General features: G+C 36.2%; 2 protein-coding genes across 4 annotated transcripts; one reads left to right on the forward strand and one right to left on the reverse strand.

Annotated features, from left to right (window-relative positions):
• Window positions 1-19,992: 19,992 nt before the first annotated feature.
• On the forward strand, window positions 19,993-35,313 carry LOC110617655 (calmodulin-binding transcription activator 2). Of its 3 annotated transcripts, none has more exons than XM_043957853.1 (13): window positions 19,993-20,196; window positions 21,744-21,863; window positions 23,001-23,116; window positions 24,087-24,175; window positions 26,793-26,835; window positions 26,970-27,096; window positions 27,588-27,713; window positions 27,846-28,111; window positions 28,877-29,407; window positions 31,720-32,414; window positions 32,879-33,455; window positions 33,938-34,285; window positions 34,936-35,313. In XM_043957853.1, exons 1-13 carry the CDS (start codon window positions 20,157-20,159, stop codon window positions 35,041-35,043), a joined length of 3,186 nt encoding a protein of 1,061 aa, XP_043813788.1. In that variant the 5' UTR covers window positions 19,993-20,156; the 3' UTR covers window positions 35,044-35,313. The 3 variants fall into 3 exon arrangements, with proteins under 3 accessions (XP_043813788.1, XP_021616290.1, XP_021616289.2); XM_021760598.2 differs by having other exon boundaries at window positions 19,994-20,196; window positions 27,810-28,111; XM_021760597.2 differs by lacking the exon at window positions 19,993-20,196 and adding an exon at window positions 20,914-20,937 and having other exon boundaries at window positions 27,810-28,111.
• Window positions 35,314-37,625: 2,312 nt separating this feature from the next.
• On the reverse strand, window positions 37,626-43,129 carry LOC110618142 (disease resistance protein RPV1). The gene is made up of 5 exons (XM_021761208.2): window positions 42,030-43,129; window positions 40,119-41,220; window positions 39,585-40,016; window positions 38,514-39,422; window positions 37,626-38,382 (listed from the first exon to the last, which is right to left on the reverse strand). Exons 1-5 carry the CDS (start codon window positions 42,521-42,523, stop codon window positions 37,810-37,812), a joined length of 3,510 nt encoding a protein of 1,169 aa, XP_021616900.1. The 5' UTR covers window positions 42,524-43,129; the 3' UTR covers window positions 37,626-37,809.
• Window positions 43,130-72,089: the final 28,960 nt, after the last annotated feature.

Here is a 72,089-nt window from a genome sequence, read left to right on the forward strand (position 1 = left end):
TTGTAAGATCCACTATCACCCGGGTAAGGGTAATGTTGTAGCTGATGCCTTAAGCCGGAAGTCACTTGGCAGTTTATCCCACATTGCAATCGAGAGAAGACCGGTGGTGAAGGACTTTTACAGACTCATGGATGAAGGGCTACAGTTGCAGTTATCTGGTACAGGTGCTTTGATTGCACAAATGAGAGTTACACCAGTGTTTCTAGAGCAAGTGGCTCTGAAACAGCACGAAGATCCTGAGTTAGTGAAAATTGCCAGGACTGTTCAGTCTGGCAACAGTGCAGAGTTCAGATTTGACAGTGAAGGGATTCTTCGTCACGGTAAGAGATTATGTGTACCAGATGATAGCAGTTTAAAGGAAGACATTATGAGGGAAGCTCATAATGCGAGGTATAGCGTTCACCCTGGAGCCACCAAGATGTATCAAGATCTGAGAAAGGTGTATTGGTGGCCAGCGATGAAAAGGGAAGTGGCACAATTTGTGTCCGCCTGCGAAACATGTCAAAGGGTGAAGCTAGAACACCAGAAGCCGACTGGACTGCTTAACCCACTGCCAATTCCAAAGTGGAAATGAGAGAACATAGCTATAGATTTTGTAGTGGGGTTACCGGCGACGTCCAACAGGCTAGACTCCATATGGGTGATTGTGGATAAACTTACTAAATCTGCCCACTTCATTCCAGTCAGGAGTAACTATTCTGTGGACAAGCTAGCGCAGGTGTATGTGAATGAGATAGTCAAGCTGCATGGAGTTCCAGTGTCGATAGTATCAGATAGAGGACCGCAGTTCACCTCCAGATTTTGGCGGAGTCTGCAAGCTGCTATGGGTACAAGATTAGATTTCAGCACTGCTTTCCATCCACAGACAGACGGTCAGTCAGAGAGGACCATCCAGACCATAGAAGATATGCTGAGAATGTGTGTGTTAGACTTTGGCGGTTCTTGGAGGCAGCATCTACCTCTGGTGGAGTTTGCCTACAACAACAGCCATCATGCTAGCATAAGGATGGCCCCTTATGAAGCTCTGTATGGAAGGAAGTGCAGAACACCTGTTTGCTGGGAAGAGGTAGGAGAGAAGGCTCTTGCAGGGCCAGAGTTAGTGGAGATTACCAGCAAGTTGGTGCCTATCATCAGAGAGAGGATCAGAACAGCTATAAGCAGACAAAAAAGCTATGCAGACATCCGTAGGAAGCAGATAGAGTTCCAGGAGGGGGATATGGTATTGCTAAAGGTGTCTCCGATGAAAGGAGTGGTTCGATTTGGAAAGAAGGGTAAACTAGCTCCACGGTACATTGGTCCCTTTGAGATTTTGCAGCGGATCGGGAATGTGTCGTATAAGCTGGATTTACCTGCTTCTATGGAAAGAATTCACCCGGTATTCCATGTTTCTATGTTGAGGAAGTTTGTGTCAGATCCAGAGAAGGTTCTCAGTGAGCCTGAGATAGAGATCCTTGGGGATCTCACTTATGAAGAGCAGCCAGTACGAATCTTGGACACCCAGATCAGAAAGCTAAGAAACAAGGAGATACCAATGGTGAAAGTCCTGTGGAACCACCATAACCTAGAAGACTGCACCTGGGAGACACGGGAGTCGATGCTCCAGCAATATCCATATCTGTTTTAAGGTTAGGTTTTCCCCTTTGCTATGTGTTTATGTGTTTCTGTGTTTCATTGTTTGAGGAACATTCGGGGACGAATGTTCTTAAGCGGGAGAGAATGTAATACCCGGCTCGAGTCCGGCCTCGGAATTCCTGTCGTCTGGTGGAATCTCGGGTGTCGGAACCCTCGAGAAGGGTAAGACATATGTTTTCATGTGAAGAGTTTTGAATGTTTTCAAGTGTGTAAGGAAATGAGTTTTGAAAGAAAAGCAATAAGGGAGAAATGCAAAGGTTCGGCCGCCGAAGGTCACTTTCGGCCGCCGAACATTGCATGGTTTCGGATTCACGTTCGGCTGCCGAAGGTGGTCTGGCCAGCCACCTATTTAAGGGCCAAAGGTCGGTGGAAGGAGGATATTTCTCCTCCACTTGCAGCCAGAGGTGAGTTCCAGCCTCTCCCACGTTGACTTTCATGTTTTTCATGTTTTTCACCAAATCTTTCAAGGGTTTGAAGAGTTATGGTGTGTTTTGAAGGTTATGAGCAAAACTAGCAAGTTTGGAAGTTTGGAGCTTTGGAAGAGGTTTCTTCATATCTCCACGTTAGGATCACTCATCCTCAAGTTCTTAAGGAGGTAAGGGTGGATCCTGAACTTCTTTGGTGTTTTTTCAAGGTTTTATGAAAGGGTGATGGGTAGTATGCATGATTAGGTTGATGTGAGGTTTTTGGTGGTCTTTGGTGTTCAAGCATGTTTAAGTGTTATGTGCTATGTTTGTTTGGGGTTTTAGGCTAGTTTGTGCATATTTATGTGTATGTGCTAGTGGGGAGTAGTTGATATGCATGTTGTAGGTTTTTGGGCAAAGTGTGCATGAAACAGAGCAGGGTTCTGCCCATCGGGCAAAACCAGGTTCGGCCGCCGAACCCCTTGTGGAGGCAGTTTCGGCTGCCAAAGCTTGCCCCCGAAACTTGGGACTTTCGTCTCTGGAGGCAAGGTTCGGCCGCCGAAAGTGCCGCCGAAGGTTGAGTTTCGTCTCTGGATGAGACTTTCGGCCGCCGAAGGTGCCCCCGAACATGCATGAGTTTCGTCTCTGGAGAGGGGTTTCGGCCGCCGAACCTGCCGCCGAAAATGCCCTGTCCAGCCTTCTTTTGCATGTTTTCTGTGAATGTTCTAGGATCGTTTAGAGGGTTTTTGGGGAGTTTCTTAGAGATGGTCTTGAGTTAGTTTGGTCCCTCATTTGCGTCCACCTGTGTAGGTACGGACCAGAGGAATCAGGGAGGTCAGCAGTGAGTCCAGTTGCAGAACCTGCAGAGTCAGTTCAGAGTCAACCCGAGGTGAGTGAAACTGAACTTAATGTTTGAATATGAGAAATGAATATTTTATCATACTTCATGCATCATGAATATGCTATAGGGTGAGTGCATTAGTGTACACGAATATGCTGCATTGCATTTATCCTTGATTCTATGACTGTATGGACCTAGTAAGGATGCAATAGCCCTCAGAGGAAAGACCTGGAATAGCCCTACGGGGACCAGGCATAAAGACCTGGAACAGCCCTACGGGGACCAGGCACAAAGACCTGGAACAGCCCTACGGGGACCAGGCACAAAGACCTGGAACAGCCCTACGGGGACCAGGCATATGGTATAGAGGGAGTGTTGATCCGTCCATGCTGAGATGTGATTACTTGTGATGTGATACATTGCATGAGAGCATGTTTTCTCACCTGTTCTTTATTACTGTTCTACTCACTGGGCTATAGTAGCTCATCCCTCTCCCCTAACTCCAGTTGTGCAGGTTCAGAAATCAGAGGGAAGTCAGCAGGGTACAGGAAGAGTATATAGTTTGTAATAGTTAGTCAGGGTGGACATGTAAATGTAAAGAGATAATGTATGTGTACAGTGTCTAGAATGGTGCTTGATTAAGAGTTGTAATCCCTTTTTGTGTTTTCACATGATCAGTTTATGTTTATATATTGTTGTATGTTTATGAGAAAACCAGGCTTAACATTATGAGTTTTATCCGCCTAGAGCAATGAGGAGCTCTAGTAGGGATTGGCAGAGAACAGAGATAGTGCATGCACAGGTTAAGCCTTGGAATGAAGAAAAGGTTTTATGTTTTTACAGAAAATATATGATCATGTATGGGATGTCACAGGTTCACAGTCAGGATAGCAGGCTTACTACGGGTCCCGGCGACCTTAAGTCGATCTGGATCCTAGTGCCGGTGGCAGTTCGATTTCCGGGCTGTTACACCATCGGTCTTCGACTATTCAGATTTGAAAATTACAACTGTTTTTATGGTCTTCGATACGTGGCATGAATGAATTGGCTCTCTATACCCATGTCTCTTCGCCTATTCTGAAAATAAATGCTGATTGTCTTGCTTCTTGAGCCGCATTTAAATATGCCGTTGAAACCACGGTATAAAATCTCCCTTTCTTCTACCATTACCATTTATGCTCTCAATTGCTTTATTTTGCTTGCAAAAGACTCGACCACTCAGTTTTTAACTCTCTCATTTTCTGAAGGCAATTCCTACTTCTGCTCCTTTTCCTTATTTCTCAAGATGAATAGGACTTCTTCTTATTCTTCGTCATCGTTTTCTTTTGGTGGAAGCTCCATCTCGAGTTCTTCCTCCGGCGACCCCATCCGCGCTCTAGCTCCCATCTTTCCATTGAGGGTGGTCGACAATAATGACAATCTCCTGGTGAATGACATCGCGTCCATGCTAATTGAGAGGGACGTAGACCAGTTGCATGACCATTACCAAATATCTTGAGAGATTTTTTGGATTTATGCTCTACACTCGAACGTTCACATGGATGACCAGATACCCGCTGATAATACCATCATGGTATTCGAGGAACAGCTAAAGGCGGGTCTCTGGTTCCCAATAGGCCTATTGTTTGTTGAAGTCCTCCGATTTATAAGTTGCCAATCATACAACTGCACTCCAACAGTTGGAGGATTTTGGTGGCATTCTGGTTCATCTACTTTAACAATAATATCAAACCGAGCATTGCACTCTTCTCCCAACTGTACCTGCTGGGTACACGAAAGAACAAAAAGTTTTAATTCGTTAGCAGGAAGAAGTGTCAGACCCTCTTTGATCGGATACCCTTCTCCTTGAAGCATTGGAATAACAAGTTTTTCATCCTCCGTCACAAGATATCTGGGGGTTTTAGACAGCTCCAGATCGATTGAAACATATACGTGGAGTTTAGAAAGGATGAGGTCCAACCACGAAGTGATGAAGAAGTTCTGGACTTTCTCTAGAGGATGGCATCAACCTAGAGAATGGACATTAACGTGGCGATGAGGAATGCCACATTGTCTTGGAAAAGCCATTATCAAACAAAGCAAGCTTAGTTGTGTAACGACCCGAAATCGGACCGCTATCGGCACTAGAATCCAGATCGACTTAAGGTCACCGGGACCCGTAGCAAGCCTAACATACAACCTGTCATACCTGATAAATCCCATACATGACCATGCATTTACATAAAAACTTTAAACTTTCCATTTACCAAGCTCGACTTGTGCATGCACTGAAACTGAATACATCAAAATCCCACACTAGAGCCCTCATCAAATGCTCTAGTTGGGTCAACATTACATACATCAAGCTTGGTTTACAACATTTTAATAAAACATTACATAAAGATCATGTATCAAGAGGGATTAACCAAACACTCTAGGGTCAAGCACAATACTAATCCTCAATACATAACTGTACAATACTTTACATTATATTATCTTTCATGTCCACAACTAACTATTACATACACTATGCCTTTACTCTTGCTGACTTCCTGGTCTATCCCGATCCTGCAAACCTGGGGGTTAAGGGAAAGGGGTGAGCTACAAGAGCCCAGTGAGCATAATAGTAAAACAATATATTAAAAACATATGCTTTCATGGAATGCATCACATCACAAACAAATCACATCAAGGATGGACTTGTCACCAATAGCCCTCTACATAGTCCAACTGTGCCAGGGGCGTAGAATGGGCCTCACTGGTCTTTCTCTTAACATCACATAACATAACATTCCAATGTGCCTGGGGCGTAGAATGGGCCTCACTGGTCTTTCTCTTACTCTGTGCCAGGGGCGTAGAATGGGCCTCACTGGACTTCCATACCGTATCATCGTCATCATATCATCTCAAGGGCTAATGGGTCATTCAACATCCATCCATATCAACATCATAGTATGCAATGCAACATATTCGTGAATTCTAATGCAAATAACCTAGTATATATATCATGGCATTCGTGATGCATGAACATGCTCAAAATTTATTTGCTTTGAAATATAAAGATCCATTCTACTCACCTCAGGCTGACTTTGAAAAGACTTTGAAGCAGCTATCTCACTTCTGGGGTCCTCGGTTCCTCGGGTCCGAACCTACACAGGTGGACTCAAATGAGGGACCAAACATACACTAACACAACTCTAAACATCTCCTCAAAAACCCCCTAAAACATCATAAAACATTCATAAAAAACATGCAAAGGAAGGCTGGACAGGGCACTTTCGGTGGCAGGTTAGGCGGCCGAAAGTCCCTCCAGAGCCGAAAGTCAGGCACTTTCGGGGGCAGGGTTCAGCAGCCGAAAGTCTGTCCAGAGCCGAAAGTCACTCACCTTCGGCGGCAGGTTCGGCGGTCGAAACTCCACTTCAGAGCCGAAAGTCCAAACTTTCGGGGGCAAGTTTAGGCGGCCAAACCACCTTCATAGGCAGGTTCGGTGGTCGAATATGGTTTCGGCAGCCGAACCTGAGTTCTTCCAGAATGGCAGAACTCAAGCCTCTGACACACATTCAGCCAACCAAAACTCACAACTCAAACCAAACCATGCAAAAACATGCATAAACACATTCTTAAGCATTTAGGGACTCAAAACTAGCCTAAATCCCAACAACATCAACATTTAACATACAATAACATACATTTCATCATTTAACTCACATAAACCCCAACATTATCCATCTACTCTAAACATGCATTAAAACTCTCTAAAACCCCTCAAAACTTTCATAAAACATAAAAGAAAGGTAGGATCTACGCTTACCTCTTGAAGATCAAGAGAAGGCGCGACCCAACTTGGAGATTTGGGGAAAACGAGTTCCGGAGATCTCCAAGCTTCAAAAACTTAATATTTAACTCAAAAATCTTCAAAACCAAGTTAAAGCTTGTTAAAACTTGAAGAGATTGAAGGAAAAACTCAAAATCAACCAAAAGAGGGCGAAATCTCACCTTTACCAGAAAATAGAGAGAGAAAACTCGCTCATTTTCGGATAATAGGCCTTTTATAGGTGGCTGGCCAGACCACCTTCGGAGGCCAAAAGAGCTCCCGCAAGTCGCTAACGTTCGGTGGCCATTAAATAATTGTTAAAATTGAAATGTTTAAATAAAATTATTAAATTGTTAAAATTTTTATTATTTTTTTATTAAATTTATAAGTTGTTTATAATTTATATTACTTCACAAAAATAATATATTATTACAAAATCGCACATAATAAATTACATTAAATAATTAAATATTCTGCAATCTCTTAAAAAAAATTATAAAGCTTTAAGTGTTATTTAAACTTATCGAATTAAAAAATGATAATATTTTATTTTACAGTTACCTAATTTAATATTTTTTCATAGAATTTATAAAAAAAAATTATATATTTTTATTTATGTGATTAAATATTATTTTTTCATGTAAATTTTGGTAATTTGCTATTTCACAGAAAATATTAGTTATTAAACAAGTTAATAAATTACTTTAAATCATTAAACAACCTCTTAAATTTTTCTATAAAACTTATAAATTTTAGTTAAGATTTTAATTTTTAAACATGAAACATTAGACGAAAATTATCTTTATTTAATGCTTTATTAAACATTGAACATGGAATTATTTTCTCAAAATCCCTTTAGATATAAATTGAATATTAATTGTTATTTTACAAAAATCTCATTACATGAGTTGTAAATTTATATTAAATTATTAAAAATTTTGTAATATTTTAATTTATTTCATAAAATTTTAAAATTTTAATTAAACAATAATTTTTTAAATATGTAATTTTAAATTACTTTATTTTATTTTATATTAAATTATAAAAATTAACAAAAAAATTAATTAATAGACTTTATAAAATGTAAAAAATGTTTAATATATTTTTTAAAATTGACAATTTAACTAATAAACTTCTAATTTATTTTGATAGCTTGATTTTTTATATAAAAGCTCTTATCAATCAGTTGAAATCGTTTTCGAACGGTATTCTTTTGTTTGATTCTAATAATATTTAGCTTCAATGGAATTTTATTTTCTTTTTAGAAAATCTATTATGATTCAATAAAAAAAATAATTCATATAAAATAATATGTGATTTCAATTTTTTTAAATAAAATTTTTTTAAAAAATAAAAAAATTAATTATTTAATTAAAAAATATATAATAAATAAAAAAAATCAATTGAAATAAATTTTTACACCATTCAAAAGAATGAAAATAAGCTAACTCATTTAAATGAATTGAGAGGACAATATATTTTAACAAAATAATTATATATTTAATAAAATATTTTTCAAAACGAAGATTTACTATTTAGTTATGGATATTCACATTATTAACAAATCAATCTCTATATTTTTAGAAATCTATTAAAACGTTGTTATTTTTTTTATCCGTCAACGAAATAAATTTTTCGTTATTTTTTTCATTAAAAATAGATAAAAGATGATTGAGAAAATTTTTAAAGTCTAATTTTGTCCTCAAATAAAACCTCTTATTTAGTTTTTGGATATTACTATTATTAACAAGTTAGTCCCTAAATTTTTATAAATCTATTAAAACGTCCTTATCTTTTTTCATATCTATTAAAATGCTCTTATCGTTTATTTCCGTCAATGAAATAGTCCCTCCTCCTCCTTTTTCTCCTCCTCAAAAAAAGAAGAAGAAAAAGAAGATGATGATGAAGAAGGAGAAGAAAAATAAAAAGGAAAAAATAAGATAAAAAGAAAAAGAAGGAGAAGAAGAAAATGATGATGAAGAAAAAGAAGAATGAGAAAAATTATCCCCTCCTCTTTCTTAAGGAAGAAGAATCAAAAGAAAAATTGAAAAAGAATTAAAAAAGAAGAAAAAAAATCAAAGAAGAAAAAAAGAGAAGGAAGAATCGACGAAAGAGAAGGAGAAAAAGAAGGAGATGGAAAAGAATGAGGTAATTTGATCTTTTACTATATTTTTAATGGTAAAAATAGATGAATAGACTATTTTATTAACGAAAATAAAAAATAAAAATATTTTAATAAATTTTTAAAAATAGAGAAATTAATCGATTAATGATAACAATATTCAATAATTAAATGGTAAATCTCCCTTCTTTAAATAACATTGACTTGAATTTGAATCTCTCGACTAAAAAATTATATTCTTTGGACAATTATTAATTATTTATTGTGTCGATATATAAAAATAAATAGTTGATAAAAGAGGTGTATTTCAATTTACCAAATAATTCGAGCAGAACAATGAAATCATGACGACAAATTATTAATATTAAAAAATAAAGAATCAATTTTCTCCATCTGTATACAGTGGCGAAGCCACGGTTTGATTATGGAGGTAATGGTCTGCCATACTTTTGACTTTAAAAATATAATAATAATACTATTTTTATATAAAATAATAATAATAAATTTGCCTTACTGTTTCAATGTCTACACCTCTTATTAAAAAAAATATTTTCCCTTAATTATTATTATTTTCAATATAAATTTAAATAATAAAATTTTAAAAAGTAAATAAAAAAAATCATTCAACTGCAGCACGATCAAAGTTAACAAATTTAAATAGAGACGTGACTTTAATGCTGGGTTGAAAAAAGCCTCCCGAAAGTGTTTTAAAAATAAATATTAGTCACTTTTAATTATTTATATATTGGATTGAGTATGGTGACCTGTAACAGTTTAAGAGATTTTATTTATGTTAAGCAAATGGTAGTTTTTTGTGATGTTGGAATAAAAATTGTTAAAACTTTAATCATCAGAAAAGCTCTTAGCTGGATTAAAAGTGAGGGATGGTCCAATATGATTGTGGAGTCAGATGCTTAACTTAGCTTTCGGGTTATTACTGATCCCAGTTATATAGATTACTCGACCTTCGGTTTAATTATTTATGATTGTAAGTCTCTAATTGACGAGACTAATAGTGTTAGTGTTCATTATATTTCTCGATCTGCTAATGGCGTAGCACATGTATTGGTTAGGGCTGTCCATTCTTTTACAGATCAAATGAAATGGACTGTTTCACCATTTACTTGGATTTTACCTCTGTTGAAACTTGACAGTACTTAATAAAATTTCTTTACATTTACTTCAAAAAAAAACTTTATTAATTATATATCATTAACTCATTTTTCAACCTTTTTTTCATCATTACATCTCTGCATTTTTTTAAAGGTTTTTTCTTCTTTTATTATTTTTATTTCAATTAAATTTAGAAAGATTTCATTATTAACAAGTCAATCTATCTATTTTCAAAAATTTATTAAAATATTTTTATCTTTTATCTCTGTCAATAAAATAATTTTTGAGTTTTGTCATTATTAGCAAGTCAATTCTTATATTTTTCAGAAATCTATTAAAATATTTTTATCTTTTCTCAAATATATTAAAACGTTTTTATTTTTTCTATTCGTCAACGAAATAGTCCATCATCTTCTTTTTTTTTCTCCAGAAAAAAAAAAAAAGAAGAACCGATTCCTCCTCCTTAAAAAAGAAGAAGAAAAAGAACAAAAAAGGAAAAAGAAGGAGGAAAGGAAGAGAATAAGAAAAAGAGAGGTAATTTAATTTTTTTGTTATATTTTTAACGATAAAAATAGATAGAATGATTATTACATTGACCGAAAAATATGACATTTTAATATATTTTTAAAAATAAAAGAACTGATTTATTAATAATGTAATATTCAAAGAATAAATAATAAATCTCTTAAATTTATTATTTACTTGATTTTTTCGAACTCATCATATTATCAAATTAAATTTTTAATAAATTATGTATTTGATTTCAATAAAATCATAAATAAATGTGTGATACCAATGAATTTAATTTAGAATATTTAGTATTTTTATAGAAATAATGCCTCCAATTCAAGTATAATTAAAGCTAAACAAAAAATATACATAATTGAATTTTAGGAACACTCTTTAAAATATTTTTTTTGCATTTTTGTAATTTTATTTTATTGATATAAATATTTAATTTTACACGATAATCATAAAAAATAAATCATTAGTCACTACATAATAGAGTCACGTGACAAGAATTTGATAAGTGAGTAATCGCAGTTTGAGAAAAAGAAATCCAGACACCTTGACACCCGGATCATCACTAAGACTTCCCTTTCTTTGGATGGGTCGAGTCTCAACACAAAATTACCATTATCATACATCGAACAACGTATCACCATTATGCCTGTAATCGCGGGATCATCGATTTATTATCTGGCGATACCCTTTAACAAGCAGTCGACTGTATATTATGGGATTATCATGAAATGCTATATTTATCTCCATTTTTTTACAGTATAAAAGGAGAATTATCACATAGATAAATGTATGTTATTCTTTTATACTACTCAAGTTCTAAATAATTTATTATATTCGCCATATTCTCTAGTATATTAACTTGAGCGTTGGAGTGCATGCCATGAGCACCTACCACCTCATGTTCTCTTTCTTACAGGTCTAGCTAATCACAACTCAGCTCTGTTTTTCGGACACATCATTTAGTTTCATTATCGGGATATCTATTGAATTCTTTCTGTTCATTTGGATTAAAACCGGTCTCTAATTCCCTTCTCTTAAAAAGGAATTTCTTTCTCCTTCCTTGAGATGGACGATGAATAAGGAACTGCTGCTAGGGTTGTTATCAATGAGGATGCTATCATTTCTTTCATCCCTAGTAGTGGATAAAACACACCCTCTATGGTCCGCGAAGCAGATCCCAATAATTTGAGTACTGAGTAAATACTCCAGTACGTTAGAATGTTGCAGGTTATTTTTTAGCAATACAAAGCTCAGAAGGAGGCATCACTCATGGCTCCTAGAGGAAGGGAGAAAGTCTCCATAGATACTTCAAAGAGTCGGACAAGGGCAATCCAGACGCGGCCCAAAGGGAATGATAGGTTCGAGGAAAAGGAGCTATCAGACAATATTCCGAAGGACGCCAGCCAAAAGCTGGCACAGGCTGCTCAAAGGTACCGAGAAGGATGGGAAGAGGACAAAAAGATGAGCCAAAAGCAAGGCCAAAAGTCAGAGAAGCAAGGAAGGAAGGAAAGACCGAGGTAAGTATAAGAATTATACCCCATTGAATGACTCATGAACATATATTTTAATATGGATTAGGAAAAATGACAAGAAGGTCAAGTGGCCTTTCAAGCTTAACCCTAAGAAAGTTGGAAGGCGATATAAGACCAAGTACTGTTGTTTTCATGAAGACCATAGACATACAACGGAGGAGTGCCGACAGCTGAAAGACGATATCGAGAGGTTAATAAAAAATGACACACTTCAGAAGTTCATCAATAAGAGTAGAAAGGATAAGAGGTTCGAGCTCAAGGTAACAATTCCTGAAATCACTCCTGACAGCGAACCTGTGGGAGTTACTCATGCAATTGCATGAGGACCGATTATTAATAGGGGCGACAATAAGGAGAATGTCATAAATGTTCAGCTCTTGAGTCGAACTCTGAGTTTTGAAATTGGTCAAGTTAGATGACCGAGTCTTTTATTTTATCCTTAAGAAAATGTGTATGATTTATTGGAATGTTATAAAATTAGAATGTATTCTTCAAGTTTCTTTTTTTTTTATAGGAAAATCAGAAACGTAGGATGGATGAAAGCGTAGAGATAAGAACAAATGCCACAAGGCAACTTTAGCCAGGTCATAATCCGAGCGTTGGACCGTGGAAATAAATAAATTCGTAAAAGACCACAAGGCCATCTGAGCATTGGTCCCATATAACAAGACATCTCATGCCAGACCATAAGGCAACTTCAGCTAGTCCATAGTCTGGCGTTGGATTGTTGAAATAAACAAATATACAAAAGGTCATAAGACCCGAGTACTGGTCCCACATAATAAGACATCTCATGCTATGCCACAAGGCAACTACATCGATGGCATAATCTAGGCGTTGAACCGTGGAAACAAACAAATTCATAAAGGCCACAAGGCCATCTGGACGTTGGTCTCATATAACAAGGCATCTCATGCCAAGCCACAAGACAACTTCAGCCAGGCTATACTTCGAACGTTGGACCATAAAAATAAAAATAAATAAAGGTCATAATCCGGGCATTGGACCATGAAAACAGAAACAAACAAAGGCCATAAGGTAATTACCAGGCTATAATCCGAGAGTTGGACTGTAGAAACAGAAACAAACAAAGGCCATAAGGTAATTGCTAGGCCATAATTCAGGTGTTGAACCATGGAAACAAAAACAAATAAAGACTATAAGGCAATTGTTAGGCTGTAATCTGGGCATTGGATCGTGAAAATAAAGACAAACTAAGGCCACAAGGCGGATTCCGCCAGGTTAGAAGACTGGGCATTGGTCCCATTAAATAAGGCCATAAGTCGGGTTTTGCCAAGCCAGAAAATCGAGTGTTTTCCCTGCTGGTCGAGAGGTTTTTAACGAATTTGATGCCAGACCTCAAGGCGAGTGTACGCCAGGCCGACCAATCGAGTGTTATTCCCATTTCACAAGAAAATTCTAAGACATTTGATGCCAGGCCACAAGGCGGGTATATGCTAGGCCGACCAACCAGGTGTTAGCCCCATTTCACAAGAAGTTCCTAATGCATTTAATGCCAGACAACAAGGCGTATATGTCAGGCTGACCAACTGGATGTTATTCTCACTTCACCAGAGGTTTCTAAGGCATTTGATGCCAAGCTGCAAGGTGGGTATATGCCAGGCCAACAACCCGGGTGTTAATCCTGCTTCACAAGATATTTTTAAGGCATTTCATGCTCAGGCCGTAAGGCGGATGTATTCCAGGCCAACCAACTGGAGATTATTTCCGTTTCACAAAAAGTCTCCAAGGCATTTGACATTGTTCTTATGATCACTATCGAAAATCCAAAATTTTTTGCTGAGGAGGAAGGCCAATTATAGATGGGAGGGACTTTTTTACTATCAACGAAAGCTCGACAGGGGCTGGAGAATGCCCGAAAGCTCAATAGGGCTGAAAAAATATTCGAAATCTCGTTAAGGTTAGAGAATGCCTGAAAGATCGATAGGGCTAAAAAATATCTAGAAGCTCAAGTAAAGTCTGAAAGGAGGAAAATGACCAAAAGCTCGTCAGGACTGGTCGAGGCAAGAAAATGCTTGGAAGTATGCCAAGGCTAAAAAATGCCCAGAAGGTCAATAGGGCTAGAAAAGGTTAAGAAACTCGCAAAGGCTAGAAAATGCTCGGAAGATCCCCAAGGCTAGTTAGGACTAGAAGCTCGACAGGGGTGTAGAATGTCCGGATGATTCCTAGGGCTGGTTGGTGCTAGAGAGAGCCTGAAAACTCATCAAGGCATTACTATATCACTCGAATCAATTTTCGCCAGACAAGATCTTAGACCTGACTGGTCGGCAGGTCAAGTAAGAAGAAAGTAAAGACATTATGCGCTTAGCAAACAAGTCACATGCTCATATCATAAATACAACTATCACATTTGAATTTAAAGAATCAAAGACCAGCGGGAGACCTCTGATATTACACAACAATCGCCTAAAGTAAGCCATGAGCTATCACCATAGAATAGAGCCACATAACAAGGATATGATAAATGAGTAACGCGGTCCCACCCAAGAAAAAGAAGATCCGGATACCTTGACTCCATGTTCATCAACAAGACTCGCCTTCTCCTGGATAGGTCGAGTCTCGGCACAAGGTTACCATTATCAAGCACCGACTTGCGTATCCCCATTACGCCTATAATCGTGGGATCATAGACCTATTATCTGGTGATACCCCTTATCAACCAACTGGCCTATCATCACTAGATTATCAAGAAATACTATATTTATTTTCATCTTCTTACAGTATAAAAGGAAAATGATTACAGAGGCAAATGTACACTATTCTTTTATACAAGTTCTAAATAATTCATTACATTCGCCCCATTTTCCTATACTAACTTGTGCATTGGAGTGGCTGCCGTGAGCATCCACTACTTCACATTCTTTTTTTTTAGGTCTAGCCAATCACAGCTCAGTTTTATTTTTTGGACGCATCAATATTAATATAAAAATTTCAATGAAGCATGAATTAATTGCAATTTAAATACTATTATTTAAAGCATTATTGTTAAAATCATAGATAATTGTTTATAAACCTTAATTTAAACTTTGAAATAGTTTTATTCTTTTAATTATTGTTTTTTAAATTATGTGAATATATATAAATTTTAATTCCGATTTGCCTTAACTAACATATATAAGGTACTTTAAATAATAATAATAATAATAATTTGAGACTAAATCATAAAAGTATAATTTAAACATTAACTATTCTTAAAAGCTTTTGAATAATTAAATATATTATATTTTATTATAAGAGTTTTTAAAAATTTTTATGACCGAAAATATTATATAGATAAATTAATAAAAAGTAAGGAAAAAATTCTAAATTTAATAAATATAATGAATATGTATTAATTTGTATTTTCTTATTTGGTGTGAATGATTTTATAAGAAAAAAAATTTAATTTTTGTATATGATAAAAAATTAATTTTTTTATTTTAAATAAAATTTTTATAAAATTTAATTAAATTAAATTTTTATAAAATTTTTTGATTCGAAATGGAGGATATATATATTTAATTTAATTATTTAATTTTAATTTATTTTAATAAAATTAATAAAATTTTATTTTATTTCACAAAATTTGAACTAATAGTCCAATGACGTGTCAGCTGGACATCAATTATTCAATACTTTTATCAAACAGTTTTAGAGTAGTGGTTGAATATGAAAAAGCCACTAAAAATATCCAATCTTATCACTGTTACCACGTAATGGGATGGTTGTGTTTTTAAGGTCATGTTTGGCAATGATTTATTATTGTGGGACCCATGAAATTAATGTTTTTGCTATTAGATGCCACGTCAATTTATCATTTAGAGCTACAATTATGATAAGCTTTTTCTGTTTTTGAAAGCAATTATGATAAGCTTTTAAAAATAGTCTAAAATTACATAAATAATAATTGAATAAAATTATAAAATTGATGCATTAACATTTTTTTTAAGAGTTAAACTTCCAATTTCAATATTTTGATATTTGAAACTTCTAATTTATGGTAGGTTTTTTGAAGAGGGGAAATATATATTTCTTTTATCGATTATACTTATACATCCATTTTCTTTTGACTTGTTGTTTTTTATTACTAAAAGATAAAATTAATATATGTATTGTAAAAATTTAAGTTAAAACTGTAATAATTTTAATAAAATTTTTTAATGGTATGTAAATTTACATATATATCTATTCACAATCGATATAAAATTTTAAAAAATTAGAAATCGATGTAAAATCTAAAGAATCGGAAGGAAATATATTACTCATTACCTATAATACGAATGCATGATTTTCAAAAGTAGTTTTAGATAGTTTACAAGTTTAATTGATATTACGTGTTATATAAAAATATGCTAATTTTTATATTTATACAATAAAAAATTATAGTAAATATAGTTAAAATAATAAGATTTATTTAGTTTTTAATTATATATTGCACTCATATTTTTCAATTAGAAGTTATATTATTGAATTATTATTAAAATTAGTGGATTATATTTTTAATGCATAATAGATAATGGCATATATTAATAAATAAATAAATAAATTATTATTTTTTTATTAGTCTCTTAATTTTAAAAAATATATTAAAATATTCTTGATATTTAAAAAAAACTACTAATTAATAAAATATTACTCATAAAACACTTTTATTTATAAAAATATATAATTTATTTTTCTAAATTTATATAGTTTAATAAATAATTTCAATTATATAAATAAATTAGAAATTAATTAAATGATATTTACTCAGATACATTTACTATCGGGTTAAATCTATGAATATATATATATATATATATATATATATATATATATATATATATTCAACTTACATTTAATAAATTTATTTATCAATAGTACAAGTAGTGTTGATAAAACACGTTAAGAAAAGTAGATAAACGATTCATAATAAATATATGCTTATTCTATAAGTATGAATATTAACTATACATTATATATTTTAAAAAACTAATATAATAAAAATTTAAACTAGTTTAAAAAAAATTTAAACAACAAATTCAATAGAAAGGACTTTAAACATGTAAAGAAAAAGAGATACATTTTAGATAAGTAACTATGTTGATTAAAGAAATTCAAATTTATCATTTATTAAAAAAAAGGAAATAATATAAAAAATGTTTACTTTTTATTAATTCAATATGATGTGTTACAAGCAAATTTAATTAAGAAAATTTACTATTTAGATATTTTTATTATTAATAAGTCAGTTCCACATTTTCAAAAACTTATTAAAATGTTATTGTCTTTTCTTTCTATCAACGAAATAGTTTTTCAATTTTTTTTTTAAAAATAAATGAAGAATGAGAGAGAGAATTTTTAAAACCCAATTTTACCCTTAAATAAAACCCTTTATTTAGTATTTGGATATTGCCATTATTAATAAGTCAATCCTATACTTTTAGAAATCTATTAAAATTTTCTTTATCTTTTTTCAAGTCTATTAAAATATTAGTGTCTTTTCTATTCATCAAGAAAATAGTCCCTCCTCCTCAAAGAAGAAAAAGAAGAGGCATCTAGAAGAAGAAAAAGAAGGAGAATAAGAAGAAGAAGAGGAGGAGGAGGAGGAGGAGGAGGCAGGTAATTTAGTTTTTTACTATATTTTTAACGGCAAAAATAGATGAAATGACTATTTTGTTGACAGAAATAAAATATAAGAATATTTTAATAGATTTTAAAAAATATAGGGACCGAAAATAATGATAATACCAATGGACTAAATAATAAATCTTCCATTTAATTAATCAGTAATGGTGATAACGTAGCAGAGTATAACGATTTGAATTGTATTTTTTTTATTAGAAAAGAGAAATTGATACAAAATAAAGAGATAAAAGAGTTAAACTTATTACAAAAACTGGCCTAAGACCTTTTGAATCCCTATACAAGATAAAGGTGAAGGAAATCACTCGCAAGGATGCGATACATGGTTTTTTAGCACCTAGTTTCCGTGCACTATGAAAAACACTTAAATCATATATCTAGATTATAATTGAATCTATTGATGGTTAGAGCCCTTAAAATAATCACTTTCAAAGGGTTAAACAATCATTCTAGAGTTAAGCAATCATACTCAATGGTTAGTTATATTGCATGGTAAAAAATTAAATCAACATCTGTCCATGGATGATGATAAAACAATTTAAAGCACACAATATGTAATCTAATGTGATTCCAACTAATAAATAAGCATTAGCGTGTCACCGTTGGTGGAAGAAGAATCGAAAGAGAATAACAATCCTACAAGCAGCATCACTAGATCAAATTGAAAATGAGCCAAACACTAGATCAAATTGAAAATGAGCCAAATACAACATGCAAATCTCATACTAAAAAAACTACAAAAACTAAGTAAAACTAAAACCTTTAAAATTTAGGGCTCTAAATGCTCCTTCAATGGAGACTACAGTAAAAGCAAAAAGTAAAAACAACAACTACACCTAAGTAATAAGGAGAAGGTCATGACCAAATTTTTCTAGCAAATAACGTAGTATAACTTTTAAAAGAGAAGAAGGGGATATTTTCACAATCTTTTAAAACTTTATTGTTAAAAAAGATATTGCTCAATCTTTAAAATATAAGTGAAAAATAAACTGTTGAATTAGCTGTTAAATACAAATAATAATAAAAAGATATGAATGAATATTACTCAACTATTAACATAAATTACAATCTAACATAAATCAACTATCCTTTCGATGAATCAATTACGAAAAATATCAATTATTCATAAACTAATAAATTAGTTGCATATTTTAACACGCTATAAATAATTAAGTAATATTATTATAAACGTAACAGATCGATGAGATAAGTAATATTATTATGATCGTAAAAGGTCGATGAGATAGTATAGAAAATGGTGAAAAATAATAATTGAGAGATTTTATATATTAAAATTTAGACTTATAAATTTATAAAAAATAAAAACATATAAATATCAGAAAAAATACAATTAGTGGTTTTCAAATACTAAATAATAAGGAAAATAATTTTTTAATATTCATTAATTCAACTATTAAATATTACTATGAAAAAATAAATAAATAATAAAAATTAGTGTTTTAGTTTAGCACTAAATACTATCACTAAATATTATTAATATTTAGTTAATCTGACCTAAATACTTCTTATAATTTTGAAAATTTAATTGAAAGGTCTATTCAATTAAATTCACTGTTACCATTAATTTTATACTGTAACAGTTAAATTCTCTTTCATTTTTCCCGTATAACTAATGATAATAATGGTAAAAAATAGCATCAGCTACAATTTAAATGTGTTTTCAAAAGTAAAATTAAAAAAATATATACACTAACTAGTGAATTTTGCAGTTCGAAATGCTAATGATAGATTTATAGCGATTAAAGCAGGCTGTTTTTACAGTCAGATGGAGGTTAAATGTATTGGGACAATGACTTTTTGAGAGGCGTTGAGCTGAATTAAAGAGTGCGGATGAGATCGAGTTCTTTTCGAATCGGATGCTCAGCTTCTTATTGTGTTTATATGATTTATCACCTTTTGATCTTTTAATTCAAGATTATAAATTGCTTCTATTCAGTTACAAAGACGTAAAATATGGATTTATTCACTGATTTGTAAATTGCTTTGAGTTAAAAGATATTTCTCTTTGTTTTTTTTTTTAAAAAAACTGTGAATTTTGCAATTCCACTAAAATTAAATAATTTTTTCATTCAGAAAAAAAGGCTAAACCAAAATCCACGCATCAAGTCAACTACACATTTTAATTAAAATACAGAAGGAGAAATCAGATCAAAAAAAAAATTTCCATAAAGCGAAAAAACCGCGTATAAAAAATATCTATATGCCAAATGTCAATATATTATTGGAACAACTAGGACTGCGTACCCCACTTCTTTGACCATAACAGATCAGCAGACTTACCTTCCAGCCTCCACTTTCCAAGCGCACACCTTTCATAGGAACTTACAGAAGCTAATTAATAATTAATCAAATCATAATTATAAAATCATATAAATATTAGGAAAAAAACACTTCCATTCAAAGAAGGTGACTCAAAATAAAAAAAAAGGAAAAATTTCAAGGTTCTCCAAAACCCTCCCTCGCTTCTCTTCCTCGAAAAATCTCAGCTTCCGTGTGGTTTTGTATCTACAGATCGATCAGTCAATCTCTTGATTAGGTCGATCTCTTCATGGCTGGTCGCGGATCGTATGGACTGGGCCCTCGATTAGGTCAGATTTCAATTTGAATGTCACTTTCTCGTTTTAGATTAATTCTTTGTTTATTAATTTTTCCTTTTTCGTGTAGATTTAGATCCACTTGGTTTTTTGCTGTGAAGTTTCGGAGTTGTGGTTTTGTTTGATTCCATCTAGATGTTTGGTTCCCTGGAAACTCTTTTGTGCCTTGATTTTTTCATTGAGGAAAAAGAAATGAAACTCAGTTGTAGTTTCTGCTTAGTTTCAATGGTTGCGCCTTTTTATCCCCATCTATGTAGATAAATTTTTGTGCCTTGACGGAAACCTAATTAGTCAATGAACGGATAGAGAATTATGTTGCCGACCAAGTAGTGAAGGCTATCCTTTAGTTATCTGTTTGAGGTGTACTTAATTAAATTTAACATAGTCAAGTTCCTTACTTAAGTTGAACGTTTATGCTGTTATGGTATGACGGATTTTGATTTCCTAGTCGTCAGGTGCAGAACTTGAGATCAAACTTTTTTCTTTTTTCATTTTTTTCCTTGTTTTTTTTTTCTTTTTTTTGGGGGGGGGGGTCTATGTAAAATTGAGGATGACGAGAAATAGGATTAAGGAGTGTTACAGAAGAAATAATAGAACATTTTCTTTTCAGTGGTGGAGGAGCTGTGACAAGTGGCAACCTAGTTCTTCCCTTGTCAGTTGTTTGTGTTCATAAATATACCATTTTACCTTCCAAGGCACGACTAGTTCATTGCTGCCACTTGGTGATTTCCAGTGGTAACGTCCATGCCGTATTTCACTTATTAGCCGATGTTGAAATATCTTTATTTCTTTACCCATCAGTAGCAATTACATGTAGGAATCAGAAATTGTGGTTTCCATCTTGAAATTTCTGTGATGGATATAGTTCTGTTATCCCTCTGTGAACTAATTGATATTCTAATTATTGCTGAGGTAATTTGGATGCTAGAAGTCTTTTCCATGTTGAAATGCCCTGGACTAAAGTTCCTCAGTGTCGTTTTTGATTAGCACAAGCCTTAAACTGGATTCTAGATGTTAATAACGGATTGGCAACGTGATATGTATGCCTTAATGTTTTAAGCAATTCACAAGTAGAACATACACATATTGGCAATGTCATATGTATGCCTTAATTTTTAAGCAATTCACAAGTAGAACATACACAGCAATTCACAAGTAGAACATAGATAGCAATTCACAAGTAGAACATACACTACATACACATAAAGGAAGAGGGAGCAATGGAGTTAAAATTCTTCTACATCCTAGAAGACTATTCAGTTTATGCCTTTCTTGTTCCATGTTGATTTGGACAGCATGGAAGCTGTTGTATCCTATTATTTACTTAATATTTTTGGACACTTTACCTTGTTGCCTATTTAATATATAGGCAAAAATGTTTATAGTTCTGAGGTTGGTCTTTCACCAACGTGGTTTGAGTTATTATTTCAACATTTACTTGTTGATTTCTCTTACATTTTGCTTATTTATTTATTTTTTCATCTAATATACCTATAATATTTCACTTTACATTGATCGACTTAGATTTTTTGTATGTGCAGATATTCAACAATTATTTATAGAAGCACAACACCGATGGTTGAGACCTGCTGAGATTTGTGAAATTCTTCGTAATTATCAAAAGTTCCATATTGCTCCAGAGCCTCCAAACAGGCCACCGAGTATGATTATTTAAACTAATATAGAACTGTTGGAGCATAGGATTGCTTTAAGTTTGTCTATTGCTTGGAGTCTTGTTTACTATAGCAAGGGATGAGAGTGGTTGACTGGTTGGTCATCATTAATTGTTAATTGCATAATTGATGGAATGTGTTATTGTACTTTAGGTTTGGCAAATGCAAACTTGCACTTGCAATTTTTTACTTATTCATTGTCACTTCATGCAGTTTAGCATTGAATCTACTGCTTAGCGCCTCTTGTTTGTCTATAGCAGTGGCCTTTCTTTAGGCATTTTGTTGCATGTGGAGTATCTTTTGAGCCATGTGGTTTAAGAAAGAATAAGATGAAGCTTCATGAAGTCATATAGCATTGACATAATACGATTTCTAGGCATAATGGATCTTTTGGATGATTCAGCTTTTTAAGTTACTGGTTCAGTGGATTATAATGAATAATAATCGTCTTACTTTGGGGAATGTCACTTTAGTTTTTATTTATTAGCTTTGACAGTGACTCCTATGCTAAGGAATTTACGTTGCCTTATTTCTCAAATATGGAGTTGTTTGAGGAATTCTGATTTTGATCACTTATGTACTTGCTTTAATTTTCTCACTTGATTTGTTTAATATCTTTGAATATCTGACTTTGTTGGATTTGAGTCTAATTGATCATTTGGATTTTGCTTTTAGGGCAATCTGCCTTTGAATTAATTGAAGTGGAGATTCTCATGTTGTTCTTGTTACCTGCCTCTCTGTTTCTCCTTTAATTTTCCTTTGTTATGCAAATATTCTAAAATCGTTACGTGCTTATGAAAGGATTTTAGACAGTTGAGCTGTATTAGTATAAATACATATATTAATCTATAAAATTTCCTTTTGCAACTGGAGTATTTATTGCTAATTTTCTCTGTTTTACTTTTTTTTATACATATGTTAACCTTGTGATATATTGTCACATGCATGCACGTTTATGCACACTGCAAAATGTTCTATATGATTTTCTGAAACTGATATTGCGTATTTATAAGTTTGAGTTAATTATTATCATTTTATTGCTGCTATTTATAAATCAATTATACCCATGAATTGATGATTTATGTTTAGAAACATTATAGCCTTGCACTTTCTCTACCATGCTAGGTGGTTCTCTCTTTCTTTTTGATCGGAAGGTTTTGAGGTACTTTAGAAAAGATGGACATAATTGGAGGAAAAAAAAGGATGGAAAGACCGTGAAGGAAGCTCATGAGAAGCTGAAGGTTAGTTTTCAAATGAATGGCCTTCATTTGTGTTTCCAGCATGCTTGTATAATTAAGTCTATCTAGAACTTGTTATCCACAATGCTTCTTCAAAATTGCAGCTTGGATGTATAAATAAAGGCACAAGGTTGCTTTAATGTGAAAATTTGATGTATAAATAAAGGCACAAGGTTGCTTTAAGGTGCAAAAGGGCCTTGGAGCCTAGGCACAAGGAGCACACCTTGGAGATGTAGGAGTATAACTATAAGACACGTAATCCTACGAAAAACAACTCTTCATATTAATAACATGAAACATTTGTAAGTTTTATGTTGATGTTTTTGAAATCCAAATAAAAATAGAACCAAAGATGTTAAAGAGGTCTTGTAATCCTACATTCTGCTAAATGACAATAAACCCAAAACAACTATAAGAAAACTACTAATCGTCAAGAGAAACATACTCTCTATCATCATCATCATCATCTTCTTCTTCTTCTTCTTCATCAAACTTCAATTCACGAGTTTCAAGGTTCTCTTCTTCTTTATACTTTTTATACTCTTCAAATCAATCTTTTCTCTCTTCCTGTGTATTTAAGGAGCATTGGCCCTCAAATTAGAAGCTGATGCTTTCGATACTGTGTGAATGATCTTATGGTAAGGTCACTTGTGAAGTTGGATGAAATTGTTGAGAATTCAAGGTCAAGTGACATCAGAAAAAAACTGCAGAAACGGCGCCAGAGGCTCTCCTTGGTGCATGCCTCATGCGTTTCTTAAGGCATGTGTCCTTGTAACGGTAGCCTACATGTAAAATTGAAGCCTTTGAGGCACTAGGGGGCTGTATTCCTTGCACCTCAAGTGTGCCTTTACCAACTGTGCATCTTATTATCCTTTTGTTTGAATTCTTAATTTCTTATGTCTTAATCAGGGATTTGTTTATGAAAAGATTTTCATGCAATTTCTAAAGTTTGACGTTCTTCAAGCAATTTTAGGTTGGAAGTGTTGATGTATTGCACTGCTATTATGCCCATGGAGAAGATAATGAGAACTTTCAAAGGCGCAGCTATTGGATGCTTGAACAGTAAGTATGAGCTGATTTAGGACTTGATTTCATTAACAATTTCTTAAAAGTCAATAGCTTACTGCAATTAATCCTTGGGTGGCTGTTGAAATGTCTTAATGTTCTCTAAATGTTTTCATACTTAAGTCACATGTAAATCAGTATCAAATTGTAATGTCCGGTATTCTTCTATTTGTGTCCCATTCCCAGGTCCTTTCTTCAACTGATCCAAAAATAAATAATTCTTCATTTGTGTGTGTAGCTGCATCAAGTTCTTGGAAACTTTCTGATGTTTTTGGTAATTTGGTTGCGTTGCAAAGTTGGAATTTATCAACTTTTTTGGGTCTGTTTATATTCTAAATTCACAAATAATAGTTGTCAAATGCTTTTGGTCTGTGCATTGATGCGACTCCATGTTTTGGATCTTTGCCAAATCATGACTAACTGAATATGGATAGAAGAAAGTAAGGAGCTTATCCTTATTATTCTACTTGACAATATTTATGGGAGGTAGTATTATGCACAGAATTGCTCACAGCAATCATCATACAGCTATATTGTGGAAGCTTTCTCTATTATCTGGCCCAGATTTTGGAGATCTGGTAAGAATATGATCATGTAGAACTAAACTAGAACAACTGCAATTGGTAGTTCTATTCTGAAAAAAGAACAATAATGTTTTTAACAATTGAAAATTGGTTAGTTTAATTATAACATTTTACATGACCAAAAAATGAAAACCCTAAAGTATCATAGATTCAGAATGTTAACCCAACCAAACTGAATTTAATTATGTATGCCAAAATAATCAAGTTTAATTGGGTTTGTGTGAGGAATAAGTAGGCACTAAAGAATAACATTAGTAATTGGTGTTGGTTTCCTCGTTTCATTTTTGTTATTACCTTATAAAAATCTAGCCACAACCCTGTTATGTAACAGATCCGTTCTGTTTAGTATAGCTGAGATTGGAATATAGAGGAAAGAATCGGAAAAGAAAAGAAAGAAGCAGAGAAAAGACTGGAGAGAGAAGAGGAAGAATAGAATTCAGAGTGGGGAATGAGAAGTTCATTGATAATACTCTGGATTGGCCATCTCAAAGCTATTCCAACTCTTTGTATATCCTACTTACTGCCAATTACATATTGGAGAGCTAGTAACTGCTGCCTAATTTTCCCTCTAGATGCTAGCTTTTGTGGACTTTTCTTGCTTCACACCTATTCATGCACTTCTCATTATTATTATTATTATTATTATTATTATTATTATTATTATTATTATTATTTTTCCTATACTTAAATTTCCTTTGTAACAAACCCATTATTTTTTTAATGCCTAGGGCATGTTCAATTTAGCTGTTGGTGATGGTAGCTGATAGCCTTTGCTAGTAGTTGATAGTTGATTGTTGATGATTGATAGCTAGTAATCATTTGGCAGTTGCTAGTTGTTGCTGTTGATAGGTTTCTTTTAAATATATGTTAATATATCTTATATTGTTTTATTTAGCTTTGTTAGTTCATTGTAATTTATTATATCTTATTATTTTATTTAACTTTATAATAAAATAATTAACAAAATTGCATTTAACTTTGGTGTGTTATGCAACTGTAGGATCCTTGACAAGGTGAAAGGAAAGTCTTATAGATTGTGATTAGGCAAATTATGTTGTATGCGAGTGAATATTGGCATCTAAGTTACAATGTAATCACAAGATGGATGTGGAAAAATTGTGGATGTGAAGGTTGATGTCTGATATAATGATATTAGGAAGGATCACATTAGCAAGGGAGTGTATGTATTGTTGAGGATAAAATGAGAGAGGTTCCTTGTTTTTGAAAGATTATTTTGGTAAATTTATATGAAGGTTGATCTTGTTCGTTCTTTTATCTTCCCAGGATCTCTTTTCTGTTTGCTAAGGCTGTAAGTGAATGGATTCAATATTTTGATATTGTATCCATTAGTGGTTTGGTCAATAATGAACAAATGATTGTTAAAATTGTAAATTTAAATTGTGTGTACGAGTAAAGAAAGGGCTATCAATGAGATTGTTCAACTTATCTAAAAACATCTTTTGTGTAATATGTATATATAAAAAGGCATCTTGAGACTAAGTTGGAGCGATCAAGCAGTATTCCCTGTAGCCTTTCTTTTATTTTTCAATCCCTGGTTTCTTTCTTTCAAAAAGAATAATAGGGAAAAATGTTAATTACAATGGAAAGAAGTGGATTTGTTTCAGTGTGAAAGAGGAATTTTTTTTGTCAATTATGATTGGATTTTGGTGCCATAAGCACCTTATGGTCCCATGTTTATTGATAAATTTTTATACAGAAGTGGGGGAGTTTTAAGTGGACATCGCCTTCATATTTCAAATTTGCAATGCTTTATAATTCCGTTTTTCTTTTCCAAATATTCCATTTGTAATACACTGTTTCTAATGCAGTTTTCCCTCATGTTCTCTGAAACTTTGAAGTTGCACCTTTAATTTTTTTAAAGAAGTTCTTTAATTGCTTATGTGGTTCTCATTATATTCTTTTCTGAAAAAACTTGCTAATATTTTTTTTTGAAATCATCACAGATCTTTTTTCGTTTGTTTGTTGTTTTATTCTCTGTTTGATCCTTATTTTTTTGTTGACTGCTGCAGGGAACTGATGCACATAGTTTTTGTCCACTACTTGGAAGTGAAGGTTATACACCCTTCTTATTCTTCATTGTAGTTGTTGCTTTGGGATGGTTTTAAGTAATACATGCTACTAAATTCAGGTCAGTTTAGTCCTAATTCTCTAAAGTAACATCATTTAAAAAACATGTTTTCCATCAGGGTAACAGGACAAATAGCAGCCCTTCAAATAGCTTAGCTGCAAGTTATAACAAAGAGCCTTCAGGAAATACAGATTCAACAAGCCCAACTAGCACTCTTGCATCCTTTTGTGAGGATGCTGATTCAGGTATTTTGTGAGCATTTTCTATTGATGTTCATCCCCTTTTATTATTATTATTATTTTTAAAATTTAAACTTGCAGTGCTCAGAGGACTCGATATAGATTTAAGTGTTAAAGGTGTAGGAACAGGATGTTATCTTTTTTGGTGATTACTTGGAGAGAGTGAATAAGTCCAGAAACACCTTGGAGTTGAGGCGGGTGATTCTGTACTGTGTATTTGGTTGTAGGCTATGCTTGTATTATTCATTCGTTTGTTTCTGTTTTATAATTTTTGTGAATAGCCTTTCATTTTGGTGTTTTAATGTGTATGAGTATTAATGTCTGGTAACCTTCTTAGTGTTTTTTCCTGTGGCCCTTTTTCACCCGCTCCATCCTCAAGGAGAATTTGATTTAGCTATTAGCTGGATTGAGATTTTAAATTACTATGCTCATAATACATTTTTCACTCTTCAATCATGATATAATTCTTAATTGCAATTAATGTGCGATTAATGTAGCGGATAGTCAGCAATCAAGTGCTGGACGCCACACTTTTCTTGAGTCACCACAAATGCAGAGTAATCCTGCAATAGACAAAATAAATGCTGGTGTTTTGAGTTCAGAATTTCTGCATCATGGCTCAGGTAACTTTTTTTGTTTTAACTCATTTTTACAAAATTTCCATCCACTTGTAACATCTATATTTTAATTTAAACTTGATGTTTCCTGAAATTCCATAGATAATCGAGAAGTTCGGTCATCAAATCCTGTATCAGGTTCAGTCTCCTATGTTCACAGAGATGGACCTGGAGCTAATGGTGGTACTTGCATTACTGAATCTGAGAGCTTGGCCTCCTGGGAGGAGGTCTTGGAACAATATGCAGTGGGAAACAAAAATGCAGCTTCCAATTTATCAGTGACTTCCAATCACTCTAATCCTACTGGTATTGGAAGGAATGAGATTTTCAGTGAGATTTTAGCTGGTGGGGGTGCTGCTAAAGATGAGCTCAGTGGTTCTTTGACAATGGAATCGCATTGGCAGGTATTTATCTTCCTCATGTATCTACCCTTTATTTTTTTCCGTACTTTAATTGTTGAATAACTTGAGTGAAAAGTTTAACAGCTGAGATGGTAAAGCTTTTTTTTTTTTTTTGCTTTTCTGGTTTCTATTTTGTGTTCTCCAGGATTGGTGAATCACAAATGCCTCTATGTGCAAGCACATACATTGCTTGCTGCAGCTACCATTGTTTTGCTGTGTATCTAGTGAAATTTTACATGAAAATATGAATTGGCTGTTTGTGGAAAATTCATTTTTAACTTTGTGCTTTTTGTTCTCCAATGGTGAATCAAGATCATCTATAAATGCTCGTATGGATGAGGGTGTGTGTTGAGACTGGAAGAGAGAAAGAGAGGAAGGGGTAGGGAGGGGGAGAAAGAGAGATGACAACTTAACTGGATGGGCCCAGCCCCTCTGAGAAACCCCTCCTGAGTCCTGCATGAAGCTTTTATTGTATAATCCTGTGGAAAGCGTGAACCACCAACTTAAAGCTGTACACTGGAAAAAAAAGTTAAGCTTTCATAGAGAAACGACTGTTCCACTGTTAATGAAATGGCTGTTTACCAAAACCAAGTACATGTTCATTGGATATGAAATAAAATTTCCTGATAAACTAAGTAGTTATGCACTCAATTGTGATGTGTTTGTATCCCTTGAGTTTACAGTGTGCTAAGTAATTTGTTACATAATTTCTGGACATTATATGCCGGTTTTATCATGCTTATGGCATACTTTAATTGGTTTATTCAGATTCCTTTCGAGAACAGTTCCTTGCACTTGCCAGAGGGCTCTCTTGACCAGACACTAGATTTGGAATTTGCGTACAATTTGGATCCTAGGTTTTTTGATCAAAGAGCTCATAATGTGGATCTTCAAAATGCATTTGATGAAATTTTCTCTTGTGCTGTTCAGCATAATGAAGAACTTGTGCAGAACAACCTTCAAATGCAGCTTGCAAATTCAGAACCACATCTCAGTATGCAGACAAAATCTGAGAATGAAATTTCTGTGGGAGAAAATAATATATATGCTTTTAAACCAGCATTATTAGGTGGAGAAGAGGGCTTGAAAAAAGTTGACAGCTTTTCTCGGTGGGTTACTAAAGAACTTGGAGAGGTGGATGATTTGCATATGCGGTCCTCATCTGGTCTTTCATGGAGCACTGTTGAATGTGGAAATGTGGTAACTGAAGAATCATTGAGCCCCTCTCTTTCACAAGACCAACTTTTCAGCATAATTGATTTTTCACCAAAGTGGGCATATGCAGACTCAAAAACAGAGGTATTTAATATCTGTTTCTTATGCAGAAAAAAGCTTTTATGTTAACTTGCTAAATTATAGCTTCAATCGGTCAATTATTTGTGGTTTTCACCAATTTTGCATTCTTTATTTTCTTTTAATTGTTATGCATTTGCTATGCATTTTTTTTTCACGTTTCTGTTGGTTATTTTAGCTCTATTCACGTTTATGTCATAAACATAGTTGTTAAATCGAGATTTGAATTGTGAATCGAAATCTTCATTTCATGAATTGAGAATCGTGAATCGAATCGAATCATAAGATTTGCTAAGAGGAAATGGCGCCTCAGGAGAGGGAGGCGAGGTCCTCTCTCTTCTTCTATGCTGGTTGCACATGCCACTTGTCAATTAGGGCCCTCCATCTTTTACTTTTTGTTATTTAATTATTTGATCAAATTTAAATTAGAGTTTTGAAACATGCACAATGATGATCACTGTCTGCAGTTGAACAATTCATAAGTTATAATATAGAACTATAGACCACAACAATAATATGTTATTCTGTTATAAAGAATACTTCTAATTAGCTAAATGATAATTATACATTTACCAGAAATGTTATTGTAATTTTTGATAATTATACATTTACCAGAAATGTTATTGTAATTTTCTTATTTTTAGAACATATATTATTTTTACTTTTTAAGAATATTGAATCTTACAATTTGATTTGATTTTTGATTCATAAAATAAAGATTTCAATTTTCAACTTGACAACTAGGGTCTCCTTCCCTTTTATCCCATAATGTCTCTCATCCTTTGTTTTCTTTTCACTTGTTCACTTCGTTTTTTCCCTTTTTTATTATTGTTATTTATTTATTTACAATTGGATGAAGTGTAAGGATAGGGAGTGGGCAAGACTAGTTCTCTGTAATAGTGGATAACTTCAAAGTTCAATTTTGAGTCCATTATCTTTCCCTAGTTATGGATGAGCGAACCATTTATATTCAAGATGATCTTCCATGGCATGTTATTTAGATGATGTTATCTGTCTTAATGGGTGAATTAAGTGGAGGAGTTAATTATTAAAAGTTGGAGTTGTGGAGAAGTACTAAGCAAGGATTTTAAGCCAAGTAAAAGACAGAATACATGCAGTGCGATTTTAACTCCAGTAGAAGTAAGGGAGATGAGTTTGCTTGAATGAGTTTTAGTGCCTAAACACAATCAATTTAAGTATTTAGTTTTTGTTACATAGAAGAACAAAGTTTGAGATGATAAGATAACCCATATGATTAATATAGGATGGATGAAATGGAAGAGTGCAATGGGTATATATGTGATCATAAAATCCTTAACAAAGTGAAATGTAAGCTAATAAATTGAAGGCAAGTTCTATAGGACTCTGGTCAGACCAACTATATTGTATGAGAGTGAATGTTGGGCTTTAAGATCCAATGTATGCATAAGATGAAAGTGGTGAAAATGTTGATGTTAAAACAGATGTTTAGTGACACAATGATGTATAATATTAGAATAAACACGCCTGTCGGAGAATACATATAGTACATATTGTAGATAAAATAAGAGAAGGTTGTTTAAGATGGTTTGGTTATGTCAAATGCCAAATGCTTTGGTAAAGAAGTGTGATAAGTTAGTGGGACAGGGGGGAAACCTGGGATGACATGGAGGGAAGTAGTATAATTACTAGTCTTGAATATTAATGTGGACTTGGTGTCGAATAAAGCTAAATGGTGACAAAGGATCCTTGTAGCTGGTGATTTGGGATTAAGCCTAATTTTTAGAATTGATCTCTAAGAAACCATGTATATCATTATCTTTCACTCTTAAATAGACAGGTGTTAATACATCATATTCTATTGATTATGCATTCTTATGTTTTGTCTCTCAGCTGTTATATGTTGCCATATTCTGATAATTCTGGAATTAAAAATTCCACAAGATATTCATATTCTACACGGAGTGCATGCTTGTTGAATCCAAAGGAGGGTTTAAATGCAAATTTATATTTCTTAAGAATGTATGGTATGAATTTTTAATTTTATAGTCTAAAGGTGAATTTTAACTGCAAATTTATATTCTTAAGAATGTGTGTGAATTTGAACTTTATAGCAAATGTTATGTTGTGTCTCCCCTCTCAAAATGAGCATCTTTACCTTGCACCTAATGACTCTGCCATACATTCTTATTTATTTATGTTACTTTTCTTCTTGTAATTATTTCATGGAGTTGTTCCTGCTTATTCATGATTTTGGAATGTACTGCTTAATGTCTTTTAAATTCTATGTGGCAGTGCAAGGAAAATGAAATTCCTTATCATTTTCTTCTGTAAAACAGGTTCATATTACTGGAACATTTTTGAGGAGTCAGCAAGAGGTGGCAAAATATAACTGGTCTTGCATGTTTGGGGAAGTTGAAGTACCTGCTGAGGTTTTGGCAGATGGGATTCTTTGCTGCTATGCTCCGCCTCACAATGTTGCAAGAGTTCCTTTTTATGTTACATGTTCCAACAGGTTGGCTTGTAGTGAAGTGCGAGAATTTGATTATCAGGTGGGCTCTGCTCAAGATGTAGATGTCAAAGAAGTTTATAGCGCTAGTATCAATGATATGCATCTTCATCTACGACTTGAGAGGTTATTGTCTGTGAGATCCTCTAGTGCTCCAGATTGTCTCTCTGACGGTGCTAGAGCGAAGCAGAGGTTGGTCAGTGAGATAATTTTATTGAGGGAGGAGGATGAAGGATGCCCAATTGCAGAACCAACCCCTGAGAGACCTCTATCCCAAGATGAAATAAAATGGCAGGTCCTTCAGAAGGCAATGCAAGAGAAGTTGTATTCATGGCTTCTTCATATGGTAGCTGAAAATGACAAAGGGCCAAGTGTCTTGGATGATGAGGGGCAAGGTGCACTACATTTAGTAGCTGCTCTTGGTTATGACTGGGCTATAAAACCAAGCATAACTGCTGGAGTCCCTATCAATTTCCGTGATGTGAATGGATGGACAGCTCTCCATTGGGCTGCATTTTATGGCAGGCAAGAACTAGATGTTTCCAACTTTTGTTTGACCAGGGCTTAGTTTTGTACAGCATTTGAAAAGCAACTTCTATTGCTTGTTCGTTGGCACAGAGTCTTATTTCTAATTTTAGGTTGCTTTTTAAACATTAAGATCCAAATAAAGTAGTTCTGTGGTATGCATTGTTGTATTTATGTGTATTAGAAATGAGAGTTATATAAGTTGTGTAGGGGATTTCACGGACATATAACCTCTTTTTATCTCTGTTCCCCAAACATGTAGATTTAGACAAGGATGCCATTCTGTTATGTCAATACTGACAAATACTTGAAACTCTTTTCCACTTATCTCTATAATCTCTCGAGGAATATCTGCTCCAACTTCTAGGACGATGTTAGAACAAATTCTTCTTAGATGCTATGCAATTTGCAGTATGTTTTACAAATGGCAAACTTATAGTTTCTTGAAAAATTGTGGAATGCAGAGAGCAGACAGTTGCTGCCCTTGTCTTGTTGGGTGCAGATACTCGCGTATTGACAGATCCATCTCCAGAATTTCCTTTGGGTAGAACTCCGGCAGACCTTGCTTCAGGCAATGGACACAAAGGAATCTCTGGCTTCCTTGCAGAGTCAGCTTTGACGAGCTACCTACAATTGCTCACTCTAAATGATCCAAAGGAAGGTGTTGCGCCAGATGTCTCAGGAATGACTGCTGTGCAAACAATTGCAGAGCGGATGGCTACCCCTGTGAATGAAACTGATGTGCCTAATTTGCTACCACTGAAGGATTCCCTGACTGCTATTCGGAATGCCACGCAAGCAGCTAATCGTATACATCAAGTATTCAGGATGCAGTCATTCCAGCGGAAACAGTTAACTGAGAGTGGTGGTGATGGATCCAATATATTTGATGAGCGAGCTCTTGCACTTATAGCTGGCAAGACAAACAAGCCTTCTGATGGACTAGCCAATGCTGCAGCTATCCAGATCCAGAAGAAGTTCCGTGGTTGGAAGAAGAGAAAAGAATTCCTGATAATTCGGCAAAGAATTGTTAAATTACAGGTTTGCTCCTGCCTTTTTTTTTTCCACCTTTAGAATTGCTTGATTTATTTATTTTTTACTTGAGAAATTACCTGAGCAGTAATTCCATATTGCCAGTGTTGATTCTGCTTGAAAAATGGTTTATTTTAAGATCAGTTAAAGCTAAAACTTGTCAGAAGCAATGGAGTGGGGATGAAATTGTCTTTGTTTTGACTTGTAGAAACATAGGAGCACATATTTTGTCCAAGATTCTACTTTACAAGCATGGCTGCTTGTTATGGATCAGTGTGTCTTAGAGCTGATTAGCTACACAAGGTTTTTAGCTGGCTGCTAATCAACAGAGCGTGCATGCTTTCTTGTATTATTTGGACATTTGAAGTGCTACATTTACAGATGCTGCATAAAATTAATAAAAAAGGAACCTATCATTAACCTTTTATGTTTTTTGGGTGAGTGTATTATGTTATAGTGTTTATGCTGACTTGTGACTGCGTCATATGAAGGCCCATGTAAGGGGACACCAGGTAAGGAAGCAATATAGAACAATCATCTGGTCAGTTGGAATTTTGGAGAAGGTTATCTTGCGTTGGAGACGTAAAGGAAGTGGTCTGCGGGGATTCCGTCGAGATGCACTTACTAAGGATTCTAATGTGCAATGTGTGCCTGCGCCTGCACCTCCGCCTCCGCCTCCAAAGGAGGACGAATATGATTTTCTGAAGGAAGGAAGGAAACAAAATGAGGAGAGGCAGCAAAAAGCACTATCCAGGGTGAAATCCATGTATCATTGTGAGGAAGGACAAGCTCAATACAGGAGGCTGCTGACTTACTTTGAACAACTCCGGGAAACTACGGTATACTTGCTTGTCTATTTAAGTATGCATACTAGCTGTGTCTATCCATGTGATGCATAGGTTCTTTGTTTATTTTTGATTTATTAACATTTTAAACTTAGATTTTATTTTCTAATACAATCTACTTTTCCAGAGTAACATAAAATATGTGATGTATTCTTTAATCACTGTTCAATTTTTTGTGCATTGCATCTTCTAATTTCCATCTCAAAGCCATGCTGTAACCTTAGAATACCCCAGCCTACGCATCTTCTAATTTTCAACTCAAAGAGATGATGAGACACAGTACCAAGCCAGCCTTGTCATTTCACGTTTTGGAATTGTACTATGAGAGAAACTGCATCTTAAAACCTATGCGCCTAGGGTTTTGTATTATCTTGGTATTTTTCTGCACTGCTGTTTGCACATGCTGGGATGTGGAATAAATATTTGAATGATTCAAGTCCTTTTTGAAAACTGCCTTAGAATTGTCATTTGCCTGCAATCCTGTCTTTGATTTGATGGTTATATGTGGATTTAAATGTCACGCACACACAGTTCCCTTTTTTTTTTGGCCAGAAACACACAAACAGGGTTTAAGTTTAACTGTAACAGGTTTTTAAGTAAAATTCTAATAGATTGGCAACACTCTTTCCACTATTTTCTTTCAGGAATCTGAAATGGTAGTGAGCAGTCCTAGTGAAATGAGGTATGGTGATGAAGAACTTTTTGATTCACTTTTAGACGACGACACTTTCATGTCAATAGCATTTGAGTGAACTTGATATTCCTCACCTGTAGATAGATGAAATGCCCTAACTCTTATGCCTGGTATTTATGTAAATATCTAACCGATGTAGAAACTAGTACCTCTTTGATAAGAGCGTTTGTATACTTAGTGTGGACAAGCAAGCAGATCGCTTCTCGGGTTCTTCTGAAGATGCTGCTTTTTAATTCTCGATGAGGGCATTAGTCTATTTGTTTTATTAGAAAGACAATACTTGTAATAATTTATTGTTTGTAAGAGTGATTTGTAGCATTTGATTTTAGACATTTTGTTTATTTGGGTTGAAGCATTGCTATTTCAGAGCTTACTGAATTTTAATTCATTGATTGTTTGCAATATACGGTCCTCTATTAAGAGTAAATAAAACATTTTCTCAAAAATTTTTCTTTTTCAAGGGTAATTAAATAAAATCAGAAGGAACATATATGATTTGCACCAGATCTGCATGCTGTACTTGCTGTAGCCCGGATGCTGTAATCTAAGATGGAGGCACAATAGCTTGGAGAAGGAAGAAGAGTGATCAATGGAAGCTTGTTTCTCCGCAAACAATTTTTCAATCTTCTTTCTTCTAAACTCACCAAGCTAACTTTAATTTTCCACAGAATCGTCTGTTTAGTTCGGACCCTTTTCTGCACCAAGCCTCTCCAAAACGGTGCTGTTTTTGCTGACAACCTGGAGTGGGGGAATGACATGCCCTTTGCCTGAATGTCACTTAGAATCCATTATATCATGTCCAGAAGCGAACATGTGTTTATCAACTTAATTGCTATCCTAAAAATGATTCTGACGGCGACGGAGCTATTGATGAACATTTTCGCCCTACGATATCCTTTTTGTTTGTCCTGTTGTGCTTGTGCTTTGGATACCCTGTTGACGAGCGATGAGAGTCAAATGAAACAAGTTTCAAGAATCTGCAATAATCACAGTTGTTCTTATATATATAAGTTCAATGCCTCGATTCCACTAGGGCGGTCAAGGGCAAAATACTTTTTTAACTTTATATTAAGAGCTTAAATTCAAAGTTTAGAAAAGATACTTATATTATTCTATCTCATCTTTTAAGATAATATCAAGTGTCCCCTATTTCAGGAAATTGCTGTTCCTCAGCCGTGGAAGGATAGTAGATTTAAACTTTTTAACTACAGGTTACTTGAAGATGTAAAATCATATTATAAAGCATTTTGATCTAATTTATTAATTCAATCCTTCTTTGTTAAGCTAGCCCAATAGTTGTGCTACATGGATTAGGTAAATTATCAGTATAGCTAAAGTAATAAATTTTGTAGTTTTGCTTAATACTGTATACTAATATTAAAAAATTACATTAATTTTAAATATTAATAAATTTTATTTTTTCAATATATTAAAAAATATATTATATCAAAAGGGAAAATAAAACCTATTTTTTAAAGTAGAGAGTATTATTATTTTTTTTTCGTTGTGAATATAGAACTTATTTTAACTCCCGCCAAGTTTTAAGATGATTGAAGTTTCAATGAATTGAAGGTATACCCCTCGTTCAACTTAAAATTGATAGATTTTAAGATGACTTAATTAATCTAAACTTTTACTCCAAGTTAAATTTTCAGAATTTTGCAATCAAAATAATTTTGCAACCGGCAATTGATTCAAATCTAACTTGAAATCCTTTTTATCAACACGCTCTCATTCTTCCTTCTCTTCTTTTTTCTATTTTCCGCCATGTCCTACTCCGTCCAGACAGGAAACGAAAATCCTCCCCTAATTTGAAGAGTGAATCTATCTCTCATCTCTGGACGGAGTTTTGCTTCCATTAATTTTTACTTTTTCGTTTTTGTTTTCTGTAGATCTATGCTATTGTGCCTTTGTTTGCTGCAGATGCTCTCACCCTTGGTTCTAGAGTGTCACCCGTCTATGGTGTGCATATAGAGTAGGATTCTGAGCAGCGCATTGGCTGGAGCTCCTAGAAATGGTTGAGCGTCTTCCTCTCCTCATTCGGCATGTAGGAATTCAGTAGCCTTTTTTGTGCATGACTCTAACTCAATGAGCATTGCCACCCTCGCGTGTCTGAGCTTTGTAGCATCTGGGTTCCGGGGTTCGACTTCTGTGCACCCAGCATTGCTCCTTTGTCCGCGTCGGCGCCTTCCCTGGGTTCTTTCCCATGGCTACCATCGTCATGTTGCTTTGACTGTATGCTTTTGTGCCTTTTCCTCTTTGCAGTTGAGCTAAGGCAACCATTATTTTGGAAAGCAGCTGGTTAAGTGGCATCCGCGACAAAGGCAAAGGCCTTTTTTCTCTTCACCAGCTATTTACGGTTGAATTGTTTAGGCCTTTGGCTGTAATCTTTTTAGGCTTGCATAGAACCAAAGTGAGAGAATGGACGTGAGATGCTCCTTTCAAAATCATCACCGCTGATTAACAGAAAGCTATTCATAATGGTACTGGGGATGACGGCAGCAACAACAACAATTACAGTATATAGTCTCCATCAACTGGGAAGGAAATGTGAAAGTTGATGCACATGACTATATACATTTAAGTAATGTTATATCTCCCTTACAAAAAATTATTTCATACAGCTAGTGCACTTTTGCATATATAACAGTGATATAATAACTATTGATTATGGCGAAATCTACATAAAACCAATCATAATCAATGGTTGTAATACGATCATTATATAGATATAGTTGTATTATAAAATTTCTCCTTCCTTGCGCTCATCACACGCGCATAAAATATGTGCAACTGATAAATGAACGTGTGCCTGGGTTCAAATTCAGAGTTGTAATGAAGCTAATTTCAGTATTTCATTTGGAGTTGTATATGGATGATGATGCAGAAAATAAACTGCTTCTCCCACCTGGTATGCTGACAAGTCTCTATCAGTGATATTCTGATGATAAAAAGAGCTGCTTTGTGCCATGTCCTTAGTGTTTGAGTCGTCTTCCTTGTACACCACGTAAACACCACCCTCCTTTACGTAAAACCCAGATGGCATTCGCACCGAAACATTCACTTCATCCCCTACTTCAAACTCATTTCCAAACTTCCAGCAGCTCAACCATAGCATATCTTCATCATCTTCTGGGATTCCATAGAAAGTTGGACTATAGCTCCAGTTTATACCCTTGGTTTCATTGTTGATTTTGGCATAATGACCAGCAGCATGCAACCAAAACACCTGATCGTCGCGCGAGTATAACGTACATAAATTTAAGCCGCAGACTTTGTGACCAGGAAGTGGATTTACTGTAAAAGATAATGAGGACCCCATGCTTTTATGGATGAACCAGAATGGAACCTGATTCCCAGCAAAGAAGAAGCTGAATATGCCACATTCTTGCAATACCTGAGTCATTGAATTATTGACCCTTTAACATTGCATTCAATAAAATTAACAAAGAACATAGAGGCAACATCAAGGTATTTAAAGACACCAATACTAAAGATACAAAGGGTATAATAAGTGAGAGAAAGAACCTGCGGAGTCGTCCTCCTTTCTCTGTTTGCTATGGCATTGAACATTGTCACCTCAGTACTCCCGAAGGATGCCAAGTCGAACAAGCCCAAATCATTTATCATTTCTGCGTCCATATTTACAATTGGTTCTAGCTTGAACAAGCCTTGCACTTCAACAAGTTGTTCACAGCCAAACAGTTCCACCTGCAAAGTTCTCAGCAAATTTGGCAGATTTGTAATTATTTCCAGTGATGTACAGCCCTCAGCCTTTAATTCCTCCAAACTTGCTGGAAGCTCTGGAAGAGATTGGAGCCTTGTGCACTTGTCTAAGCAAAGGTTCTGGAGTGTAGTAAGGCTATTGATGCTTTCTGGAATACTGTGTATCGGGTTTCCTTTAAGATCTAAAATTTCCAATGAGCGAAGACAACTTAGATCATTTGGAATAGCAACATCTGATAGATTGCAGTCTGCTAGACTTAAGTTTACTAAATACGATGGTAAAACAGCCAACGAGAAACTCATCTTTTGTGGACATTTTCTTGGTAGCAACCAAGAACAAAATGTTGAGTACCACGGTACATTTACAGCTTGTAATTGATTTAAACCAGTGTCATCTGCATAAAGAACCTTCAACAATTGCAGTTGTTTCATCTCCTCAGGCAGGTGATCAAGTTTTGAGCAACCACACAAATTAAGTTTTTCAAGAGATTCCAATAAACCAATTTCTCCAGGAAGGGACTTCAAATTTTTGCAGTCTCTTAGGTCCAGTAAAATAAGCCTTTGAAGGTTGCCAATGGATTTGTCAAGCTCAATCAAGTTTATGCAACCTTTGAGCTTCAATCTCTCAAGAGAAGGAAGTCCCATGAAGTTGGGGGTTATAACAAGGCCATGGCAATTACTGAAGTTGAGGATTTTCAAGTTAACAAGAAACTGTTGCAAAGAAAAGCTAATTAGTAAAGTTATCTGCTAGATAGATAGATGGAGACACACAGACACACCACACACATAGACACACACACACACACACACACACACACACACACACACACACACACAGATAGAGAGAGAGAGAGAGAGAGATTAGTTATATACCCTTGTTCCTTTCCAAACATTTATCAGGCTGCTGTTGCGCATATCAAGAACAACAAGCTTCTCCAGGTGAAAATTATTTGGTATACATTTTAAAGGAAATCCACGCCAAAACAACCATACTAAACCTTTAGGAAAGCCCCCAAAATCTCCACTGAGTTTAACATAATTGAGTTGGAGCAACTTCATTCTGTCCATCTTTGCAAATGCTTTTGTTTTCAATCTTGCTTCATACAATGAATTTGATAAACCACTATTCACAGGTTGCCATGAGAAAAAACCAAGGTGATGTCTTTTTGAATAATTTCCTTGGTTAGGAGGAACCTCTTCATCAACAGAACTTTCATGAAGATGTTGTTTTGCATAAGTTTTAGCAGTATTATCTTCCTTTAACATCTGTAGATTTAGCATGAGGCCCTTGACTGTTTCTGTACCCTGCTTTGCCCATAGAAGAAGTTAAAAAACTAAAGAATAATTAGAACTGAAAAATATGGTAAGCATCCACATAAAAAAGTTAAATACGAATTATCTGCTTACAGCATTTTCTCTCAACACATTGAATGCATCTTTGTGATGCCAAACTCTACTACGTTTCCCCGGTTCCTCAGGTGATTCTTGACGAACAATTTCTCTTCCCATGTCTCTAACTAATTGATGCATCATCAGCTTGTTTGCTTCGTTAATTGTCAAAAGACACCTACCAATGAGATTGTTAATTCCAACCACTGTATAGAATTTACAGCCATCTAGAATGCTAGCAACATAATCTTTGTCCAATCCAGTGAAGAAACAAGCTATGTCAAGGAATAAATTTTTATCATGATCATCTTGTAGAGAGTCATAGCTTACTCTAAGAATCTTTTGAATTTTACTGTCAGGAATTGCTTCCAACTTTTGCAATGCACTTTCCCAAATATCTGCACTTTTGCCTGAAAGAGAGGAACCCAGAACTTGAAGAGCCAATGGAAGACCACTACAAAGACTCGCTGCTCTCTTGGATTGCTCCTTGAAATCTTCAATAGGAGTAGCTTGCCCAAAAGCATGCCGACTTAAAAGCTCAAGTGATTCATTATCATCCAATTCATTAACTCTAAACATCCTACTAACTTCATGAGCCCTTAAAAGACGCTCATGTCTAGTTGTTATAATAATTTTACTTCCAGGAAAAAACCATTCTCGCATTCCAATTATTGCATTTAATTGGTCCAGTTGATCCAGATCATCAAGAACCAGAAGAACTTGTCTGCGACATATAGCAGCTTTTATTTTAACAATCCCTTCATCAGCATTGTATATTTTGTTAGTTTTTCCCTTTAGGAGATCTGAAAGAAGTTGTCTTTGCAAGCGAACTAAACCATTGGGTTGTTCAGAAGTTTCTCTCACATTTGGAAGAAAGCTTGCACCATCAAAGTTGTCGAAGTTCTGGTTGTAAACAATCTTCGCAATAGTTGTCTTACCAATTCCTCCGACTCCATAGATTGTGGCTATGCCAATATCATTTGAGCCATCTTGTAACCACAAGTTAATAGCAGCTATACGAGAATCTATTCCAACTAAATAGGGAGCAACATTCAGTACTATGCGGTTCAGCTTATTTCCAACCTCTTTGACAACATTTTGAATAAACTGTGACTGGTACCTGCCAAAATCAAAACAGAAATAAGAAAAACAACCACATTAAAGCAATCATGTAATAAGTATGGTAATCTTGCTTCACCAATGAATCATTTGGAGCATTGATAAACCATGAAAACGGAGATTTTGAAGTGCATTATTCAAGACTAGAATTTATTCTCCGGTTAACTTTGAGAAAAAAAGCCTTCTATAATGGAGTTGCTCTCCATGTGTGTATTATGTGAAATAGAAGATAAAGATATATCGAGCCAATAATTTTTATGTTAATTTTCTGAAGTGGTAACAGAGAATGCCTTAATTCTCAAAAATTGCAGTAACTGTAGCATCTAGCAATTACATCTCTTAGCATATCTATCTACATAAAGATGCATATGATTTTCCTTTCAAGAGAATAATTCCATTTAACAAAATGCAAAAATGCTTAAATATTAAAGATACATATGAGACTGAAGACTAAATAAAAGCAGAGTCAGTACTTCTCCAAAACTCAAGTGCCATCTTATTAAGATGGTTTTGTTTGTTATTTTCAGTCTCAAATTCCCAATTTTATTCCTTTCCCTCAGTCATGATCATGTTAAGTCCGCTAAATAAAACTACAATTTTACCATCTTTCACAAAATGATTTCCTAATCTGCATAATCAATGACCATTACACACAAAATTCAACTTTCCCTTTATCAAATTTGGTCAAATTAATTGATTTTTGGTTTCATGCAGTCTTGGGAATAGCTGCATCTGGAATCAAATGGCTAAAATTTTCTATTAATTCTTTCAAAAAGAAAAAAAAAATCTTGATAGTAAGAGGATATTTACTTGTTTTCTAAGACCATTCCTCCCATATCTGCAGCTTCTCTAAGAGCTCTTCTCCATCCTTCCACCATATCCATCTCCTCCTTGAAGGCCATTTCATGTCTAGCAAATGCTTCACCATAGCTCCCAATCTGCTTCCCCACTTGGGATGGATCCACATCATAGAAAACTGGCAACACAATGTGCCCAACAGTTCTCCTACGTTCCATAATCATCGCAAGTTCATCAAGACACCATCTTGAAGATGCATAGTCTTTTGAAAGAATAATTACAGACATTCTTGATTCTAATATTGCTTTCATAATTTCTTTCTCAATATTTTCACCTCTCTCAATTTCATCATCATCTCTGAAAGTGCGAATCCCTGCTTGAATTAGAGCTGTGTAGATGTGATCAGTGAAATTCTTGCGGGTGTCTCCGCCTCTGAAGCTCAAGAACACATGGTAAGTCCATCGGAATGATGAAGATGAGGACGCTTGACTTGTTCCATGAGCCATTTCAAAGCAAGTCTGTAAGGAAAAAATCAGTAGATTGATGAATGAGAGGTAACCCGAGATTGATCAGGGCATTGAATCACGAATTAACAGCAGAAAAAGGATAACAAAAATGCAGAGAGAGAAGAACAAGAAAAATCAATAGATTGAGGAATGAGGAGAAACCCAAGAATTATCAATGGATTGAACTACAAATGAAGAGCAGGATTAGGATAAAAAGAGGTTGCAGAGAGAGAATAACAAAAAGAAAATCAATAGACTGATGAATGAGGAGACACCCAAGATTGATCAATGGAATGAACCACAAAGGGAGCAGGAGAGGATAAGAAAAATGCAGAGAGAGAAGAACAAGAAAAATCAAGAGATTGATGAATGAGGAGAAATCCAAGAGTGATCAATGGATTGAACTACAAATGATCAGCAAGATTAGGATAAGCAGAAGATGCAGAGAGAAAAGATGAAGAAGGAACTATGAAGTCAGAAAGAATGGGTGAATGCTTGACTTTTGTACTAGTTCATGTTTCTAAGAAATTTCTCTTTTCTGGAATAATGAGAATAGAATACTTTGCCATTAAAAATTCAAAAGAATTGTCATTAGTGGATGCAATTAAGGAATGCAATTAAGTTCTTATTCCTCTTCCTTCCAAAAAAAAAAAAAAAAAAACAACAAAACAAAAAACTTCTTATTCCTTTCAGTAATGAAATAAATTTCATTTTATTTCTCAAATTTATTGTTTATATATATATATGTATTATTTAATTACAAAATAAATAAATAAATAATATAAAATTTAATAAAACCCATAACTTATTCACTTTTAATTTAATGAGAAATAATTTAATCTTCGCATTTTTCTATTTAAAAAAAAATATTTTTAAATTATAATAATTCATTTCTTTAAATTTTATTTTTTAACGATTTAATACTTTTAATTTGGATAAACTGCAATTTAGTCCTTCTAGTTTAGTGAAATATAATCTTTTGTCCCTCTGTTTTAAAAAATCGTCAATTTAGTCACTGTGATTTTTAAAAATTATGTCATTGGTCCCTCCCGTTAGATTTTCAGTTAATTCACCCGTTAGTCTTAGTTAAAAGTCTAAAATACTCATTATTAATATCATTCTCTTCTTCTTCTTTACACCCACGCCCCAAATGCAACAACTGCAAATGCAATCAGCAACAACAATGTAAGAGCATCATCATCAAGAACAATAGAGCAACACTATGCTTATCAAAACAATTCATGGGTTCAAACCCAGAAAATGCCATGCTACTCTCCGGCCAATGAATTCAAGTTCATAGAAGACTGCGATCGAGATTCTGATACGGGCATTCCTTTCGTTTCTTGGAGACTCAACGTCACAGACAGGCCAAGCCTTGTCCATGACTTTACGAGATAAAAAAAGAATAGAAATGAAAAAAACAACAAAAAAAATCCTCCAGCTTGAAGCACACTGCTTTATTTTATTTTTATTTAAATAAAATTTTGGGGTGTGGGTTTTTGAGGTGTGTGGGTGTGGGTGTAAAAAAGAAGAAAAGAAAATAATCCTCCAGCTTGTCCATGACTTTACGAGATAAAAAAAAGAATAGAAATGAAAAAAACAACAAAAAAATCCTCCAGCTTGAAGCACACTGCTTTATTTTATTTTTATTTAAATAAAATTTTGGGGTGTGGGTTTTTGAGGTGTGTGGGTGTGGGTGTAAAAAAGAAGAAAAGAAAATAATGGGTTTTTGTGGTGTGGGTGTAAAAGAAGAAGAGGAAGAAGATAATGAGTTTTTGTGGTGTGGGGGTAGAAGAAGAAGAAGAATAAGAAAAAGATAATGGGTTTTTGGAGCGTGGGTGTAAAGAAGAAGAGAATGATATTAATAATGGGTATTTTAGTCTTTTAAGTAAAACTAACGGTGAGTTAACTGAAAATGTAACGGGAGGGACCAATGGCATAGTTTTTAAAAATCACAGTAACTAAATTGACGATTTTTTAAAACAGAGGGACAGAAGGTTATATTTCACTAAACTAGAGGGACTAAATTGCAGTTTACCCTTTTAATTTTAATAATTTATAATAATTAAATTCTTATAATTTTAATATTTATAATAATATAATTCTTTAATTTAAATCGACTTCTTAAATTTACAATAATTAATCGTAAGTTTAATTGAAGGATTATTTTATTAACAAAATAAAATAAAATTTAGAGATTAAATTATTTAATATTGTTAATATATAAATTAAATTGTGAATTTTGTTAAATTTTACTAGAATTCTCTCTAAGAATATACATATTGATATAAACAAAAATAAATTGTAATAATACATAGTTCAAAAGCAAAAAATTTAGTTTTATAATTAAGTATTTAATACATTTTTAAATAATTATATTATTACATACATTAATAAAAATAAAATTTAAAATTTTAAAATTTAATTTATTAATATATTATTTAATATTTAAATAACAATAATAATATATTAATATTAATAGTTTTGTAAACCAACCTAAGTAAATATTTTATATATAGGAGGAGCTTATCGAGAATTGTTATTCTTGAGTTAAATGAGAATTGCACAAAACGGTACCAAATTGGTTTCTAATTTCAATTACAATTCCATTTTTATTGAATATATATATCCATAAGTCTGACTTTGTGCCTGAGATTGTAACCTATATTATGTATGTGACTATTAGGGCTCGAATTTGAATGCTTACAAATTGAGAAAGAGAGAGAAAGAGGAAGGGAGAACGAGTCAATTGAAGTGGTGAGGGTTTGTGAGCGACTGGAGGGGATTTGGCTTTTCGAGCCTTCTCTCGGCTAGTCTTATGGGAAATATCACCGTGTATCAATAATCTTATATATAATCATAAAATTAAATTATGCATATTAGTCATAGTCTAAATATTATATGCATTGCAATGTAATATTTCGAGAAGACTTGATGAGAACTCAAAAACGCACTTGAAAATTGTCCGACTTGTATAGAGGAGAAAGTTGACGTTTTCATAGGAGAAAGTCGACGTTCTCACGAGAGATAGTCCAAAGATAAATAAATCAAGAATCAAGAAGACTCAAAAAAAAATTTCTTTTGATTCTTAGTATACTTTTCAGAGAAAAACTTTTTTTTTCAAAAACTGTTATTTAAAGCAATCCTCTTCACTTTTTAGTTGTTCAGAGATCTAAGAGAAATAACCGTTTTATCTTTATTATTATTATTTTTAAAATTTAAATGAGAGCTTAGTGGCCGTTACTCCACCATTCACAATATGCAGTTGTATAATATATATATATATATATATATATATATATATATATATATATACCGATTAAAAAATGAGATAATATAAGATAAGGTATTAAACTTTATTATGAGTATTTCTTTATTTATTTGTTTCCCGGCTTTCATTTTTGGTGGATTAATTTCTTTATCTCCCACTCACATATAATAGGATATAATGATAAGTACAGTGCTGTTTTAAAAAAAAAAATGATAAGTACACTGCAATGTTCATACTTAACAAATAGATCGTGTGACCATAGCATACTTCGAGAGTTCACATGTTATATGTCTATTAGAGTAATATAATTGTTCAAAATTGTGAATTTCTTGAGTAGAAAAAAAGTATGCAATACCCTAAATCATTTATTACATTGAACTTATCACAAGATTTCATTTTATTTCTTTTGAGTTTATAATTATGTCTTATCCATAGATAAATATAATTGATCGGTCAATGAGTTTTGTGTGATTTTACCAAAATAATCTTCCTCTTAATTAGATGCTCTTCACTATAATTCAATTTGTTTTTCTAAGAATATCTTGTTAGATCGTATCATGTATGATCATCTGACAATATCCTAAGATAACAAACATTAAATCATGTCTCAAGTAACTTATTCAAATTCTAAAAGTATTAATATTATTATGGTTACTTATAACCATTAAGGTCTCACACTTATTACAAGCAGAGATCACCACTTATATTCTTCAATAAGTCACGAGCACATATGGTATGAATCACTTCCTACAATATTTTATCTGTTCTTATTAGAGTGTATATTTTTCAAAAAAAAAAAATATCGTATAGATGGGGATTTGAGTCTACTTAATACTCAAAGTTTGAGTTCTCTTTTGTACTCATCAATTTATTTTCATCTCAAAACTCCATCTGGCTTATAAGACAGATAATGTGACTTGTTCACTTAAGATTACAATTAATCTTTATTATATGTATATTCTCAATCTCTTTTGAGATGATACTCCATTTTATAAGTTTTTTTAGCTCTCATAAAAAAAAATAAATTATCCACAGATTAAGAAAACATATAAATATATGATATTTTATTATCTCGTGTGATAATAAAACAATACGTGATGAGGTATTATAATCTGTCCGACATACTTGTAATAAAATCCTTTATAACAAACAGTATGTATGGTTTGTACTATTGCAATAAAAACAACATTAACATACAAGACAAAAAAAAATAACTCCTATGTAAGCCTAGTGACTTTACATGCCTATAAAAAACATATTTTATTATATGCTTCGTTAGAGGCTCAATAGTCATTTCATGCGTGGAAATATATTTCATGCTAACTTCTTTATGTGCAACCATATCCCTTACAAAATTATATTTAATGTCAATGTGTATAGTTTTTCTATGATATTTGGGATCCTTCGTATAAACTATTGTTGTCTGACTGTCACTGGTTGTATAGCACCTTTTGAAACTCCAAGTGATTTAAAAATCGCTTCAACTAACCAGCTTCTTGTATGGCAACTAAAAATGCTACAAACTTGGTTTCCATCGTTGACAGCGCTTTACAAGATTACTTCTTACTACTCCATGATATTGCATCATTGTTTAGTAAGAAAGTATAACATGAGGTAGATTTACATTCATTTAAATCTCCTCCCCAATCTGCATCTGTATAAACTTTCAACAGCAGGCTATATCCTTGATAAGATAATGAAAAGTCAGATTAGTATCCTTTTTATTGCTTTTCAACATGCTATTCCAAGGTTGGATTGATATCTACTCACCATGCCTACTGCATAACAAATATCAGGTCTAGTACAGATTATAGCATACATTAGACTCCCAACTACACGAGAATATGAAATATTTTTTATTTGAGCTCTTTCTTTTGGAGTCTTAGGACATAACCTCTGGCTTAATGCTTCCCTTTGGCAATAGAAGTATCTATGGGTTTATAGCCTTATATATTAAATCGCTCTAAAACTTCATTGATTTCGACGTCGACATCTCGAGATTACGTTGATGTGTTTAACGATCAATGCTCCCGCTGGCTTTAATGAGGTTGAGCTCTGTCGCATTCCCTCTTTTTGTGTGGTGGTGTCATGTTGGCGTATCAAGCTCCTTTCAACGATTTTGGTTGATGGATGGTGCCAAAGAACCTTATTTAGTTTTGATTTTTGTTCAAAGACGGTTATGTGTTTGGTTGGGTTTCCAATTAATTATTTTTATTTTGCATTTGCATGTTCTTATCTTTGGGTAGGTAATCGGTTTTTGGGCATATTTTCGTCAATTGTGGCTAGGGGACAAGCTGTAATGGCGGTGTCTCGATAGTAGCTTTTTTTATGATGTTTTTCGAGTTGGGCCATAATTTTTCTATTGCTTTTGCATTTGTGTATATACCCTCGGTTTTTGCATGTCTTGTGTTTGTGTGTACAATCAACTTGTTTGGGTATGTTTTCATCGGTGATGGCTAGGAAACTGATGTTGATGATGGTAGATCAATAGTCGATTTTCAGCAGTATTATTTATAGAGGTTGGGCTGTGTTCTAGGCTGATTCTTTTAGGTTGGACCTTTTATAGGGACTGTGGATTGGGCTGAGATGATATGGTCTTGTTATACTTATTTTCATGTTGTGTATTTTTGATCTATAGACTTGTAATGCAATTATCTTTGCATGGTAAAAAAAATATCAAATTAAATATTTAATATATTTTATAAAGTCAATTAATATCAATTTTTTATTATTAACTTTTAACACCTGAATTTTATTGGGAGAATATGTGTATTTCAGTAATATCCTGGATGTTCATTCACCATTGAGTCATAGTGCCTATCTGGGGTTACCTTCTCTTATTGGGAGGAACAAAAAAGTAATTTTTGATTTTCTGAAAGAAAGTGTAATACCCGGCTAGAATCCGGCATCGGAATTCCTGTCGTCCGGTGGAATCCGGGGTGTCGGACGTCTAGAGAAGGGTAGGATTTATGTTTTACTATGTGTTATGATGTGTGGTACTGTGGTAAAGTCAAATGGAATTAAGTTTTGAGCTGAAAGGACCCAAGGCAGCTGAGCCAAGTTCGGCCGCCGAAGGTAAGTTCGGCCGCCGAAAGTACTCAAGGTTCGGCTTCCGAAATGCAAGTTCGGCCCCCGAATGTTGCATGGTTTTGCATGCGATTCGGCAGCCGAAGCTGAGTTGCTCAGCCAGCTCTTGTGCGATCCTTAGTCAGCATTGTGGACAGGTGTTATCACCAGATCATGTCCAGAAGTTGGTCACGTCTCCCATGCTTTATTTGCTCAGTTTGAGCAGCTCATGCACGAGTTAGCTTGTGTTCAACAAAGTTTGAAAGTTTGAAGCAAAAAGGTGAGGGTTGAGAGTTGTGACTTTGAAGAGGAGTTGATCCAGTTCTCTTGTTCAGATCGTTCATCCTGTTTACAGAGGGTAAGTGAAGATCTTGAACATGTTTTTTTAATGGTTTCCAGCAGGTTTAGGAAAGGTGGGGTAGAGATGCATGCGTGGATACGGTAGGGTGTAGTTTTGATGATTTATGCATGTATATATGTTTATGTGTTATGATCGCTTTGTTGTTGGGGTTTTTAAATAGCTTTGGACCCCTTGGTACATATACATGAGTATATGTGTATTGAGGAGTTGAGTGTGCATGTTTTGAGAGATTGAAGGGAAGGAGAAGATGGTTTGCCGTTGAAGCTGAGTTCTGGATGAACTCAGGTTCGGCAGCCGAAGGTTCATTCGGCCGCCGAACCTCCTGCATGGTGGCTTGGCTGCCACAGTTTGCCCCTGAGTGTTTTTGCATGTTCGGCTCTGTTTGGGGGTTTCGGCCGCCGAAGGTGCCGCCGAAGGTGCTTAAGTTTCGTCTCTGGAGAGGACATTCGGCCGCCGAACCCGCCGCCGAAAGTGTTCTGCCCAGCCTTCTTTTGCATGCTTTGCATGAGGTTTAGAGTGAGTTTAAGGGGAGTCTTGGAAAGTGTAATAGAGTTGGTCATAAGCTAGTTTGGTCCCTCATTTGCATTTATCTGTATCTGTACAGACCAGAGGAACCAGAGAGAGCAGCAGTGAGTACTGCTCCAGAGTTTTCAGAGCCTGCTCAGTCAGTCAGTCCAGTTAGCCAAAGGTGAGTGGAACTAAACTTAACACTTTTAATTGACTAATGGAATGTTTTAGCATATCGCATGCATCATGATTATGCCATAGGTTGATTGCATTAGTATCCACGAAGATGTTGCATTGCATAGTTCTCTGTTGATGTGAGTAAATGCTGAATGATCCAATAGTTACAGACAGGAAGTCCAGGAGCCTTTGACTACGCCCTGGCAGGTATAGTAAAGACCAGGAGCCTTTGACTACGCCCTGGCAGGTATAGTAAAGACCAGGAGCCTTTGACTACGCCCTGGCAATGGTAAGTACAGAGGTGTTATATACACATATACATATATGACAGGAAGACCAGGTGCTCAATTCTACGCCCTGGCACAGAGTTACTGGGACTATGTGGTGACAGGTTTACTCTTGATGTGGTTTATCTGTGTTATGACGCATTCCATGAGAGCATGTTTTACTGAGATGTTTTACTGTTCTACTCACTGGGCTATAGAGCTCATCCCACTCCCTTAACCCCAGTTTTGCAAGTTCAGTGTACAGTGTACAGGGACAGTCCAGCAGAGTACGGAAAGAGTAAAGAGATTTGTAATAGCCTAGAGTGGACATGTACTGTTAAAGAAATGTAATATTTGTATGTCTAAAGTTAGACATGTGCTTGACTTAGTGATGTATGTTGTGTACATGATCTGGATATGTATATATGTTTTTCTGTATGTGCAAAACCAGGCTTAACAGGTATGAGTTAACCCATCTAGAGCAAGCTCTAGTCAGGGGTACAGAGTACAGAGTACAGAGTACAGAGTACAGAGTACAGAGTACAGAGTACAGAGTACAGAGATAGTGCATGCACAGGTTAAGCCTTGGTTCAGCAAAGAGTTTTTATTTTCACAGAAAATGTATGATCATGTATGAGTTTTACAGGTACACAGAGAGTATCGCAGGCTTGCTACGGGTTCTGGCGGCCTTAAGCCGACCTGAATCCTAGCGCCGGTGACGGTCCATTTTGGGGTCGTTACAGAAAGAATGTGAAAGATGATTAATTCATTGTGCAGCAGATTCCTATTTAGAGCAGGCAGGGAGGTTCTCATAAAATCTGTGTTGCAGGCTATACCTGCATATTGCATGAATATTTTTTTAATTCCCATTACTATTTTGAATGAATTGCATAAAATAGTCAATGGTTTTTGGTGGGGGGTAAAAGAGAAGGGCGAAGGGGTATTAATTGGTTAGCGTGGGAGAAGATGTGTAGTAGAAAGAAGGAGGGGGTATGGGATTTCGGGACTTCAGGAGTTTTAATTTGTCTTTACTTGGCAAACAACTGTAGAGGTTCTTAACAAATCATAATACTCTTTGTTATAGAGTGTTTAAAGCACAGTACTTCCCAAATGGTGATTTATTTTTCGCCAATATAAGTAATGGTGCTAGTTTTGTTTGGAAAAGTGTGATGACATCAAGAGAGTTGATTCGAAGAGATACAAGGTGGAGGGTGGGTAATGGAGAGAAGATTTTAGTGGCTTCAGCTCCCTAGATTCCTAAGGAGGATACCTTTTTTTTGCGGATGATGGCTCCAATTTTATTGACCCACATTTGCATGTTTGTGATATTTTTGAAGGTAATGGAACGATTTGGAACATTGTTCTTTTAATGAACTTTTTTCTTCAAGAGATGTCAGGGCTATTATTAATATTCCTATTAGTATTACTAATAAGGAAAATTTCTTCTTGTGGCACTTTGATAAAAGAGGTGTGTATACGGTGAAGTTCACATACTTTGTATGTATAAACTTGGTAGGAATATCATATTTTAATGAAGGGGGTTAGTTATGGACTAGTTTGTGGAATGTTTCGGTCCCTCCAAAAGTGAATGATTTTTGTTGGAGAGCTTTTAAAAATATATTGCCTACAAAGGATAATTTAAGGCAAAAGGGTGTGGATGTGGATGCTAGATGTCCTTGGTGCCATGAAGATGAAAGTGTCAATAATATTTTGTTGCATTATCCTGTGTCCAAGGAAGTTTGGAGGTTAGGGGGAGTGAGAGATTTACAGCCTAATGATATTTTTTTTTTAATTTTTTACTGCAGATTTTGAAGTCCCAATACAAGGTTCGAAAAACTTTTGTAATGGTCTGTGCATAGAGATTATGGTCAGTAAGAAACTCATTATTATGGAACTAGGTGCAAAATTCAGCAGCTCACCTTGTGAAAGACGCTTGTGAAAGACGTCATGCATCATATCTTGGATTGGGAAGCTGCTCAACATGCTGGTGCTTTGCATGGAAATACCACTGCTATTTTATATTAGGACAGGAACTTGTTTTATTCCTCCAATCCTACTCGTGATCCTGAAGCCATTCCTCTCCAAATTCGTGCGTCATCTTCAAGTTTGGACAATTTCAGTTGGTTTTGTCAAGTTGATACGGCTTTATTTCAAGCTTAGATTTTATTGTCTATGGTTTTGTTGTGGAAAACTCTGAGGGTATATTTCAACGTGGTGTTTCAAGTTTTTCGAAAGGTAATGGTATGCCGGTAATTGTTGAAGCTTTAGCTCTCAATCACTGTTTGCTCTTTGCGATGGAATTTTTTCCTTTTAATGGCTACATTCTTATAGACTGTTTGCAGGTAGTTCAAACTCTTCAGTTTACACATTTAGACATTTCTGAACTGGTTTTGATTTTGAATGATTTTAAATCTTTGTTAAACTTTAGAACTGATATTTCTGTTAGATGAGTTCGTCGTCATACCACTTTAACTGCTCATACTTTGGCTAGAGAATCTATTAGATATGATCGTTTCTTTATTTGGGATGATATCCCTCTTTATTTGGGATGATATCTCTCTTTGTTTGATGAAATTTTATTAATACAACCAGTAGTTTTGCTTTAAAAAAAAAACCCTCAATTTTATATAAAAAAAATCCCTCAATTTTATAAAAATATAACTACGTAATCTTTACCGTATATGCAACTTATAAATGTTTTAAAATTTTAAAAATTAAATAGTTATATTTTATTAACTTTAAAGTAAAATAATTTAATTTATAAAATTAAAATATTAAATAGTCATATTTTTATGAAAACGAGGTGTCAAAAATTATCTAACTGTGAATCAAACTTTTTACATAAAAGTTAGTGTCAAATTATATATTTATTTTTTTTATAAAAAAAATCTTGTTAATGTAATAATAGTGATTTTAGAAAGCTTTAAAAATTAGTTGATGAAAAAACAAATTAAGTATGTAATTCATTTTTAAGCTTCATCATGAATAACTAACTCGATTTTATTAATTTAATTCACAACAATGTGATAGACAATACGCCAATAATACTAGAAATTTTTTGCGGAAAGGTCTTTTTTTTAATTTTAATAATTTAATTCAAAATTAAGAAATGCACAAAAAAACTTTATCTAAAATTAAAATGTGAAAGGTGTTGTTTTAGTGATGTAGGGCAATTCACAGTTTTAAATGTTGAGTTATAAGTTTTTTTTTTTAATATTAAGCTCGCTAAACAATAGAGTTTTAATAGGTTAATAGTAAAATGTGACAACTCATCTATTATTTCAATACTGAATAAATTTTATAATATAAAAGTCTCTATACATGAGATCATTCGACAGATTCACAAATCAATGGTTAATGTACTTTTCAATTATATTTTAAGAGAAATTAATTATTATATAGATTTTCTTGTTTCGAAGATATTCAGAATTAGAGTTCAAATAAAAGTTTTTATTTCTCTACCATCTGAATCGTTGCCTCTAGTCTTATGAGACAATAAAAAATAAATATTTTTAATTTATCTGTAATTAATTCTTTCTCTGCTTATAAAAAAATATATTTTATTTAATAATAAAAAAATCATAAATCATGCTGTGAAAGCAAAGTTACCGATCTTTAAATTTGATAAAATTTATGTAAATTTTTAATTTTTTATTAAATTATTAAAATTGAGAACTTTAGATAAAATCACTAAAATTAAAAAAAAACAATATTCCAATTGTGATTTTAAAATAAGATAAAATTTATGTAAATTTGTTAGTTTTGAATTAAATTATCAAAAGTAAGACATTAAAATAAAAATTTTCAATAACGTATAAATATTTATTTTTTTAAAATAAATTACTTTATTATATTACACTAATTAAATCATAAAATTAGTTATTATAAAATTCAGATAGTTTAACAAAATAATTAAATTTCTATATGCAAATAAAATAGTTGTATTATAATATAAGCCATTCATGTGTATGGATCTTATTACGTGAGTAGTATTCGATTTAAATTGAAAAAATTAATCGAATCAAATTAATTTAATATTTTAGTTTAATTTTTTATTCATTTCAATTCGATTTGGTTTTAATTTTAAAAATTTTGATTATTTTGATTTAGTTTGATTTTAATCAGAAAAAATTAAAAAAATCAAACCAAACCGATTAGTAATAATAACATATTATTTTTTATAATATAGACAAATTAGGCCATAATTAAAATTGAAATATTTCAATTAAATACATTAAAAATTGAAATATGTATTATGAGGGTTCATATGGATGATGCTAATATTTATGTGTTTAATATTGTTTTCTAGAAGGCAGAATGCATGGATCTCATCGATTTGCAAGATTGACTGGAGTCCCACCTGAAAATAAGGGCATGGATGCTCTTCCCCCTGCTGCTCCATCAAGAGTATGGATTAGCAGAAATAATAGGAGAGAAGCATCAAGAGACTCTAGAAGGTCTTTTGATGTAAACAAAAGAAGAATAAATCCGGATAGGATATTTACAGATGTTAAGGAATATGATCAAAGGAGAGATGGAAGTTTAGGTATGAGATTTGAAAGAGAGGGTATGGGAGAGTTTGAAGGAGGAACAAGAGGCACTCAGGCCTCAGGATCCACCTATCCACCTTACTTTCAGTCTTACCTACATGGACTTGGGTATCCGATGGGAGATTTATCGGATTACTCTAGCTACCACCTGTGTCCCTCATACATGCCCTATCCTCCCTACAACCCACTATATCCATCCTACCCTATGTTTTCACCCTCCACCCTATTACTAGAATCCGGCAAACCCTAATCTAGGGAGTGTTGCACCACTACCTCTTCCCCTAGCAGAACAAGTAATTCTTGAAACCTAACCCATCAACAGGAAGCAAGGAAAAAATAACGGATTACCTAAAGTTGGATGCTCCTAAGTATAAGGAGGGAGATGATCCATTTGAGTATATCAAAGGAGTTAAAATGATAGCTGATGAGTTAGGAGCTAGTGATAGTAGAGCCATTCATATGGCAGGCTTCACTCTAAAGTGCAAGAAGGCAAATGAGGAGTTCAAGAATTATATAGAACCGAAACTTGACAACTTATCCTGAGAATAGTTTGCAAATGAGTTTGCAGGATGAGCTCTTCCACATAGTTCAAGGGAGTTGAAAGTGATGGAGTTTGAGCAGTTAAGGCAGACCGAAGAAATGAGTGTAAATGAATACACATACAAGTTTTATGGAGTTGCTTCAGTATGTGAGTCAGGCCTATGACATAGACCAAAAGAAGGCTAGGAGGTAAACCATGAGACTCCACTCTAGGTATTTCTCCCTGATTTTAGCAGCAGAGAAAGAGAGTTTCCACACTATAATGGATGCTGCTAGAAAGATGGAGGTTAATGCCATTATTCAGGGAATAGTAAAACAATAAGTGGCATAATCATCGGGTTCTAAGGCCTCAAGTACAGAAAAGTTTGATCTCCCTTCTTTGAGTGAAGCCGCCACAGGAAATAGAAAGTGTAATAATTCCACTAAAATTACCAAGAAGAACAAGTTAACAGGTTGAAGTCTAGTTTGGGAATGGATAGTGGTTCAGGTTCTATTTCAGATAGCTCTGGATATCTTGGATATGGAAAGCTGCACAGAGAGCCTTGTCGATTTGGGACTACCACCTGTTACAATTGTGGACAGAAAGGACACATGGCATGTGAGTGTCCTGATGTAGCCAGGATGGCACAATACAAGCAGACAGCTTCTAGCAGTGTGGCTTAGCCAATAGCTTTATCCACATCTCAGGGCAAAGGGCGAGGTAGAGTAAGAGGGACAACCTCTTCTTCTGCAGGTTTCCAAGGAGATGGTCTTTTAGCACCAGCACAGATCTTCACCATAACACAATAAGAAGCCAATACATTAAACACAGTAGTGTCAGGTAAACTCACTATTGGGTGTTCTGATGTGTATGCTCTTATGGACCCTGGTACCTCTCATTCTTTTATTTTTTCGAGGGTCGTAGGCAGTTTGAATTTAATAACTTCTAGGCTAGAGGGTTAGCAGGCCCAAGTGTGATCCATCTATGACAGAATTAGTCTGTCAATTCTGTTCAGTTATAATTAAGAACAGGTGCCTTCCAGTCGACCTTGTGATTCTAGATTTGACTGATTTTGATATCATTCTATGGATGGATTGGCTCTCTATACATGGATCTCTGCACATGGTTCTAGATTTGACTGATTTTGACTGCAGAGATAAGGTAGTCAGGTTAAAGAATAAGATAGATTAAAGGTTATCTTTCGAGGTGACAAGTTAGGTATACTTAGAGGTTTGATATTTATCTTATAGGCTCATAAATTGCTTAGGAGGGATTTTCAAGGGTTTCTTGCTCATGTTAAAGAGTTTAAAGGTCAATTAGGGAACCATCTTCAGTGCCTATAGTTAGAGAGTTTCTCAATATTTTCCAGACTATCTGTCAAGTTTATCGCCTAATAGGGAAATAGAGTTTGAAAGAGAAAGACCAGAGTGCCCATTTTACGCTCATGACACTATGGATATATTATTTTATGTTTAAGAGAAGTCCTAAGGAGCACCCATTGTAGGCCAGAAACTATTGGTATCATGGAGGGTTACTAGTGATAAGTCCATCTTGATGTGAATTGTTTGTATTATGATGCATTCATATGATCATATGCTTTATTAAACTGTTTTATGTTATGTTTATGCTCACTAGCCTCTAGTAGCTTATCCCTTTCCCCTAACTCTAGGTTTGCAGGACTAGAGTTAGCTCGTGAGATCAGTAATGTTCTATGGTATAGCTCTTATGTAATAATATAACTGTGGACATGTAATTTATTATGGTTTAGAATTGTGCTTTGCCCGAGTTTTCTTTTATGATCCCCTCGTTAATGATCTTATTATATAAGATCTTTAAGTTTAAGCTATGTTTGAACTAAACTGAGGTATGCACGTATATACATGTCGAGTTTTAGTTTATGAGATGAAATATTTATGTACGTTTTTAAGATCATATTTGGGATTATATCAGATATAACATGATGTATAATAGGCTTGTTACGAGCTCCTACGACCATAAGTCGATTTAAACCCTAACACCAGTAGTGGTCTGGTTTTTGGGTCGTTACAAAGCTTGCCCTCAAGCATGTGCTCATTAATATTTCTATTTCCAAAACTCATCGCGAACTATTTTCAATCCTTAAAATTAATGGGTCAAAGAGTTAAATTTATGTCCATTAAGCAGCTAACATTGCACGATAGGATCTCATAAATGTATTCAAAGTATAAAAGAAATTCCAATATAGTCCTCAAAGTAAAAAATGCAACAAACTCATTTTCATGTATGACCGCACATTAATTTCAATATTTTAAGTCAATTCATAAAGAAACGTATGCCTACCAGCCAAGGAAGTCTTTAAAATTGTAAATTTCACCAAGAAATAAGAATGCACATGCATACAATCATGGCATCACGTATCATCATACTTTCATCAAGACAGGACTCTACATCCCATCCTAGTGGACATGATTTTTCCTAATGTGCTTGCCCTCTATAACATCTATAAGCCCAACACTCTAGGTTCGACCATATGAATCTAAGGCTCTGATACCACTCTATAACGACCCGAAAACCGGACCGCTACCGGAACTAGGGTTCAGATCGACTTAAGGTCGCCGGAGCTCGTAGCAAGCCTACTATACATCCTGTATACCTGATAAAATTCCATACATGATTACACAATATGACAAAAATATAAACATTCCATGAACCAAAGCTCGACCTGTGCATGTATCAAACTGAAAACATAAACCCATACTAGAGCCCTCATCAAACGCTCCAGTATGGTAAACATCACATGCCTCATGCTTAGTTCACACATAACTCATAATTAAAATTTTTACATAAGAATCATGTAAACAGGGATTACAAGGACAAAAACTAAGGCAAACCACACTTCTAAAACAATAAAATAATACATGTCCACATCTATGCTATTACAAAAGTCTATACCAGCAACTCAGTTGACTTTCCCGAGCTAAATCTGACCCTGTAAACCTGAGGTTAGGAGAAAGGGATAAGCTACAAGAGCCTAGTGAGCAGAACATAAAAACAGTTTAATAAACATATGATCGAATGAAATGCGTCACAACACAAACAATTCACATCAAGATGGATTTGTCACCAGTAACCCTCTACAAATTCCAATAGTGCTCGGCCCACGATGAGTGCTCCTCAGGACTTCCTCTTAAACATATCATAATATATTCATAATGCCAGGGGCGTAGAATGGGCAACCCTGGTCTTTCCCTTACATAGTGCCAAGGGTGTAGAATGGGCAAGCCTGATCTTTCCATATCTATCATAACATATCATACTTGAGGGCTAGTGGATCATCTAACATCCATCTACAACAACAATAAATTATGCAATGCATCATATTCGTGAATTCTAATGCAAACAACCTAATATATAAACATGACATTCGTGATGCATGAGCATGCTTAAAAAGTTTGATTCCTTTAAAGTAATAGATCAGTTCAGTTCTACTCACCTCTGGCCGACGCTCGCCTAACACTGACTCAGCTATCTCACTGCAGGCCTCTACGGTCTCCCAAGTTCGATCCTACACAGATGGACTCAAATGAGGGACCAAACATAACTTTTACAAGACTCTAAACAACTCCCCAAGAAACTCCTATAAACATACCAGAACATATATATAAAGCAAGCAGAAAAAGGCTGGGCAGGGACTTTCGGCGGCAAGTTCGGCGGCTGAAGGTCCCTCACAGATCCGAAAGTCAAGGACTTTCGGGGACAAGTTCGGCGGCCTAAACCTCTTCACAGATCCGAAAGTTAATAACTTTCGAGGGCAGGTTCGGCGGCCTAAACCCCTTCACAGATCCAAAAGTCAATACTTTCAGGGGCAGTTTAGGAGGCCAAAAAGGCTGCCTCTGCTTGCAGGTTCGACGACCAAACTTGGATTCTCCAACAAGGCAGAACCCAATTTTGCCCTATGCACACAGCTACCAAAAGCTTTGTTTCTCACACACACAGCTAAAAAAACAACAATACATACTCAACACGCATAAGGGGCATCTAAGGCTTGCCAAATCCCCATCATGTATCCACAACACAAAAGGAAACATTCATAATCAACCCTAACCCAAACCCTAAAACTTCATATTTAACAATTTGCATGCATCAATAACCCTTAACCCCTTTAAAACTTGCTAAAACTTCTAGAAAACAGAAGAAAAGTAAATATTTAAACTTACCTCTTGGAGTCACAAAGGTGACAGCAACCCAAACTTGGGGATGAGGGAAATCAATCTCCAGAAGTCTCTAAGGTTTAAAACTTTAGATTCAAACTCAAATCTTCAAAAACAAAGAAAAACTCATGAATTCTCTAAGAGATTTGAAGGAATTTCGACAAGAACATCAAAGAAAGGGCATGGACTTACCTCTGCCCGAAAATGGAGCCGAAAATGGAGCCGAAAATGGAGAGAAAGTTCTCTCATTTTCGGGCTGAAGGCCTCTTATCGGCGGCTGGAGAAACCACCTTCGGCGGCCGAATATAGGGATTCCTCTAAACTCTTTTCTCTTTTATTTCCTTAACACAATTCTAAAAAATTTTCAAATTCATTTTATGAAAAACCTTAATTTACTCTTCTAAGAGATTCCATCATCGAGATTCCGGATTCTAATGGGGATTCTGTCGGAAGATTGAAATTCCAACGCTGAAGTTTAGCCGGGTATTATGCTTAGATTTTCCAATTTTAAATCTTTGTCATTGTTTTCTGCTAAAATTTTTAAGTGTTAATTGCTAAACTTTTGACAATATCCTCAAGTGACATATCTAAATTTGATGAAGATTTTAGTTGTTGTTGAAGTTGTCTAGGTTGAAAATTCTAGAAATTGCCAAAATTTGGGGGATATAAAAACCACAAAATTTTTTTTTTTACTTTTTTAAAATAAAATAAATTGTAATAGTAATGAGAAAGGTCGAAACCACATAGATTAGAAGGAAATTAATTCTATTTAATGGATAAAAATAAAAATAAAAAAAAATAAAAAAGGAGGGATTTTAAATCCAAGGAAATAAAAATTAATTCAATGATAAAATAAACTAAATTAATTCAAAGAAATAAAGCAATTAAATTTAAAAGAGAAAATTAATATGAAATAAATTCAGTCAAAGGATTAATCTCGTTTTAACTTCATTGGTTAATCATAGAGGTAAAGAAAATTTCAAATTATTTCTGGATAAACTAGTTATAAATATTGAAAATATTTTAGATGTAACGACCCGAAAATCGGACCGCTACCGGCGCTAGGATCCGGGTCGACTTAAGGCCGCCGGGACCCGTAGCAAGCCTGACATGCATCCTGAAAACCTGCTTAATCCCATACATGATCAACAACATACATAAAAATTTAAAACTTTTCTTTCCATTCATACGCCAACTCAACCTGTGCATGCACCATAACATAATCATAACATTGATCCCTCTGTGGGATCTCATCAGTGCCCCCAATGGGTGACATTTCATATGCTGAGTTGGTTTACAAAAACATCATAAAAATCTCTAAGATCATGTAATTAACAAGGGATAACAACAGTCTATGGTCAAGCACACTCTAACATCCATACACATCATCTCATTACATATCTATACTGATTAAGACATTACATTACAATTTGATCATGTCCATTGCTAGCTATTACATAAGCATGACTTCTTTACTCTATCCGGACTCCCGCACTATACTATACCTGCAAGCCTGGGGGTAAAGGGAGAGGGGTGAGCTAAAAGCCCAGTGAGCAGAACTATAAAACATATTAACACTATGCTCCAATGAAATGCATCATAACACAGACAATTCACATAAGGGTTGGGTGAACTTGTCACCAATTAGTCCAAGCTAACTCTGTGCCAGGCCGTAGCAAGGGGTCCTGGTCTTCCTGTCATACATACATTACTTACCATTGCCCCAGGGCCTCCTCTGGGCTCCTGGTCTTCGAGTCCCATAACCGTGCCAGGCCGTAGAATGGGGTCCTGGTCTTTCCTTACTCTGTGCCAGGCCGTAGAATGGGGTCCTGGTCTTCCTGTCATGGACTAATTGGGTCATCCAACATTCACCCACATCAACAACAATCGATGCAATGCGGCATATTCGTGAAATCTAATGCAATCATCCTATTGCATAATCATGATGCATGAAACATGATAAAACATTTAATTTCTCAATTTAAAGGATTAAGTTTAGTTCCACTCACCTCTGGCTGACTCTGACAACACCGAAGCAGCTGAACTCACTGCTGGGGTCCTCGGTTCCTCGGGTCCGAACCTACACAGGTAGACTCAAATGAGGGACCAAACATACTAGAACATATCTCTAAACTACTCCCCAAAAACCCCCTAAAACATCATGAAACAACCATAGAAAAACATGCAAAGGAGGCCTGGACAAGGCACTTTCGGCAGCAGGTTCGGCGGCCGAAAGTCCCTCCAGAGCCGAAAGTCAGGCAGGTTCGGCGGCACCTTCGGCGGCCGAAACTCCCAGACAGAGACGAAACTCATGCATGTTCGGCGGCTGAAACTGCCAGACAGAGACGAAAGTCTCCTTTCGGGGGCAAGCTTCGGCAGCAGAAAGGCTCTGTAACGACCCGGAAACCGGACCGCTACCGGCGCTAGGATCCAGATCGGCTTAAGGCCGCCGGGACCCGTAGCAAGCCAAACATACATCCTGCAAACCTGTTTAATCCCATACATGATCAACAACATACATAAAAATTTAAAACTTTTCTTTCCAAGCCTAACCTGTGCATACATAACATATCATAAACCCCTCGTTGGAGTCCTCATCAAATACTCCAATGGGTAACATAACATATGATAGGCTTAGATAACATAAACATCATAAAAACATTTTTGGATCATATACACAAGGGATTAAAACAAACTCCAGTCAAGCACATTCTAAACTTTCATTACATTACATAACATACTTTTACATTACAAATAAACCATGTCCACTACTATACTATTACATAGACTTCTCTTACTCTTGCTGACTTCTCTATCTACACTGCACCTGCAAGACTAGGATTAGGGGAGAGGGGTGAGCTATAAAGCCCAGTGAGCAGAAAGATAAAAACATGTGATTTAGTTCCACCATTTTTATGTTTATTATTATTTATTTTATTATATTATTCTTATCATAATTATTATTAAACTTTTTCTTTTTCTTATTCATGCTTTCATGAAATGCAACACATCACAGCTAATCACATAAAGGATGGTATTGTCACCATTAGTCCTCAACATCTCCAAATGCCAGGGGCGTAGAATGGGCCTCACTGGTCTTTCTCTTACATAACATAACATTCTAAAGTGCCAGGGGCGTAGAATGGGCCTCGCTGGTCTTCCGTAACATATCATCATAACATAACATCAGAGGACTATGGATCACCCAACAACCATCCACATCAACATCAATTTATGCAATGCAGCATATTCGTGGATTCTAATGCAAACATCCTGAAATATTGCATGGCATAATGATGCATGGGCAATGCTTTATGATTCATTCATTTATTCATTTACTTTACTTTAAAACTTAAGGAGTTGTTCCACTCACCTGGTGACTGAAGCTTTAACAACGAACTCTGAACGACTATCTCACAACCGGGGGTCTCGGTTCCTCGGGTCCGAACCTACACAGGTGGACTCAAATGAGGCACCAAACAACAAGAACATAACTCTAAACATACCCCCAAAAACCTCCTAAAAACACCTCAAAACAACCCTAGAAAACATGCAAGAAAAGGCTGGGAAGGGCACTTTCGGCGGCACCTTCAGCGGCCGAAAGTCCCTCCAGAGCCGAAAGTCAGGCAGGTTCGGCGGCACCTTCGGCGGCCGAAACTCCCAGACAGAGACGAAACTCATGCATGTTCAGCGGCACCTTCGGCGGCCGAAAGTCTCGGACAGAGCCGAAACTCCCACTTTCGGGGGCAGGCTTCGGCAGCCTAAAGCTGCCTCCCAAGCTGGTTCGGCGGCCGAAAGTGCCTTCGGCTGCCGAACCTGGTTTCTGCCAAAGGGCAGAAACTTGGTTCTTCATGCCTATTTCAACCCCCTACACAACCAATCATGCATAACCCTATTCTACAACATGCATACTCAAGCATACAAGCTCCTAGGGGCCTCAAACTAACTTAAACCCCAACTACAACACACAAGCAAGCCACATTGTTCACAAATCACATAAAACCTAACATTTGCTTAAAAACTCATACAACCCTATACATGCCATTCTACCCCATAAAACAACTTAAAACTTACTTAAAACATACAAGAGAGGTTGGATCTAAGCTTACCTCTTGAAGATCGAGAGGAAGAACGATCCTAGCTTGGAGGTAGGGAGAAATCCACTCTTTAATTTCCAAGCTTCCAAACTTGTTCAAACTTCAAAACTCTTCAAAAACAAGATGTAACTTGTTAAAATCTGAAAGATTTGAGGGAAAACACTGAAAATGACCATAGGAGGGCTAAAGCTTACCGTCGGCCGAAATGGGAGAGAAAACCTCGCCTGTTTCGGTCACGGGGTCCTTTATAGGGCTGGTTCTGTCACCTTTCGGCGGCCTAACGTGCCCCCACATCTCATGCATGTTCGGCGGCCGAACATGAGGTTCGGCGGCCGAACCTTGACTCACTCAAACAAGGCTTTCGGAGGCCTAAAGCGCTCCCAAAACCTTACCATATTCGGCGGCCGAACTTAACTTTCGGCGGCCGAACCTGGCAAAGCCTCCTTGGTCTTTTTCATTCAAAACTAAATTTTCATTTTACTTTAGAAACATAAAATACCTTAAAAACATTTCATAAAACATGGTTTTACCCTTCTAGAGGTTTCCGACATTCGAGATTCCACCGGACGGTAGGAATTCCGATACCGGAGTCTAGCCGGGTATTACATTCTTCCCCCCTTAAGAACATTCGTCCCCGAATGTTCACTAAACAACACATACATGGCAAACATATAACATACATATTAGCACATCAACACATAGGGATCTAACCTTAAAAGAGATGAGGGTACTGCTGGAGCATAGACTCCCGTGTCTCCCAAGTGCACTCTTCCCAGTTGTGGTGGTTCCACAGGACTTTCACCATCGGAATTTCCTTGTTTCTTAACTTTCTGATCTGGGTGTCTATGATCCGTACTGGCTGTTCAACATAGGTGAGATCCTCTTGGACCTCCATATCAGGCTCACTAAGAACCTTGCTCGGATCTGACACAAACTTCCTCAACATTGAAACATGGAAAACCGGATGGATTCTTGCCATTGAAACAGGTAAATCCAGCTTGTACGACACATTCCCAATCTTTTGCAAGATTTCAAAGGGTCCGATGTATCGTGGGGCTAGTTTACCCTTTTTCCCGAAGCGAACCCCTCCCTTCATTGGAGACACCTTGAGCAATACCAGGTCCCCCTCCTGAAACTCTAACTGCCTTCTGCGGAGGTCTGCATAACTCTTCTGTCTGCTTGCAGCAGTCTTGATTCTCTCTCTGATTATGGGTACCACCCTGCTGGTAATCTCTACTAGCTCAGGCCCTGCCAAGGCCTTCTCTCCAACTTCCTCCCAGCAAACAGGTGATCTGCACTTCCTTCCGTACAAAGCTTCATATGGAGCCATCCCGATGCTAGCATGATGGCTGTTGTTGTAGGCAAACTCCACCAAAGGTAGATGCTGCCTCCAAGAACCGCCAAAGTCCAGCACACACATCCTGAGCATATCCTCTATAGTCTGGATGGTCCTTTCTGACTGTCCATCAGTCTGGGGGTGGAAGGCAGTGCTGAAATCCAACCTAGTACCCATGGCATTCTGCAGACTCCGCCAAAACCTGGAGGTGAACTGGGGCCCTCTATCTGACACTATCGAAACAGGAACCCCATGCAGCCTGACGATCTCATCCACATATACCTGCGCTAACTTGTCCACAGAGTAGCCACTCCTGACAGGGATGAAGTGAGCAGATTTGGTGAGTCTGTCCACAATCACCCATATGGAGTCCAATCTGTTGGACGTCGCCGGTAACCCTACTACGAAGTCCATAGCTATATTTTCCCATTTCCATTCTGGAATCGGTAGCGGGTTAAGCATTCCGGCCGGCTTCTGATGTTCCAGCTTCACCCTCTGACACACTTCGCAGGCTGACACGAACTGTGCCACTTCTTTCTTCATTGCTGGCCACCAATAAACTTTCTTCAAATCTTGATACATCTTGGTGGCTCCGGGGTGAATGTTGTATCTTGTATTATGAGCCTCTCTCATAATGTCTCCTTTTAGCCCTATGTCATCTGGTACACATAATCGACTCCCATAGCGGAGGATCCCCTTACTGTCGAATCTGAACTCACTACCACTGCCTGACTGAACAGTCCTGGCAATCTTCACTAACTCGGGGTCCTCATGCTGTTTCTGAGCAACTTGCTCAAGGAACACGGGTGTCACTTTCATCTGAGCCAACAAGGCACCTGTACCCGACAACTCTAACTGTAGCCCTTCTTCGATGAGCTTGTAGAACTCCTTTACTACTGGTCTTCGTTCTGCTGTGATGTGGGATAGACTGCCGAGTGATTTCTGGCTTAAGGCATCAGCTACAACATTAGCCTTACCCGGATGATACTGGATTTTGCAATCGTAGTCACTGAGCAGTTCTACCCATCTTCTCTGTCTCAAATTCAAATCTCTTTGACTCAGGATGTGCTGCAGGCTCTTATGATCTGTGAAGATCTCACATTTTACCCCATAAAGGTAATGCCTCCACATCTTGAGTGCAAAGATTACTGCTGCCATCTCAAGGTCATGTGTGGGGTAATTCAACTCATGCTTCTTCAGCTGCCTAGAAGCATAAGCAATCACCCTTTCATTCTGCATCAGTACACAACCCAGTCCCACACGGGACGCATCACAAAAGACTGTAAAGTCCTCATCACTAGATGGTAGAGCTAAAACTGGTGCTGAAGTCAACCTCTTCTTAAGCTCTTCAAAACTCTCTTCGCACTGGTCGGTCCACATAAACTTCTGATTCTTCCTGGTTAACCTGGTCAGAGGAGCTGCTATCTTTGAGAAGTCCTAAACGAACCTCCTGTAGTAACCAGCCAAACCCAAGAAACTTCTAATCTCTGTCACTGAAGTGGGTCTAGGCCAGTTAGCCACAGTTTCTGTCTTCTTGGGGTCCACCTCAATACCATTCTCTGACACTACATGCCCCAAGAACGAAATGCTCCTCAGCCAGAACTCACATTTAGAGAACTTGGCATACAAGCCATGTTCCCTCAAAGTCTGCAAGACCAACCGCAGATGATGGGCATGCTCTTCTGCATTCCTGGAATACACTAAGATATCATCTATGAAGACAATAACGAAGTGATCCAGGTATTGGCTAAATACTCTGTTCATGAGATCCATGAATGCTGCAGGGGCGTTTGTTAACCCGAACGGCATCACTAGGAACTCATAGTGCCCATATCTGGTCCTGAAAGCTGTCTTTGGGACGTCTTCATCTCTAATCCTCAGCTGATGATACCCAGATCTCAGATCTATCTTGGAGAAACAACCTGCTCCTGCTAGCTGGTCGAATAGATCATCGATCCTAGGCAACGGGTACTTGTTCTTGGTAGTGACCTTGTTCAACTGTCTGTAGTCGATACAAAGTCTGAGGGATCCATCCTTCTTTTTCACGAACAACACTGGAGCACCCCAGGGTGAGGTACTCGGTCGGATGAAGCCCTTGTCTACCAACTCTTGCAACTGTTCTTTAAGCTCCTTCAGCTCTGCTGGCGCCATCCTGTAGGGAGGGATAGAGATCGGTCTGGTTCCTGGCATCAATTCTATCTCGAACTCTATCTCCCTAGGAGGCGGTAAACCTGGCAGCTCGTCTAGGAAAACATCTAAGAACTCTCTAACCACAGGCACTGAGGCGGGCTCTCTGACATCTCTGTCTAGCTCTCTCACATGAGCTAGATAACCCTGACAACCCCTCCTGAGCAGCTTACGAGCCTGTAGGGCTGATATCAAACCTCTAGGTGTACTCCCCCTGTCTCCTCTAAAGACAACCTCTGACCCATCCTGACATCTGAACTTAACTACCTTGTCTCTGCAATCCAAGGTAGCACCATGGGTAGATAGCCAATCCATCCCTAGAATGACGTCAAAATCTGTCAAGTCTAGAACCACTAGGTCGGCGGATAGGCATCTTCCCTCTATGAAAACTGGACTGTACTGGCAGACTGACTCTGCCACTGACGGGTCACACTTGGGTCCACTGACCCATAGGGGACACTCTAACCCAGAGACCATCAAACCCAACCTCTCGACCGCTCTCGGAGAAACAAAAGAATGGGATGCACCCGGGTCCATTAAGGCATAAGCATCTGAACAACCAATGATGATATTACCTGACACCACGGTGTTGGATGCGTTTGCCTCCTGCTGCGTCATTGTGAAGATCCGTGCTGGAGCTGACGGACCTTCCCCTCTGTAAACTGATGAAGAAGAGGCTGACCCTCTCCCTCGGCCTCTGCCACTAGCCTGTGTTGCGGCTGAAGCTGCTGGCTGTGCCACACTACCTGAAGCTGTCTGCTGGGGTCGTGCCATAGGAACTGCTCTAGGACACTCCATGGACATGTGTCCCTCCTGCCCACACCTGTAGCAGGCTGTCGTCCCAAAACGGCATACCCCTCTGTGTAGTTTACCACACCTTGCACAAACTGCATTATCAGCGCCAGAGCTTGAGCCACTTCCTAATCCCAGACCTGACTTGATTCTGTTCCAGAACTTATTCTTCTTTGGTTTCTTAGTGGTACTGCCCCACTTCTTACTAGCTGAACTCAAGGATGAAGGGTCTATCCTTCCCCCACCTGGGGTCTTAGAACCTGAAGGCTGTGTCACTGACTGTTTAACTGTCCCCTCGATGATTGCACTAGCCTCTATTCTCCTGGCCATGTCTACAATGGCATGGAAACTTTCTCTATCAGCTGACTGAATCAAGGAGGAATACCTGGAATGGAGCCTCATGATATACCTCCTTGACTTCTTCGGATCTGTGTCCAGATGTTGCCCAGCAAACGGCAACAACTCTAAGAACTTGTCGGTGTACTCATCGACACCCATTTCATCTGTCTGCCTCAGCTGTTCAAACTCAATTATCTTCAGCTCCCTGGAACTGTCAGGGAAAGCCCATCCTGCGAACTCATTCGCAAACTCCTCCCATGAAAGACTGTCCACCCTCGGTTTCACATAGCCCTTGAACCACTCACGGGCCTTTTTGCATTTCAGGGTGAAACCAGCCATCTGAATGGCTCTGCTGTCATCAGCACCTATCTCATCTGTAATTGTTTTGACCTTCTCCAGGTACACAAACGGATCGTCATCGGTATCAAACTGGGGAGCACCCAACTTCATATAGTCGGTCATCTTGGCCTTGCTCCCTCCAGATGAGGTAGGTTGAGGTCTTTGGGTTTCTGTAACTGTGGTTTCTGCTGGTGGTGGAGGTGCGGCATCCCCTGGGATAGGGTTTGCTGTGCCTGGATGGAAGGATGGAGGTGGGTACATAGGGTACTGTGGATACTGTGGGTAGAAAGGTGGGTATGGCATGTGAGAAGGGTAAGGATTAAAACTGGGGTAATCCGATGTACCTCCCATCGAATACCCGAGGTATGGTGAAAAAGGTGGGTACTGGGGTGGTGGAACAAACCCCGAGGCCTGAGTGCCTCCCTGAGACTCACCCATGCCCTCTTCTGGCATGCTTACACCAAGGCTACCGTCCCTCCTCTGCTCCACATCCATCTCTTCTTCTCCATCAACTGACATTCTTTCCTGAACTGTACCCCTTACTGATCTGCTTCTACCCAGATCCAAAGACCTTCTAGGGTCCCTCACTGCTCTGTCCCTGTTGGACCTGCTTGACATTGCCCTTGGCAATGCTGGAGGACGGGCGCTCGTGCCCTCATCCTCCTGTGGTACTCTAGTCAATCTAGCTGATCGACGAGTTCCTCGCATTCTGCTTTCTGAAAAACAGCACAGATAACAAAACATTAGCATCAAATGGTTCATGTGGAAACACATGAACCCACATCATATACATAGCATACCTCATGGCATATCATACTTTCATGCAAGACAGGACTCTATATCCTATCCTAGTGGACATGATTTCCTATTGTGCTTGACCTTTCTATCACATCTATGAGCCCGACACTCTAGGTCCGACCATATGAACCTAGGGCTCTGATACCACTCTGTAACGACCCGGAAATCGGACCGCTACCGGCGCTAGGATCCAGATCGGCTTAAGGCCGCCGGGACCCGTAGCAAGCCAAACATACATCCTGCAAACCTGTTTAATCCCATACATGATCAACAACATACATAAAAATTTAAAACTTTTCTTTCCAAGCCTAACCTGTGCATACATAACATATCATAAACCCCTCGTTGGAGTCCTCATCAAATACTCCAATGGGTAACATAACATATGATAGGCTTAGATAACATAAACATCATAAAAACATTTTTGGATCATATACACAAGGGATTAAAACAAACTCCAGTCAAGCACATTCTAAACTTTCATTACATTACATAACATACTTTTACATTACAAATAAACCATGTCCACTACTATACTATTACATAGACTTCTCTTACTCTTGCTGACTTCTCTATCTACACTGCACCTGCAAGACTAGGATTAGGGGAGAGGGGTGAGCTATAAAGCCCAGTGAGCAGAAAGATAAAAACATGTGATTTAGTTCCACCATTTTTATGTTTATTATTATTTATTTTATTATATTATTCTTATCATAATTATTATTAAACTTTTTCTTTTTCTTATTCATGCTTTCATGAAATGCAACACATCACAGCTAATCACATAAAGGATGGTATTGTCACCATTAGTCCTCAACATCTCCAAATGCCAGGGGCGTAGAATGGGCCTCACTGGTCTTTCTCTTACATAACATAACATTCTAAAGTGCCAGGGGCGTAGAATGGGCCTCGCTGGTCTTTCTCTTACATAGTGCCAGGGGCGTAGAATGGGCCTCGCTGGTCTTCCGTAACATATCATCATAACATAACATCAGAGGACTATGGATCACCCAACAACCATCCACATCAACATCAATTTATGCAATGCAGCATATTCGTGGATTCTAATGCAAACATCCTGAAATATTGCATGGCATAATGATGCATGGGCAATGCTTTATGATTCATTCATTTATTCATTTACTTTACTTTAAAACTTAAGGAGTTGTTCCACTCACCTGGTGACTGAAGCTTTAACAACGAACTCTGAACGACTATCTCACAACCGGGGGTCTCGGTTCCTCGGGTCCGAACCTACACAGGTGGACTCAAATGAGGCACCAAACAACAAGAACATAACTCTAAACATACTCCCAAAAACCTCCTAAAAATACCTCAAAACAACCCTAGAAAACATGCAAGAAAAGGCTGGGAAGGGCACTTTCGGCGGCACCTTCGGCGGCCGAAAGTCCCTCCAGAGCCGAAAGTCAGGCAGGTTCGGCGGCACCTTCGGCGGCCGAAACTCCCAGACAGAGACGAAACTCATGCATGTTCGGCGGCACCTTCGGCGGCCGAAAGTCTCGGACAGAGCCGAAACTCCCACTTTCGGGGGCAGGCTTCGGCAGCCTAAAGCTGCCTCCCAAGCTGGTTCGGCGGCCGAAAGTGCCTTCGGCTGCCGAACCTGGTTTCTGCCAAAGGGCAGAAACTTGGTTCTTCATGCCCATTTCAACCCCCTACACAACCAATCATGCATAACCCTATTCTACAACATGCATACTCAAGCATACAAGCTCCTAGGGGCCTCAAACTAACTTAAACCCCAACTACAACACACAAGCAAGCCACATTGTTCACAAATCACATAAAACCTAACATTTGCTTAAAAACTCATACAACCCTATACATGCCATTCTACCCCATAAAACAACTTAAAACTTACTTAAAACATACAAGAGAGGTTGGATCTAAGCTTACCTCTTGAAGATCGAGAGGAAGAACGATCCTAGCTTGGAGGTAGGGAGAAATCCACTCTTTAATTTCCAAGCTTCCAAACTTGCTCAAACTTCAAAACTCTTCAAAAACAAGATGTAACTTGTTAAAATCTGAAAGATTTGAGGGAAAACACTGAAAATGACCATAGGAGGGCTAAAGCTTACCGTCGGCCGAAATGGGAGAGAAAACCTCGCCTGTTTCGGTCACGGGGTCCTTTATAGGGCTGGTTCTGTCACCTTTCGGCGGCCTAACGTGCCCCCACATCTCATGCATGTTCGGCGGCCGAACATGAGGTTCGGCGGCCGAACCTTGACTCACTCAAACAAGGCTTTCGGAGGCCTAAAGCGCTCCCAAAACCTTACCATATTCGGCGGCCGAACTTAACTTTCGGTGGCCGAACCTGGCAAAGCCTCCTTGGTCTTTTTCATTCAAAACTAAATTTTCATTTTACTTTAGAAACATAAAATACCTTAAAAACATTTCATAAAACATGGTTTTACCCTTCTAGAGGTTTCCGACATTCGAGATTCCACCGGACGGTAGGAATTCCGATACCGGAGTCTAGCCGGGTATTACAGGCTGCCTCCCCAGCCATGTTCGGCGGCCGAAAGTCCTTCGGCTGCCGAACCTGGTTTCTGCCAAAGGGCAGAAAATTGGCTCCCTTTGCATATTTCGCCTCCAAACCTTTCCAAACATGCATCAAACCTATTCTACAACACACATACACAAGCATACATGTTCCTAGGGGTCACAAACCATCATAAACCCCATCTACAACACATCAAGCATCCACATTGCTCAAGAACATACATTTATACCCATAAACAAAACCATAACC

This window comes from Manihot esculenta, chromosome 6 (assembly GCF_001659605.2).
Source record: "Manihot esculenta cultivar AM560-2 chromosome 6, M.esculenta_v8, whole genome shotgun sequence".
NCBI lineage: Eukaryota > Viridiplantae > Streptophyta > Magnoliopsida > Malpighiales > Euphorbiaceae > Manihot > Manihot esculenta.

Excerpts from the sequence above, each read along its gene's own strand:
- LOC110617655 (XM_021760598.2), top strand. The coding sequence starts at position 20,157 with ATGGCTGGTCGCGGATCGTATGGACTGGGCCCTCGATTAG. Across the intron at positions 23,117-24,086 it reads AAGCTCATGAGAAGCTGAAG|GTTGGAAGTGTTGATGTATT; the intron begins GTTAGTTTTCAA and ends AAGCAATTTTAG. Across the intron at positions 26,836-26,969 it reads TCCACTACTTGGAAGTGAAG|GGTAACAGGACAAATAGCAG; the intron begins GTTATACACCCT and ends GTTTTCCATCAG.
- LOC110618142 (XM_021761208.2), bottom strand. The coding sequence starts at position 42,523 with ATGGCTCATGGAACAAGTCAAGCGTCCTCATCTTCATCATTCCGATGG. Across the intron at positions 40,017-40,118 it reads ATGTGTTGAGAGAAAATGCT|GGTACAGAAACAGTCAAGGG; the intron begins GTAAGCAGATAA and ends TGGGCAAAGCAG. Across the intron at positions 38,383-38,513 it reads AAAGGAGGACGACTCCGCAG|GTATTGCAAGAATGTGGCAT; the intron begins GTTCTTTCTCTC and ends TCAATGACTCAG.